Genomic DNA, 61,062 nt, shown 5'->3' with positions numbered 1-61,062 from the left:
GTGGATCAATGGAAACTTTGACAGACGTTTAAAACTTTCGCTTTTGTTGGATGTTACTAAAACCAGGAATGGGGAATGGAGAATAGAGAACGAGGACTGGGGAAGGGGAATGAGATTGAGGAACAAATAACGGAGAACGAGGAACGGGGAACGGGAAACGGAGAACGGGGTAAGGGGAACGGAGAACGAAGAAAGGAGAGTGGAGGAACAGGGAACGGGGAACGAGATATTTGGAACGGGGAACGAAGAACACAGAACGGATACAGAAGGAAGGGGAACGGGGAACATGGAACGGGCTACGAGAAACGGGAAATGAGGGATTATGGTGCTAAGACCCTTTTCCCTTTGTCGTCCGCCATTTTGAAGTGTTATACGGATTACGCTGATTAATGATTACGGTTCCTGATTCTTCATCATCATCATCATCATCATCATCTTTATTTAAACACGGTAAAATATATCAGGCATTAACTATTTAATATAAAAACTGCAACTAATTACGAAAAACTATGTATACTATGTATAAACTATGTATATTAGTCTAATTTAAAATATTATTGACTATTACAGAAGGTAAATTAAATTAAAACCTGTTTTACAGGAATGCCGTGTCGGAATTAATTAGCAATTGTCGAAAATTAGCCAGAGATGTTGCTTGCCTAGCAGCTGGGGGTAGGCTGTTCCAGACGACTGCGCCACTATAACCAAAGCTATTTTAATAATAATTAGTACGTCGCAAGGGAATAGCAAGCTTATTTTTAGAATCGCGCAAATTGTAAGAAGTAATCACATTACTCCTCTGAATGAATTTTGTGGACAAATAATTGGGTGTGAGGCCATTTAAGAACCTATAGATCATCTTAGTCTTAAGTTTTTGACGTCGAGTTTCTAAATTGTCCCAGCCTAATTCTGTAAGTAGTTGGTTGGCGTCAGCATCATAACTAGAATGAGTGAGGACGCGGATCGCCCGATTTTGCAGTTTCTGTAATTTGTCAGATAATGTTTTAGCACAGTTACCCCAAACAACACTACAATAGTCGAAGTGCGATTGGACTAACCCATGATAGATGTTTTGTAAATTTGCAGGAGGAACACAGTGACTTATTCCTTTCATAGATCCAATACCAGAAGAGATATTTTTAGATATGGCGTTGATATGATTACTCCAATCATACCGAAATTATGACTCATCTCATCATACGGATGATATCGAATCCAAAATCGTTTCCTCCAATCGTAAGAGTCAATTTAACATCCCTGGTGACGGGCTCTACCGAAACGACAGGAAGAAGGGAGGAGTAGGGATCTTAGCTTACGTATCTTCTGAGTCAATTTGTAAAAGAATCACGCTAGCAAAGAGCTACAAAACCATCGAGCCTATCGTATTAGACATCCAATTAAATAACAACAACAACAATTAATATTCCTTGATAAAAGTAATAAAAGTGGGATAATTGCCCCGCAAATAGCTAAAAAGCTAATCGTGGCGGGGCAAGACAAGTACCTGAATAACATAAATCGTCTACTATCTAAGGACAAGGAGTCGTTATTTACACAGTCACACAGTCACAGAGTCACACAGAAAAAGATAAGAAGACATTTAAACTTACAAGGTGTATCTATGCACCTTTTTTTTCAATGATCATGAAGATCTGAATATAGTTATCTTCTTTTTCTAACATATCAATTAGTAATTTGCGAAGGACTTTTTTTGAAAGCTTTTTTTTCTTCTTTCGTTATACAGCTTGCAATTAGTATCTTATTCCACAGCTTTACTCCTATCCGAGAGAAGGAATTGTTTTGAATTTCTAGTCTCCAACTTTTAACATAAAAACTTTCCAGACGTAAACGATCGTGTGTTGTATGCATGAATATTAGACGTTTTCTGAAATGTATATAGTATGTTGATATCGTGCATTAGGGTTGATACGGACTCGTAATAAAGAAAAGTTATCGGAAGCACGTTTGCTTTAAGAAATAAAGGAATTGCATGGTCATGCCAAACTGCGAAGTACAGCAGACGAAGGGCTCTTCTCTGAAGAATAAGAATTTTGTTAAGATAAGTCTTGCATTCCTGACCCCAGGCGGCAAGACCATAAGTTAAATAAGAGTGGATTAGTGACTTATACATATTCAGTAGTATTTGTCGAGGTACAGAGTGGCGTAGCTTTGCAAGTAGCCCAACAGTTTTACTCATTAATGTCCAATATTGCGTGTTGGGTTGAATGCCCCTTTCGAAAGTCGTATTGTAAGGTATACAAAAGTTCGTGTTTCTTTATGTAGCTTGTCAATCTATTAAAAGCGGAAAGAAATGATTGAGATTGGCCTTTATAGACCTCCAAAAATCTTTACATCATCGTATCGACAACAGCTCGAAGAAGAGCTAACCACATATGCAATTAGGCAAATCTACAAAGGCAACTATAATTGTATTGCTTGGTGACTTGAGTCTTGATCGTCTTGGACTAGCAAGAAATGAAGGAAAACTCTACTTTAAACCGACCAGAGTTCAGAAAATTGGAGAGCAAGTGGGTAAGACACTCATAGATGTTATTCTTACCAACCTGCCTGATAGTTTCACCAAAAGCAGCGTGTTTGATCCAGGGCTGAGTGACCATGCCCTTGTCTACGCTTTTATAAAAGGGTGGCCAGATCAAAAGCAGAAGTAGTGAATTTTCGGTCAAGTAAAAGCTTAGATGAACAGGAATTTAAGGAACCGGCTTAGCAGCCTCCCCATGGCATGTCGCTGAACTTTTAGATGATGTTGACGATTGGTCTGAATTTTTCAGCGTACAGTTACAGGACATTGTAGACGAACATATGCCATGCAAAAGAATGCGTGTTAGAGGCGAAGATGTGCCATATACAGGGGCGGATCCAGTAGCTTTTGATTGGGAGGGGGGGGGGATACAAACTTTGGTTCAGAAGGGATTGTTGGACTCTTGAGGCAAATTACTTCTCCCCACAGCCCCCACGCCCCCCTCCCACCAGTCGCGGTTGCACGTTATAATTCCTTGGCCGCTTACCGTTTACTTGGATTCATTAAAAAGGTCAGCCAGTTAAAAAATGATATACGATCCTGTCAATGTACGAATTTCAGTTTCAAAGTTGTAAGCGTCAGGCCTGTTCCCCTGGATCCGCCACTGCATATATATGTGAGAACTGAGTGGAAGGAGGCAATTAGACGAAGAAGACAAGCACTCAGAATATTTTATACACCTGTCAGACGTAAAGCCATTAAAGATTATTGGAAGACTAAGTCTGACGACCTCAGGAATAAGCCACACAAGTTCTATAAAACATTCATGCCTTTTCTTGGTCAAAAAAGTTAAAGAATCCTCAGAAATGAAATTGAAGATTAATGTTAATGACTCGATAATCACCATTCAGCTAGATATTACAGAGACTATGAGAGATTATTTCTCGACCATTGCAGACGACATCGGCCCTGCCAACGACGTGACGGATTCCACGCTGAAATTGATCCCAAGAAAGCGCCCGGGGTAAGAGACTATTCCACCTAAAGCTTTTAAAATAGGCTCGGCTGAGCTCGATGTGCCCTTATTTGATCTTTATAACCGTTGTATTGTGAGAATTGGAAGAGATGTGAGTGGGTGCCCGTTCATAAAAAGAACGACCGATTGAACATGGAAAATTATTGTCCAGTAAGTGTGCAGATCATGGTAAACAAAGTTTTCGAAAAGCTCCTTGCTAATCAAATCACAGCGGAATTTAATGAACGGCTCAGTGATTACCTTACAGGATACAGGAAAAGGCACAGTTGTGAAACAATCCTTCAAATGTTAAAAGGGAAATGGAAGAATGTACTTGATGATGGGGAAAGTGTCGGCAAAATAAGGGAACATAACTATAGATGGATTTGAAAGAACGATCAGGAAAATAGACCTTGCTAAACGAATTTCCTCAATAACTGCGGTAATTGCATACTTTGTAGTTCTTAATATAGTTATTGGTCACTTTATAGTTACTTTTATATAATACATTTAGTAGAGATATTTTATTGTAAACTTAAATTTGTATTGTTTTTGGCTTATACATAGGGTGGGATATGATATAGGGGAATTATATAGGGGAACATAGGGGGGTTATCTGTTTTTATTAACACTGTGGATAGGTGTCCTTATTTAGTGGGGAACTGCTTTTATCTTGACACGGTAATAGAGTTATTATTATCGGACTCGAACGCACAGGGCTCGTGATCTTCTCGCGAGTTCGCCCCGCGTTTAATTTTCTCACGCAGGAATAAAGCCGAGAACTGAGACCCTTTCCTTAATTATTCGTGGTATTTCATAAATTTTGCTGATTCTTAGACACCAAATAGGATTTGGGAAAATTTCTAGATAACCGCTGAAATATTTTCTTGTTTTTACTGCTGGCTTAAGACTTTCGTTTCACCACCTGAGTTCTGCAACATAACGTAACAGCTCTGTTCTCCAGGCTTCTTAGAGTTTTAGTCACTGCACTGAAAGAAAAGTGGTTCTTAAACTTTCGCTTTCTATTTTCATTTCCTCTTTTAACCCTTTAAATCGTAAGGTTGACAGGCTTCTAATTTCTCCTTACAGTATCACCCTTGAATCAAATGTAAAGGTTATGAGAATAATGGAAATGATCACCAAGTTACTGTAAGAAGCTCCTGATTATCAAACAAATTCTCCTTGTGGTTACCATAGGAAATGTACAGAGATTAGAGTGGAGAATATAGATATCAATGCAGAGGTGTAAAGGGTAAGAACGGAAGGGGGAGTGGGCTGAAGGTTCACTTTCAACAAACGGGCGAGAACAACGAAAATTCCTGAACAATCCCAGCATCTGTAGGCCGCATACGAATAACATAAATTTAAAGTAAGAGTTATTTTCCAGATCCAGAATCCAGAGACATTGAAAGAAACATAGTTTTAATTTACATTTAAGCTTTCTAAAATGTAGACGAAAGATCTGATCGCGGGAGCTCGTGCTGATTATGAAAATGCAACAACAACAAAAATAAATAAATAAAACTTGGGCAACCTGTATTTCTCAAATAGCAGATTATTAGCAGATCCTCCGTTTCAGTGAAGTCCGTCGCGCGAGCAAAAAAAACTTCTCAGTGAAAAAAACTTGATGTTAGCTCACTGCGGGTAGATGTGATTTTTTTTACTCGTGCAACAGACTTCGTGTAAAAGGGACGCTGCTCGTAGTCTAAAAGTAAGAAACCAATATCTTTATCTCTGATCAAAGATTTGTCTTTCTACAGTTCGCCTTTACGATACAAACACCGGGCAGTGTTTTGTAGCGGCAAACACTCGTGAATATCGCACAGGATCTATTAATATGGTTACCCATCAGACATTCTTAGCCCAGGGACTGATTCCCCCCTTTATTCCCCGTACAAACCATGGAACCATGGACCCCCCCCCCACAATTCCCCGTCCCCTTCCTGGGTGGTAAATAATGACTCATTTGTTACAGACAGAACACTGCCTCACTTACAGCACAATGATTGATACTGCTTCCAACTCGAGAGAAAAATAAATTTGTTTTATTCACAGTAAATTTTGATTTCTGGGGTCGCATGGGGTTGACAATGATCCTTATATTGTAGAATAGACATTATTAAAAACTGGATCATTGGATAATGCAATTCAGGACTCTTTATTGGCTTAGCCATTATGGTATGTGAGCCAATATACCATAATCTAATATCTGTACTCATGAATTGCTCCTTTGACGCGGAAATCAGTGAAATCGTATCGAGTATACAAAGTTAGAGCGAGTTCCTTTAGACCTCCCGAACTCGTATCGCGTTGGCATCAATTATAAGTACAGGAAGAAGTCTTAAAATCTGCTCGATAAATTTGTTTCATACTTTCTGAGAAGTTCAAGAAATTCGGGAGCTTTCCTACAAAGAAACTAAAATGGTAGGTTACCGACTTAGTTTTTCAGATAATTTGTAATAACTGATTATTTGAATGTCTGTTTGTGGACCTTACGTCTTTCCCAACAATATAGTTGCAAAGATGTTTATAGTTTGCCCACACGATTAAGCTCTTTTCTTGTAACCTGTCATCGTTTCAAAAACACCACGGCAACGGAAAACCTTTCCGAGCCTCCTTAAACACCTTTGTTGTCCAACCACACCTGTATTGTTTTTAACAGAGAACACTTGCGTCCCATGTATTTGCCTAGTGGTTGTTTTGATGACATTCAGGCCACACCTCATAAACTTCGTGATCCCTCGTGGACCCCAGGTCAGCCGGGTTAGCGGAGAAAGTTTGCTCCAAATCTCAACACGAAACATACTTATGAAGAATTGTAGAGGGTAACTGAAATGAAAAAGAAAAGGCATCCTGCATAGTAGTCTTTCAAATTTCTTTTTAGCCAACAGGGAGTCGTGCAGAGGCATGGGGCGAAAGCAACCAAAAATTAGGAGCAGGCCGAGGGGAGGAGCTTATTTACCCAGCCTTTACCATGTTTTTGTATATACAAGCGTGGTACATCGAGCATTCGGTTTACTTACAAAACACTTTGTCGTTGTCGTATGAAAAAAAATGGACAATAAATTTGAAAATGAAAACGGAATAGGAATATAGAGGCAAGACCGATACAACGTAGATAAGTTTTAAGACGGAGCACTATATTTCGGCTGGCCAAACCAGCCTTCTTCAGGTGCCTGAAGAAGGCTGAAGTTCTTCTGGTGCCTGAAGACGTTGTATCGGTCTTGCCTCTATATCTATATTCGTTACTTTGGGCCGATTAGATCATGGCTGATCCAACGTACAAGAGTAGGATTATCGCCCACGGTTGCTTGCTGAACATTTCAAAAAGAATAGGGCTTAGTGATAAAAGGTCAGATCGATTGAAGGTATGAGCTGAGACTAACATGATTCACTTAACAATTTTATGTCGAGCTTATAAGTGGAAAACACTAAAAATTGTACATTGCTAGTTTTATTAACACCATACGTAAATGACATTGGTTACTGTTGCGGAAAATCATATTTTAGAGTCAGCTTTGTATATAAAGCAATGATTTTGCATGCATTCTTGGGAACAGCAGAAATGACTTAGAAAAAACATTCAAAGTACAGTGTTCATTCCGTGTAATTGGGGCATAAATAAAAGGTTCTCGTAAAATAGACCCCTTATTTTATACTACAGAAGACAAGCAAAAAGTAATATGGGTACCCCGGTTAAAAATACATCGATAACTCTATTAATTAATACCAGTCCTGATTTAAAGGAAAAAGTTATGTGAACAAAATAAAAGTAGTCTGTACCACTAGGCATGCCTTCACGGTTTAGACTGGGAGTCCCGAAGTTTTTTAAACATGTATTCTAATATCTTATGACGATAAGCCCCCACCCACACCAACCCACACCGTTCTGTTTTCACTCAGCGGCTGACCAGCGGTCTGTGTATGAGGTAAACATGGCGATCCCTAACTGAACACCGTTCTTGTCGATCAGAAAATCAAAATACCAGCATGATATTGCCTCGAAGAAGCATTTGTGTTATTTGATTCGTACTTCACATTTGAGTCCAAGCTTGGGTGACACAGGTTATTTCTTATGGTGGACTGACGAGGGGAATTTGAACACTAGTTGTGTTTGAATTGTTGGAAGAAATGGTCGCATGGGAATGTAAGAATGGTAAGTATTACGAATAATTTCACATTTTGCTGCTTGAATAGAAAGTAAAGTTTATTCGAATTGCTTGCATGTATTTCTGACGGTTTTAGATCTACCTGCTCGATTTGTGTCTGCAACGCTTCATGTTGATAAGTCCCTCAAAATGGCGGCCAAACTTGGAGATTGCCAAAAATTAGGTAAGTTCGTGGAGTTATAAAGCTTTCGTAAAGGTCGGGCCGCAAAGTTTTTTTCTGTAGTTACCTTTTCTATGGCATCTACTTCCTAACTATGTTAGTTGGATCAGTTAAGAACGCCTCACTTTTTCAAAAATTTACCTTGAATTTGATCGGTTTTCGCGTGTGTGACTTAAGCAAATCGATAAGGTGTCATTCAAGTCTTCCTGTTTCCTTGATTGAAATGTGAGTCACGAAAGTCGCCTCGATGGATAAGATAGAATTAATATACATGGCTGTGGGATTTGGTTTTTGCTGAGTTCCGTAGTTTCTTTTAAATTGTCCTCCAAAGTTGTCTCAAATTAAAGTCTTGAAAAGTGTCACGACAGGCCTTCGCTCGAGTGAAATTTCATTTCCGTAAAACTTTGAAAAATAAAGAGACCCGATCAAATGGATTGTGGTTTTAGTATAGGCACATGAATGTCTTACAACACACAAGAAATGAGGGAAATCTGTGTCTCAAGCAAAATTGACCGGACCGCTTTTACAGAGACACACTCTTAATTTTGTAAAGGCACACCTCGGTGGAGAGGTTAGTTACATCGGGCACATTAGAGTAGTTATGTACAGGTACACCAGAGTGGAGTGGTAGTTATGTGCAGGTACACCAGGGTTGTGTTGATTCAGGGGTGATATTGTAAGAAGGACTTGGATGCCAGTTACTCCCTGTGGTCAGAGGGTCAAAACTTCTGAATTTTTGTTCATATTTTTGAAAATTTTTGCATTTTCTGCATTTGTAACATGTTTGTTTCCATACTTAAAAATTGTGAAATTTCTACAAAGCTTTGTGTATGTAGTCCTGATTCTCTTGTTCTCTGTGAAATAATGTGCTTGCACATGTGGGTGAGATGATTTTAAATAAAAATTTACACTAACTGGGAGTCAGAATGGTAATAAATGTAACTACATGTATGCCCATGTGGCAATGTTCTCCTTTTCAGGCAGTAGAAACTGGTAGAGTTTAATGCCTTTGCCTCTTATTAAGGCCTAAAATCACTTGGAATTATTGAAAATGTAACAGGCATATTTAAAACGATTGTTTTACTAGTTTGAAAATTTTTTTTGACTTAATTATCATACTTGAAATGAGGAGATCGACTGAGTCAGATTAAATATTAGTAACTCTGTGCAATTGGTGAATTTGAATTTGGGGAAACTACCCAGTTTCTATTCATCTGCGAAAAGAAGTTAATGAAATGGAATATCTAAGTTGCATTTTCTTCTGTATACTGAATCAGTGCTTGACTTTAAAAGTGCAATTATGGGCTATTTGTTCACTAACGGTGTTTTATTTCACTGCAAGAATTTTGAGTTATTCTATGTAAGGATAGCTCAGTGTTGGCAGCCTTTTAATTGTATTTGTTGAATGGAAAGAGCACATCATGTTTTTGTTTTAGAATTATATTAGTGTGGTAAACATTCTCTCTTATAGAGCACTGTCTTGCTTAGTTGGTATGATCCTTTTCTAAGCCCTTGCTCAAAATTAATGAATCTTCAAGTACACCTCAAATGGTTTAAATATCTGTTTTTGAGTAGTTCTTGGGAAAATACATATAATTAAATTTTTTGTGTTTTTACTAACAATAAAACTGAAAGGTGGTACACTTGTAGCTAGACTTAAAAAAATACTGCCAATTTCAAACAGTCCATGGCTCAGAAAGGAGGATAGCATTGTTACTCAATTAAATCATTATGTCGGTGTTGCTTTTAATAATTAATTTTTGAAACAGAAAAAGTCTCAATAATGTAAAAAGGCTAAATCATTTTCAAGATAATTTGGTTTTGTCAACTGAGTTCATAATGTAAATTGTCCACCATAAACGATTTTTTAAAGCTGAAGTTTTGACTGCAAGCTCGTCGTCACGCAGCAATACATTTTATTTAGGACTAACAGCCCATACCCCCTTTATTCAATCATAAAGTCTATTTCAAGGTGATCCTGTAAGACTCAAACTTATCTGGGTAATTCCACAGTATTTTGGACATAGAGCTTTAAGAAATAAAATTGACTAAAAGGACTATTAAGCTCTATTTCTGTACTGGTTAAATGCCTAATTTGTATAAAATGATACTTTTGAGATGTCAGCACTGTAATTCTGTGTCATAAATTATCATAAATTAACCTTGATACCAAAAAAGCTGTCACGGAGGGGACATACAATAAATAAATATTGTAGATCTGTCTTGAGAAGAAATCTAATAATAACTGTCAGGACATTAAGTTGTTTACCCAGACTTCCTATGTTATTAAATTTGTTTCTTGGCTTTGTGCAAAAGAGATGTAATGCTTTGTCCAACATTGAATTGTCCCCTCCGTGACAAAAATACCCACAAAAATTATGATCTTTCTAAAATAAATGGGGATAACTGTAGAAACTTCTGTTAATTATTGAAGTATGGGCTGACAAACTCAAAAGTGGTAAAGAGTTTCCTCCCCTTCCTTTTCCTTTGAATTACTTTAAAAAGATAAAAATGTCACGGAGGGGAACTTTTGTCACAGAGGGGACTTTTATGTCACAGAGGGGACATTACTGTCACAGAGGGGACATCACTGTAATGAAGAAAATTTAACTGTCATGGAAGGCAATGCAACAAACTATACTCTCCTCACTTAAAAGAGAAATTAATGTAACTATTGAGTTTAAAATTCAAGTTAATTTACGTCAAAAGTGGATGTGAGTAGAACATTTTTTTACTGTCAAAAAAAGAGTTGCACATTTCATGACTAATAGATGAACAAAAAGTAAAGGATTCTGGGATTGTAGGCTCTGAGCACGATCACCACAGCACTGGCAGTTGCTTTAGAGCTGAAATGAGTTCTAAAGAGAGGACAAAGAAATACAGAGAAAGATTGAAAGAAAATGATGAAAATTATGAGATGGTTAAAAAGAAAGATTGAGACCGAAGTTTCATGTTGATCATTCTTGTCTTTTTTCCCCTTCAATTCATCAAGAACAAAAAACACTTTTTCTATATGAGTGCAGCTGGCAGTTTTGTCAAGCCCACCCACCAAAGAGCTGTCTGTAAGATGTGGAGTGCATTGCTTGTGGCAGATAATCAGCCTAGTCCAGGGGACTGGTCCTTTCATGTAAACAGTTCTAATGATAGACAGCAACAAGAAACAGATTATGATTGTGGTGTGTTTGTTTGCATCATGTTTGCAAGAGCCCTTGCTCTTTCCTGTCCTCTTGTCCTTAACAAGGACAAGGTGGATGTAAGGGAATCCATTATTCCTGATCTCCATGTTCAACATCTCAGCCCAGTACCATTTAAGGGGGTTGAGGTGAGGATGTACTTTGCTGTAGACTATGTCACAACTTTTTACTTTGGCCGGGTGATTTCTGTGGAAGATGGCTTTGTAGAATTCAAGTTCTAACACAGCATAAGCTCTGCCACCTATGACTGGCCAAGATGAGATGACGTGGACAGGGTACATTGCAGTTGTATTTTTTATGGTCCTGTAATGCTGGAAGGCAATCACCCATTTACATTTTCAGTGCAAGGTGAATTTGAGAAAGTGCACCTGTTTTTCAAAAAGCAGGACTAATTCTGAGCTCAAGAAAGCCTATGATAACTGTCTGTCTTTTACAGCATTTATGAAAATGAGATTTGAGCTTTTTGGAGGTTTATTCACTTAGAGTGTACTGGATTTTACACTACTTTAGTATGAACTGGATATTGTTAACAGTTAGCTGTACAACTGTACATATACATATATTAAAACTTGTAAGTCGTTATCACCTCTGAATCTGTGGCACTTTTGTTCAATATTCAGCTTATATAATTATTATATTTACATCTTGCATATCATGCATGCATGCATGCATATTTACAGTCTACAATGCAGTTTTAAGCCTTTTTATTAAAAGAGAGAGACAGAGACACAAAACCTTGAAATATCTGAGTTGCTTACATTTTTAGTTAAACATGTAAGTTTTAAAAATGTTGTATATGTTTTTGTATGCACCAGGTCTTATGGAACCATTGGTGTTATCTTGAGTACTTTACATGAACCTAAAGTTTCCAAATAAAAACTAAAAAAACAAAACACATGAAGGTTTTTTTTTAAGAAATGTGTTGCATCATATGAACAAACAGCATGACACAACTTTCCAGAATACTTTCCAGCCATAAATTAAATGTCTTTAAAGGCTTGACGACACGTACGACAGCCAACCTTTTTCATGTGGTCAAGCTTTAAAGAATATCTTGAAAAGAATTGAATTAAACTGGGGCTGTAAACTCATATTAAGGCTGGAAAATTGGTTCAAACTGATCACTGCTGCCTATTGGACAAAAGGTCCCCTCCGTGACAGTCCCCTCCGTGACAATAACCACGAGCACTTACTGTTCCTGTACAATGTAAGAGAGGAGGAAGGCCTTTTCCATTTAAGGCAGTTTTATTGTTGATTAACATCTAAATAAACTATGTACTAAATTATTGTTGCTGCCGTTATACATTCTCAGAAATCTGAGATTAAATTTTAACTTTCAGTTTTCATAGTTTCTCTGGTCCCCTCCGTGACAATCTAAATAAATGACTAATTCCCCCCAAATGTGGAAGAAGTTGTTTGGAAATAGTTTGATTTAAAACAATCATTAGCTGTTCTGTCCATTTGAAGTCCTCAGTGAACTGAGTTATATTAAGCTGGGGAGCTATCCATGATATTCTCCTCTGAATTGTCCCCTCCGTGACATGCAAAATACTGTGGAATGACCCATCTCCATCAGATTTCAGATTAAATTAGCATTTGAGGGTTGTTCTTTTCTCAGTAACTGTAAGATAACTTTTTTGGTCCTAAGCCTTCTGTGGTTGTGGCAAACAGCAAAGTGAACCTTACATGTAGCTATAGATGACTCTTTCTATGTAATTTGAACAAGATCGAGCCTTGGTTAGACATGTCTCTGAAAATCTAGACTTTCAATTTTATTGTTCAAAGCTGTTCGTGTACAGTAAAAACCCACAAGGAAGAACCTACATTTTTAGGAGTTAGCTTAAACAGGTTCTTATATAAATGGTACTTAACAAAATTTTAGGCTATTTAGGTTCTTAAAACAGGTTCTTATTCTTGGAGAAAAACACACCTGCATAACAAGTTGGTAATTGTCCTATATTTTGTAACTACATATTTTGCACTAATTTTTCTTAAGAAAATCGTTTTTTACAGCAATGGCAATCTGGTTTTTCTTCGATTATGATTACAGAAATTATTTCAGTGTACCTGTAATGTACTATATGATTTTAGAAAATAAGAACCTATTTTAATTTTTTTAGGCTAAATAGGTTCTTGTTTATAGGGTGTATAAATGGCAGATTTTAGGCTAACAGGTTCTTAATTTTTAGGTTCTTATTTGCGGGTTTTTACTGTATATGCATGTAAAGGCCTGATTCAGTATACAACAATTTATTCCATTTCATTGCCTGCCTAGGGAAAGAAGTAAGTGGAGAATGGCAAAACTCCAGTACTGATGAGTTTTTCATGAGCAATCTTGAACTTCAAAAAGTAGACCAAGATTGTGAGAGTGAGCCAGAGGAAAAACCAGATGATTCCCCCTCGGCAAGCATGGTTCTCAATCACATTCTAAGAATAACTTCTGACAAGAAATTCGCAAAGCCTCCCCAAACCCTGAAGCACGCTGCAGCAGCAGAGTCCTCAACTGGAAATGGGCATGTGCTCGATACAGAGAGCATTTGTGAACAAGTTAAAATTGAACTCGTTAAGTACAATGTTTCCCAAGAGGTGTTTGCCAAAGCAGTCTTGGGCAAATCGCAAGGATATCTCTCTGAAATGCTCAAACATGGTGAGAACTTTTTAGGCCCCAAGACAATATGCACTAGAGAGGTTGGATGAATTTTGAGATCATGCGACAGTTCCTTGAGAGACCAGAGGCTCAATGGCTAAGGATTTATTACCAGAAGGGAGAATTGAGAAGAAGGGAGAGGATGAAATGTAGGCAGATTGAGATAATAAGTGCATTTTTTTCATCAGGCATTTGCAATTTTCTTTTTTTGTTTTCGATTTAATTTTTGTTAAGATTTTTGTTGTTGTGTAGCCTGCTGTGTAGGCATCACATTAAGGCGAGTTGAGGTTACAAGCTCACAATCATTCATCCAACTAGCCTTGTTCAATTTCAAGTTAGAGTGGATGGTGGGGAAGGGGTGGAGAAAGACAAATAGATTTCTATTCATCTCTGTTTCCTCACCCCTCCGCTCTCCTTCGTTCAGTCTGTTGCTTACTTGGTAGGGGCTATAAATTTGACCAAGAAACTAACGAAGGCTTGGTTGCCAAAGTCACATTTGCTCTGCAGACTAGTTTCTGTGCAATACATATTGATCTGGGAGAGGATGATTTCTGGTTTTTCTTTCTTCTTAATGAAAGGAGATGTATTATAATTCATTTACTCCAGGTTTATGTAAAAAAGAGAACCTGGCATAGTTCTACCAAAGCGAATTTAGTTTCTGTGATTGAAGACTGCATTTCTACATGCATTTCTACTGCATTTCTTGTCCCCGTTGCAAAAATGAAACAGAAGGTGGACGAACGTTTACTGCACGATCAATCAAAGAGTGGAATAGCCTAGATAAAGACCTTAAAGAACTAAAGAATGCCAAAGCCTTGAAAAAGAAAGTTATAAACAATTTACTTAGTAAACAAAATCGTGATATGAATTTTTTACAATATGGATTATGATATTAATATTTAGTATGTTTTTATTATTATGAATTTTTAGTATATATACATAATTATGTATTAATTTCTTTTTAATAGGTTTATAAATTGTATACATCAAATTATTATTACTTTCTTTTAAGTCAATTTTATTTATTGATTAGATTACTTTATAGAGGGCCACAGGGTTATCATTTGTACCTAAACTGTTACGTGCTACCCTCTTAAAATAAAGTCATTATCTTATCTTGTCTTTTCTTACCTTTGTGTCCCTGAGGTTTAAGTTAATTGGGTTTTAAATTATCATTAATTTGGTATTTTTAGAGTATGAGAAGCACCTTGAAGATTAATTGTAAATTTTGAGAGTTGACATAAATTTTGATGCTGTGTTTTTTTTTTCCCGGGTATTAGGGTCTGTCTGATGATGCACTCAGGAAAAGAAGACGCTACATACCCACAGAAGCCAAGGCTGTCATGGAGGATCATTATCACCGCAGCAAGTACCTTTCATTGGAGAAGTGCCAAACCTTAGCCAATCAGCTGGCCATACCTTAACAGTGTGTCAGTGATTACTTCAAGAATCTTCGATCCAAGAGGAAACATAAGGAACGAATGAGGTGTTTGCTGAAAGGGCTGGAACATGGTGAAAAACAACCTGACCAGGAGGATTCTGGATATGAAGATGAAGACAGTGTGGAAAATGGCTCCAGTGAAATTCCTGGATTGTGTTTGCCTGATAATTCAGCTGTGCCAACATCTAGTGCAGCAGGAGAAGCTTCCCCACAATCACATGGTCATGCGCAATCTCCAAGTTTAATACATTTATGTGGTAGAAGGTTTAATGTGTCTCCCCCAGTATCTGCTTCATCTCCAACTTTTCCAACATCCCCAGCAAGGAAAGTTTCTGAAACCGATTTAGTTGCATCAAAAATTGCTGCTCTGACGCAAAGTCAAAAGTCATTGAACAAACAGTCTGGTGTCCGAAATTGCCTGTCACCTGCTGTGAGAAGTAAAGACAGTGAACTGCAGGTTTCAAAGACATCCACCAGCAGTTCTGTTCATCGTGCAGTCAGGGAGAGTTCTGCACTCTCTTCCAGCGACCTGTCATCATCGCAGATACCTGTCTCCAGCTCTGAAGAAGTGGAGACCTTCTCACTTGAGAGCTTGATTGATGGTACCTGTAGTTCTGTCATGCTCCAGGGGGGGACACCTGAAACTGAAGGACTGGAGGTTGGGCAACAGATTTATGTTGTACATGTTAACAACCCTGTTGTGATAAGTGTTCAGAACTGAAGGCATCGGAGTTCAAGAAGCTGGCATCAAGAAATTTCAAGACAATTTTCTACAACTAGCAACTCCATGATATGTGAAGAAGACTATAATTAATCATTTATTAATTATTGATTATAACTATTAATAATAATTATAGTTACACAAAATTACAAAAGTGGCAATGATTAACCAGGAAAGAGAAAGGATAATTAAGAATGCAGAAGACACAAAAGACAGAATCAAGAAAACAAACTTGCAAAATGAAAGTCAACTTTTCACAATGTGGAAACTGTGACATACCTTGTTTTAGTTGTGCTATAGAAAAGGAAACATTAAACCTATAACTCCCAAAATCTGATTCTTAACTCCCCCCTCCCCTCCCCCATTCCTCCAGCTGCCACACATTTCCTTGCAAATTAATTACAAGAATTTGGTGCTAGATCAAGATAACAACTTCTACCTGATAAGTCTGAGTATTCTCATTCCTTTTTTGCTGGATAATGCATGGATACAATAGCGAGAAGTTATCAATGAATCACTTCAGGGAGTTAGGGTTAATTTTTTTTAACTGGCCGCAATATTTTTCAGTTATATTGAAGATTTTTTCCCCTTATTGAGTCAGTTTCCCTTCGCCCTCTGTTATATTCAAAATGGAGAAATCAACTGTAACATAAGTATTTGGCTTTACACTACCTGAATGCCAAGGTAATTTCTGTCAAGATTTGGATTTAACTTATCAAAAATTATCATTTGAAGTTAGAAACAGTGAGGATAATTTCTTTCTGTAAATATAACAGAAATAAAGAGATGAAAGCATCAAGGAACTTTCTAGAGATGATTTAAAACTAAATCATTTTTTAACGGTTAGTTTGTCACTTTCACTGTAACAGCTTTTGGAATGTGATCTGTAAAATATCTTAAATGAGGAATATAGCACATAGTCATGATTAGCAAGGTCATGTACAGTATTTATTAGGCTTTCATCCACCAAAATAGTTTATCAGATTTTGAGATTAATGTTACATGATTCATTGTTATCAGAAAATAAATCACACTAGTGTTATAATTGTCTCACATTAAGGGGTTAAGGTCACCAAACTAGCAGTTATCCTTTGTGGGAAGTTGCATAGCTGTATACCCTCGCATGTTGAAGGAGCTTGTTAGCGTGAGTTTTAAGACGGAAAGTAGAGCAGTCATCATTTGAGAACTAATGTAGAGGGGTGCCTGATCTCGTTCCCAGATCCTACCGTCCAAATGTAGCTTACAACTATGAAAGGTCTAGGTACGAGACAAGGAGGTGCCGTCATTGTAGGTCACGCATATAATGATTATACAATGGAACCTCCAATATGGGGAACTGATTGGACTGGAAAAAGCGCTCCTGAAGGTGTTCCAATGTTATGAAGAGGAACCTCCCATTCAATGAGAGAATTCTGGAAGACTTACCACATGACATTCTTCTCCAGATCATGGTACCAGTCGTCCAGCGGCCATGTACGAAACATATTACGTAACAGCACATAAGGCTCCCTGCCGAACAGCGAGTTTTAGTCAAAATGGTAAAATTCTGTTTATTTTTCGGTGCGTATGCTCGTTTTCGGTTTTTTTGTTTTATTTTACCGTTCGGAAGCCGGCTATCGAGAGTAGTTAGTACTTTGATTATTTCAAATAGATGTCGCCTGAGTTTAGTGTCGACCTAGATGGAAACTCCAATATCAGGTTTTCGAGAACGGACTGGAGCCTATTATTATTTTTCACTGACTTTACCGGAAAAATGATGATAGGTTCCAGTCCTTACTCGGAAACATGATTTTGAAGTATCCCTTTAAGTCAGGACGCTGAATTTAGGCCCCCTCCAGTGAAAAATGACCATGATTAAGTTACATGTTTCATTATTCTGTTTTAGGTCGATTGATAGCCACAGGCTCAGTGGATGCGTCCATCAAGGTATGTTGTTATAAAATTAACATGAAACACATCGGTCAAACATCTGGCGTGTGCAAGGTCGGAGATCAATTTTGGCCAACGGCGCCAATTTCAAACAATAACTGCTGTGACGTAAAATATGCGACCAAAATTGAAACGTTCTTAGAAATATAAACAAAAGGAAAGAAAAATTGGGAAAAGAAAAACTCAAGACTTTCCTACAAAGCTTATGTAAACACTGATATCCACAGTTGGTTTACCGTTTTGTTTTGAACTTCATCATCATGACAAAAAAAAAAACAGATTTTAGATAGGTTTGTTCTTGGCCCTCAGTAAATCGAGACTCGAGAAAGAGCCGAAAAACAACGGACAGCAGTTGCAGTTGTCACGGTGATGGCCTTTTTTGCTAGTCCCCCACGGCTTTTCGTGTGCCTGCGTTTTCACTCATTTCCTTTAAAGAGAGTGCCTAGAGTGCCTAGCACTGGGCTAGAACCAGGACCTCTCAACGCGGAGTTCAGCGCACCTAGCACCATTCGTCCTCAATTCCCACTTAAATGAATCTTAATTTGACAATCTTCTATAAAGACCTTAAGATAATTAATTTCTTCCAATGTGAAAATGTAAAGCAGCTATTGAAATGAATGACTGAAAAGTGTGCAAATACAGTGTAGCACAGTTTGAATGTTGGTCGCGTTTTATCTCTGTGCTTTCTCCGGGTTATTTCTTGCAGGTGTTAGATGTCGAGAGAATGGTTGCAAAAAACACGATGCCACAAACACAGGATCAAGGAGCTGGCACCAATTTAGAAAATCATCCAGTTATCAGGACTCTTTACGACCATATGGATGTACGTCACTAACGCGCTGAGAATAAGCTTATTATTTCTGCTCGTCAGCATATTTAGCTCCGCGTCTACGTGAAACGTGAATGGCAAGAGTGACCACGTGACCTTGTTTTTCCCGCCATTTTTTCACGTTCGCCGGTTGCGCTTTGTCGTTTCAACGGGAAAGTAACCTGTTTTGCGTTTGTCGTGTGCGGGAGATTTCCTTCACTTTTTCTCTCACCGAGTAGAAGTTAATTGGCGGAAAAAGGGAACGGGAATTGTCTCTTGTAAGTCATACAAGGGCGCCTTCAAATCTACTATAACGTGAGCTCACGCGAAGCTAAAGCCGCAAGGTTCACGCCATTTTACATGAAACGTGAAAGGGCAAGCTGACGTTTGCCGTTTCACATAAAGGAGTTGCTTAATCTCTCTTTTATCATTATCGTTAACGCGATCCTTATCTTGATTGTTATTGTTGTCATTAGAGTGCCGGATGTATTACACTACTGTTTTTATTTTGTTTCAGGAAGTTACAGCTGTTGAATTTCATCCCAGCGCATTGGTCTTGGCATCTGGCAGTAAAGACTGCACAGTTAAACTGTTCGATATCTCCAAACCCTCCGTGAAAAAGGCATATCGTTCCCTTCAGGTAAGCTACATTCTGAACATTTCATAAACTATTCAGTAACTGATATCTGAATTGGATCTAGGAGTTTTTCATGGAGGTGAAGGGAGGAGGTCGCAAAGTTTTATTGAACGAACACTATAAGTATAGGTCTCACGGGAAGGAAGGCATAGACTCACTCCCCTCCCCTCCCCCTTTCACTCCCCTCCCCTTGAGTCCCCCTCCGCTGAGTCTACTACTGAAGCAACCTATTAACTTATACGCATTGTGCAAAAGATAGTTTTAAATTATTTGAGGTTGCTAAAAACTGCAAGTTACGATCTGTTTTTCTTTCAGGAAGCCGAGGTTGTAACATCCATGTCGTTTCATCCCACAGGAGATTTCATTCTTGTTGGCACAGAGCACCCAACCAGTGAGTTCTTTTTTCCTATTTAATCCCAGACTACAAGCAGCCCGTCCTTTTCCGTCACACGAAATCACGGAGAAGAAAATTGCTGTAAATTAGTGTACTGAATTTTTGTTAATTGTGTTATGACCGATAAGCAGTAGTCGCGTAGTGTTTTCTCATACCCAGACCCTCTGCGTTTATTACATGGTAGGATCTGGGTACGAGATTACTCGTAGTCAAATTCAAAGAGCAGTGAAAGTCTTACTGAGTGCGATTTGACCATCAAGATTAAAAAAAAAAAATAAGTTCTTTGGCCTTCGTTTGTAGCATGTCTTGAAACATCTTATTCTGACTTAATGTAATCAAACTAATTTACAAGATGATCCTTTCCAAAAAAGAACTCTTTTCGGACACATTCGATGGCATTCTTCATAAGAATTTTTTTTTTTTCATATTAGAGCTGATAATGGATTCTTCTTATATCCTGTTCTTGCAGGAGTATGCTGTCATTCATCCACTCTAAACATATTAATCGTTTTGCATTTCGTTTTTTTTTTACAGTTCGTCTTTATGATACAAACACAGGGCAGTGTTTTGTACCGGCAAACCCTCGTGAATATCCCACAGGATCTATTAATATGGTATGATTAATTTTATTTTTTAAAAATTTTGATCACACGGGTGAGCTGTTAACAAGAACTCTTACTCTACATTTGTTACCCGTCAGACACTCTTAGCCCAGGGACTGGTCATTAGTTATCGCCCAGGGGGGACGGAGGGGGGAGTAGTTAGATTTTCGTTGTGTCACGATGTCTTACTCAATCACCCCGTAAGGTTATGTGACATTCCTATGATGCCCCCCCCCACCAAAGTCATACGCAGTGAATTGACTGTAAATTTTACATAGCCCCACCCGTTTATATTCTGTTGATGACGACTGATTCCCCCTCCGCTCCCCACCAAAACCAAGGACCACAAAATCCCCCCCCTTCCCAGGGTAGTAAAAACAACTGGTCCTGTGCATCCAATTTCTTACAGACAAAACATAGCCTGACTTGCAACACAATTCTTAATGCTGCTTCCAACTGGAGAGAAAAAGAAATTTATTCAATTTACAGTGAATTCTGATTTCTGGGGCAGCACGAGGTTGAGAATCATCTAAATACTAGTAAACTGTAAAACAAACGATATACGTGTAATTCTAGAGTGTCCATGCCCTTGTTATTCGGAATGTAAGATTGACCCTTGAACCCCTAGAGTGACTAGCATTTCATTTCTCCTCACAATTTCACAGCTGAATCACACATTAAGGTCACGAGAATAAAGGAAATGATCACCATCTAAAAAGCTCTTGATTGTTGACTAAATTGTCCTTGTCAGCTCGTTAGGAAATGTATGGAGAACAGTGTAGAGAATATGCGGACTGATCATGATGTGAGGGTGTAAAGGGTTAACAGGGCTTCGTTCATCAATTGTAGGTGCAATATTCCGCATCAGCTAATCTTTATGCATCTTGTAGCAAGGATGGATCAATAAAGGTAGGTGGTACCAACACAGTGGTGAAAGCTTTGCGCATGTGCAATTATTGAAAATGTTTAAGGTGTTTTATAGAGAACATGTCAGTCAAACACAGGGCATGCGCGAGGGGAGTAAGTTTGACGTCTGCGCGCCAATTTACCCGCGCGAAGGAAAACATAAGAAACTCCACAACCGTCCCGGGGAAAAAAAGAGAGAGGAAATTAAAACACTCATGGCAATTTGTAAAAGGAAATCTAAGTTAGGGAAAAGAAAACCTCGCGACTCTTCCAACACAAAGCTTATTAATTACGAGTATCCTGTTGAATTACTGTTCTGTTTTGAGTTTTACCAAAACAGTTCATGACTTTTAAGACGTAGTCACTTAATGGCTTGTGTGATTCTTTGTAACTCGGAAGATGCAAAAGAGCCACGCAAGTGTGGGGCCGGTCCACCTTTTCCGGACTGGCTCGCACCCTGTCGTACACACGTCAGCTTTCATTATGACTTTCTTTACGATTGTCTGCGGGAGGACCATGTGGGTCATATTATTATGAATATTACGTTGAAAATATTTCCTTATTTTTGTTGTCAATAACTTGACACACGATAACACATGTCTTCATTTGCTGTAGATCTGGGATGGAGTCAGCAATCGATGTACTGCAACATTTGAACAGGCACACCAGGGTGGAGAGGTTAGTTATGTACAGGCACACAAAAGTGGTGAGGTTAGTCATGTACAGGCACACCAAAGTGGAGATTTTAGTTTTGTAGAGGCACACCAGATTTGAGAGGTTAGTTATGTACAAACACACCAGGGTGGAGAGGTTAGTTTTGTCCAAACACATCGCGATGGAGAGGTTAGCTATATACAAACACACTAAGGTGGAGAGGTAAATTTTGTACAAACACACCAGGGTGGAGGGGTTGGTTTTGTACAAACACCAGGGTGGAGGGGTTAGTTTTAGACTGACACACAAGGGTGAAGAGGTTAGTTATGTCTGGCATACTAGGGTGGAGAGGGTAGTTATCTATAGGTACATCAAGGTGCACGGAGTAGTTATGTAGAGGTACACCAGGGTGGAGAGGGTAGTTATGTATAGGTACATCAAGGTGCATGGAGTAGTTATGTAGAGGTACACCAGGGTGGAGAGGGTAGTTATGTATAGGTAGGTCAAGGTGCAAGTGTAGTTATGTGCAGGTACACCAGGGTCGAGGGGGTAGTTATGTGCAGGTACAGAAGGATGGAGAGGGTAGTTATGTGCAGGCACACCAGAGTGAAGTTGTCAGTTACTTACAGGCAAACCAGGATGGAGACGTTAGTAGTGTAGAGGACTTTGTACGAATTACTAAGATGGTGTTTTCTGCTGCAGGTATATTCAGTTTGTTTTTCTCAAAACGGAAAGGTAAGAAGAAAAAAATTATGGTTTCTTACTTCGTTCAATTGCACTTAAGATATTTTTTCTAACAACAAATGCTTATACGATGAATATATGAAGTTCATATATTTTGAAGTTCATATATTTTTCATCACGGGTTTATTACGAATCAACTTAACGGCCTGCTCCCAGTTGGCTTGTTAGCTCAATTGGTAGAATGCTGCGCTAGTATCGCAGAGGTCAGTGGTTCGAATCCCGTACAGGCCTGATTTTTTCAGGTCTGATTTTTCGCTATTGCATAAAAGCCGCTCTCTACTACGAGGATCGTGCATCATACGTAACAAATGCTTACTTGAAAGCTAGTGGTATAATTTCAGCTCGTGTTTGTGTAGACTGCTCCAGGCATTCAGGAATTTAAACAAAGCGCAATAAAAAATGGCGCGTTGGTAGCAGAGGAGTGGAAAAACGATGGAGGCTTTGGTCTGGTCATGTAACGAATGACTTGATCCAAGCCTCTCTCGGTTTTCGCTCTGCTGCCTTTGTCACGCTGTTCACAACTTTGCATGGATTTCGTATCGTTCCACTTGCTGAAAGCCGTGAACAGGCTAATGTTGAAAATAACAAATATTTGACAAGTCAGTACTCTTTACTCTCTTGCAGTATATTGTTTCAAGTGGAAAAGATTCTCGTGTGTATCTATGGGAACTCTCTACTGGTAATAAACTCGAAACGATTAACTTTTACTTGTTTTTAGTTTGTTTTTTATTGTGATTCTACCTTAATAATCTTTCAACCCCTGAGAGGGACTGGCTTCTAATTTCTCCTTACAGTATCGTCCTTGAATCAAATGTAAAGATTGTGAGAATAATGGAAATGATCACCAATTTACTGTAAAAAGCTCCTGATTGTTAAACAAGTTCTCCTTGGCATTACCACAGGAAATATAGAGAAAATACTGTGGAGAATATAAATACTAGTGTTAGTGTGTCAATGGTGAACTTTTACAAGGAGTACAGAATGTGCCTTTACTTCAGCATCAACAGTCAGTTATACACCGACAAAGACTGTTTTAATTCGTTCAATTTTATTTTAGGAAAGGCTCTAAGCATGTACATGGGCGCCACAATGTCGAACTACAGGACACAGATTGTTTTCAACCACACCGAGGATTTTTGTGAGTCCAGTTTGATAATGTTTGTTGTTTTTTAGGATCTATATAATAAGTACTGGAAACATTCTGTAACTGACTCCAGGCGCGATAACCGCAAGTTCAGAATTAGAAATAAGGACCTCGAAGCACTGATTAAGAGCCTTGAACTTCGTGTTGATTTCCAATGAATTATCATTATTACAATGTACCAATGCTCAAAACCGTCAAACTAAAATACAAGCGAGAATATCTAGTCTAAGTGACATTAAAGGACAGAGCCGAACAATTATTGGATGTGATAAAAACACGAACGCAGGAAACGACAAAACAACTAGACTAGAAATAACCGACGAAATGAAGCTAAGAAAGGTAGAAACACGTTCTTACCGATTGTCCTCTCTGTACACCTGAGTAGTTATATACGCAAGATCCAAAGACTTTGCAACGAACGCAATAAACTTCAAGAACGCAAACTTAGACGGTACACACAGACTACTAGTAAAGACGCACGAGGTTCTGAAATACGATCTGACAGAAACGTCACTAATATCTAACCTAGACAGTTACACATTCAAACAAGACAAAGAGAGAGGAGCTTATTAGATAAGAGGGGATACGAGAGAAAAGGGCTTATTAGAGAGGGCACTTACTACAAAGGGGAGATAACTAGAGAGGGGGAGTCTATAGGAGAGAGGGGAGCTTGTAAGACAGAGGGTCTTATCGCCAGAGAGGGGTACCTACAAAAGAGGGGAGATAATTACAGAGGGGGAGCTTGTTAGAGAGAGAAAGCTTTTAAGAAAAGGGGAACTTATTATTAAGGGGGAGCTTCTTAGTGAGGGGATGCTTTTTGGGGGGGGGCAAGAGAGAGGACTTGTTGGAGTGGGGGGGGGGGGAATGATAGGAAGGTGAATATCAGAGTGTGGGCTCATTAGATAGGGGGCTTATCAGAAAGGGAACTTTATGAGAAAAGGGGCCATTAGGAGAGGAGTTCCCCAGACAGGAGGCTTTTAAGCGAGGGGGGCTCGAAGAGAGGGGGCTTATGAGAGGTGGGGACTATTTAGTGTGGCTGAGAGAGAGAGCTCATTTGAGAGGGGATTCACTCAAGAAGGGCTCCTTGGAGAGGAAGGTCTTGATAGAGCGTTGCGATTTTGTTTTGCTAAATTTTCAACCTACTTAATTTTAATAGTGATTGCAGCAGACGAATCGAATAACAGTATAGCATGCTGGGACACGAGGTCGACAGAGTTGCAGAAAACTCTCAGTTCAGGTACAAATAAAATGGTTTTTTTGTTCCTGTGAAAAGTATGGTAGTAGAGGCCTCGTTTTGCGTGTCTTTGTTCATGTGTCACACATTTAATGATAACCATCCGCAACATGGAAAACCATTTCGTTTTTTATTAAGACCACGTTATGAAACTAGTACACATAAAAAGCTCGCTCATTTCACGTGCGCCCCACATGACGTTGAAAAGACCAGCCAAGTGGAATCATCATTACGAGGGTGAAACTTAACTCTGGGACTGGGACTGAATGCGCTAATATTCCTGTGGTATACATGTCCTTTCTTTAGGTCACAACAACCATATTCGCTGCATCACCCACTCCCCCACAGGAGCAGCGTTTGTCTCGTGCAGCGATGACTTCAGAGCAAGGTTTTGGTTCTGTGAGGGAGTATAAGGATTTCCTCCACCGATCGCATTGAAAGAAATAGCTTAGAACTCGTGTTCCTTAAACCGATCTTCAATGCAAATGTAAATCTACTGTCAAGCTCAGTTTCTGCTTAAATCTTTCAGAGATTCACCCTTCTCGTTCGGCTCTATTTAATCTGTAAGACTTTGAAATAAAATCTAGCGCCATTTAACGTGTTTGTTTTATTTATGATTAATATCAGAGCAATTTTTAATAGAGTGTAGAAAGTGAATCCGCGATTGCTTTGTTGTTACCTTACTCTGCACTGTGATTGGCCCCGAAACTCTCGCAAATCTCTCAACCAATCAGATACAAAAGTAAAAATATCGTCGATTTGGTCGCCCGCGTTTTCCCGCGCTTTTAGCGGTTTGGTCGGTTTTGCTTTGAAGTTTCTTAAAGTTATTTTCTTGCGACTACTTTTGTTTTGGTTTTACGACTCTCTCAATTGCTTTTAACATTGTTCTCTTTATTGTTACTATTACTATTATTACAACTATTTAAGTTGCGGTTCAGTATATGAACTTATGTCTTCAAAGTGTAGGTAACGTTTTGGCAAAATTGAGAAAACTGATTCATAATTCAGGTGGCACAATTGAAAGCTAAAATAATCATCTTGACGAAGATATCAGCTTTCCATCACAGCTATTGTTTAGATATTATTAAAAACTTTAGTATAATGAATTCCAAGAACAAAAAATTTCAATAATATTTTGGTTGTAAGACCTTATATCAGAAGAAAAGACATAGACCACAACAACATCAACTTGGGACTCTTCGAGCCAATCACAGACCTGAGAATGAACTTGTAAGGAAAATGATAGTGTGCTAGAGCAAAGTTCAATTGAGTGCCGAAAGTAATCCTGGCTGACTCTGTTTTTGCCTTACCTCGCTTTGTGATTGGTCCAGAAAACACGCACCAATCTCTCAACCAATCAGACGCTAAACTGAAAACAATTACGACTTGGTCTCACGCGTCTTCCCGCACTTTTGGATAATTGGTTGGGTTTTGGCTTGAGTTCTCTCAAAGGTATTCTCCTTTCTTCTGATTGGCCGTTGGGATTCCTTTGTTTCGGTTTTACGACACTCAATCCAAAAGCACTCTCACCCATACCATTATTATTTTCTTACTATATTACATATTAGGTTCCAAATATGAACAGGGTCCAGTTGATCAAAGACCGATTACTACGAACCTAGGGTTCAATTTTAATCCATGTTTCCTTATTTCTCTTTGGGAACCTCTTTGGGATAATTTTCCCTGTTCTTTTAAGAGCTTCCGATGATCAAATTATAGACAAAAGTAGTTAAACTGAACTTTCTTTGAAAGGTTTCAGATCTGAAATCAAATTTCACGCTAACCCTGGGTTATTTTAACCCAGCTTTGGACAAACCGGCCAAGATGTCTTCGCTTCCGCCCTTTGCCCGCTAACTTCTTGAAGTGATTTACATGTGAATTCTTTCTACAAAACTATCAACACATTTAGCTAATGGCAATTCAGAATACACACCTATCAATCTTAAAGCGATTTGTTCTTCCATAGATCGAATTGAACGTGCAAAGCGATTCAACTCGCGCAAAAGTATCAGTATAATTAGCACCTAACATATTTATGCTAATTTAGTGTTACACCTTGCCGCAAACTTTGTAATTCTTCTCGTTGACAATGGCGTCATGATGACACCGAAACATCGGTTTTTATCGTTGGTTTTTGCTTGTCTTTGCATTTCCAAATCTTTCTTGATATAAATCGAACTGAATCACCTTATCAATTTAGAGAGAAAATTATGATAGCTGGTAAGTAGAAATGAGAATCATATCTCAGAAAAATAACAAAGTTAAAGATGTTTTGTAATCTCAAGTTTAAAGAAAACAGTGCCGTAATTTTCGCATCGTGAAAAATTCACCAAAGATTATCTGCTTTCAATTTTTCAATCGTCTGTTCGTATTTGTTCCTTCTTGGCAAACATGATACAACTTTTTTTTCACAAAGTTTCGATCCAAAATATTTCTATTTTCAGAAACGAGTGAAAAAAAATTCAATTAAAAAACTAATAAATTGTGTCTTATTCGGTGTTAATTCTGAATGTATGACACACGAAATTAGAATCAAGAAACTGAAAAAAAATTTCCTGGAAAACAGATTGCAGAAAAAATTACGACCCTGATCAATAAAATAATAACAACAGTAATAACAATAATCAAATCCCTAAAATATATTATAACATCTTCTGCGTTCTGTTTCCTCATTTCTGTTTCTTAAAGGAGAAACCTCCGACAGAAGAGAGAAGTTAATCACCAACGTTGAAACGCACGTAGTTCTTTTACAGGATATATTAATACAAAGCTACGCTATCTCCTTTATCATTCTTCCCTTGTTTCCCGAAACCATGGACCCCCCCCCCCCCCCACAATTTCCCGCCCCCTTCCCTGGATGGTAAATTATGCCTCATTTCTTACAAACAAACCACTACCTTACTCACAACAAAATGATTGATGCTGCTTCCAACTTCCAACTTAAGAAGAAAATAAATTTGTTTTATTTACAATAAATTTTGATTTCTGGGGTCGCGTGAGGTTGATAACGATCCTTATGTTGTAGAACTGACAATTTACATGTACTCCTATTGTCTCCTTGCTATTCGGAATTACAAAATTGACTCTTTAACCACTAAGAAGGACTAGCATTTAATTTCTCCTCACAATTTCACAGCTGAATCACACATTAAGGTCAGAGAATAAAGGAAATGATAGATAACAAAGCTCTTGATTCGTATATGTGCACGATCCTTCGCAGTAAAGCACTATTTGAGCAATAGTGAAAATCAGACCCGAAAAAAAATTTCAGGCCTGTACGGGATTCGAACCACTGACCTCTGCGATACTAGTGCAGCGCTCTACCAATTGAGCTCAATTTCAGGTCTGATTTTCACTATTGCTCAAATAGTGCTTTACTGCGAAGGATCGTGCACATATACGTTTCATAACCGCAGTTCATACATATGTTTCATATGTTTGTTGTTGTTTGAAAGCTCTTGATTGTTGACCAAATTCTCCTTGCCAGCTCGTTAGGAAATGTATGGAGAACAGTTTAGAGAATATGCATACTATCATGATGTGAGGGTGTAAAGGGTTAGCAGGGCTTCGTTCATCAGTTGTAGGTGCAATATTCCGTATCAGCAATTTTTATGCATTAATCATCTCGCGTGAAAGAAAATTTCAAAAAACACAGGTAGAAATCTATGAAAGGAAATTCATAGTAAGGAAAATGAAAACTCGAGACTGTTCGAACATAGAGGTAATGAATTACGAGTATCCTGTTGAATTTTTTTCTATTTGGAGTTTCACCAAAAAGGTTTTGACCTTTAAAACGCTTTCACTTTCTGGCTTGCGTTGTTCTCTGTAACTCGGAAGATGTAAACGAGCCGTGCGAGTTTGGAGTCGGACGATCTTTTTTCGGACGGGCTCACGACAGCTTTCGTTATGGTTTTCCTAAGGATTATCTGGGGAGGGGGGGCATATGGTTCATATAATTATGAATATTATGTCGGAAATTTGTCTTCTGTTTTGCTGTTACAACACATAATAACACGTGTCACGATTCGTTGTAACTTTGGTGGAGTCAATAACCCATGCGGTGCATCGCAAAATTTGAACAGGCACACCATAGTGGAGAGGTATTATTTCATGTTGTCTTAGTGTAGATTGCTCCAGGCATTCAGGAAGTTAAACAAAGCTCAATTAAAACGGCGGGTAAGTAGCAGAGGAGTGAAAAAACCTATTTTAACCCTTTAGATCGTAAAGTTGACAGGTTTCTTTCTCCTTACGATATCACCCTTTAAGGGCGTAGCCAGGGGAGGTCCTGGGGTGCCCGTGTGCCCCCCCCCCCCCTTGGTAGGCCTTCTTTTAAGCAAACAACCTACAACATTCAGGTGGTGAAAATGCCATGACAATATCTTGGCCTGCCCAGTATACTCTCACTGCTCATCCCAAAACTGTAACATTAAGTAAAACATGCACGGTGTGGAGGTTGACATGACAATCTGGTAAGTAGCCTCTGTGATCCCCCCCCCCTTTGAAAAATCCTGGCTACGCCCCTGCCCTTGAATCAAATGTAAAGGTTATGAGAATAATGGAAATGATCACCAATCTACTGTAAGAAACTCCTGATTGTCAAACAAATTCTCCTTGTGGTTACCATAGGAAATGTACTGAGATCAGTGTGGAGAATATAGATGTTAATACAGAGGTGTAAAGGGTAAGAACAGGAGGGAGAGCGGTTTGAAATTTATTTATTTATTTATTTAGAAGATTTTCCGACAGGTAGGGACACCGCAACAGCTTTCCGCCAATCACTGCGGGCTCAGTAACCCATCCAGCCCACCCCAGGGGAGGACAACCATCACACAGTAATCTCGTGCGTGGGAAATTAACGTCTCCTACCCCTAAGCCTGCAGGAGACGGGACCTCCATTTATTCTTCCCTATCCGAGAAGACTAGAATATCTAACCGTTTCTTGATATTATAGAAAGGCAGCATATTCTTCTCAATTATTTTAAGATATTGAGTGCTGGTCCGGCCGGGGCTCGAACTCTCGACCTCCCGCACAACAGTTCAGCGCTCTATCCATTGAGCTAACCGAGAGGCGGTTGAAATTTCACTTTCATAAGCCGAGGCAAAAACAATGGAAATTCCTGAACAATCCCAGTTTATGCAGGCCGCACACGAACAACAAAGTAGTTAGGGCAAAACATTTATTTCAAAGTTATTTTTCAGATCCAGAAACCGGAGACATTGAAAAAAATATACTTTAAACACGAAGGCGCGCTATATAAGGAAGTCTTCCCTGGGAAGACCTAGGCTCATTTGTCACTCACTGTTGACGTGTGCGGGTCAAATTTAAATGCTGGTAGACGAACAAAAGGAGCTAATGAGATATCTATTGTTTACTTCCACCAGCATGGTGGGGTTCTGTCCTGGTGTACCGGTTCACATGGGAATTACCATTGTTCTTTCTTTGTTTAGGAGTCGTTGGTTAGCTGTTGTGTATTGTTTGGTCTTTTGTATCGGCTCTTGTGAACCGGTACACGAGGACAGAACCGCATGGTGGCATGAGGTAACGTGCGAAACACCTAATTCGGTCTCAAATTTACCGCCACAAATAAAGACAGTTTCCATTGGAGAAAGGAAAGACAAATCTGAAGAATTCTTGTATTGTGATGAAGACATAAAACAATTTTGAGGAATGCGCCCGCTGTTCACTGGTTTGGAGTAGCTGTAGCTCAAGCTGACTTGACTCTAAGAGTTCTACATTACGACGGTTGATTGACAAATGGTCCAGTGTGCCCTAAGGCTCCTTTTATAGCGCGCCTTCGTGTTTAAGCTCATCTTTAAATTTTCTAAAAAACTTGACGAAATATCTGATCACAGGAGCTCCTACTGATTAGGAAAATGATATAAAAAAGGTTGGGAAACCTCTATTTCTCAAAGTGAGTAGACTACCAGTGGTCCCTCCTTTTCAGTAAAGTCCGTCGTGCGAGTAAAAAAAAACTCAGCGAAAAAAACTTAATGTTAGCACGCGGCGGGAGATCTAAAGCTTTTTTCACTCGCGCAACAGACTTCGCCTAAAGTGGAGGCTGCTCTTAGCCTAAACGTAAGAAACCAATATCTTTATCTGCGATCCGTGGCCAAGATTCGTCTCTTTACAGTTCGAACACTTCGGTTTTGGTTTTATGACACTCTTGACATTGCTTTTGCAATAATATTATTATTATTACTATTATCATTACTCATATTACAACTATCTAAGTAGAGGTTCAAGAAATAAACCTATGTTTTCAAAGTGTGGGTAACATTTTGACAAAATTGATAAAAACTGATTGATAGTTCAAGATTCATAGTAAAAGTCAAAATCATCTCTACGAAGTGTGTTTATAACTTAGAAATCCGGTTTCCATCACAGTATTGTTTAGACATCATTAATAATTGCCGTAAAATGAATTCCAAGAGACAAAAATACTACTAAATTTTTGGTTGTAAGACCTTATATCAGATGAAAAGACATAGGTCACAACAACCACATTCTCTGTAGCACCCACTCCCCAACAGGAGCAGCGTTTGTCTCGTGCAGTGATGACTTCAGAGCGAGGTTTTGGTACTGTGAGAGAGTTAAGAGAATTCCTCCACCGATTGCATTGAAAGAAATGGCTTAGAATTCGTGTCCCTTTCAACGATCTTGAATGGAAACGTCAAGCTACACTTGATACCTCAATTTCTCCTAAAATCTTCTAGAGATTCGCCCTTCTGGGTTCTTTACTTTTCATCATGATCATTAATTGGATAAACTATTTCGGCTCTGTTTAATCTGTGAGGCTTAAAATCAAATCTATTGCCTTTTTTCGTTTTTATTTGTTTCATTTATGATCACTATCGCAGCAATTTTCATTGGAGTATCGAAAGTAAATCCGGAATTGCTTTGTTTTGCTTTACTTCCGCTTTCTGATTGGCTCAGAAAACTCGCACCAATCTCTTAACCAATCCGATACAAAAGTAAAACACATTCATGATTTGGTCGCCCGCGTTTTCCAGCGGTTTAAGCAGTTTGGTTGGTTTTGCTTTGAAGTCTCTTAATGGTATTTTCTAGTGACTCCTTCGGTTTTGGATTTACGACACTCCATCGCTTTTAAGATTGTTATCATTATTATCATAACTATTATTACAACTTGTTAAGTTGAGGTTCAATATACGAACTTATGCCTTCAAAGTGTGGCTAACATTTTTGCAAGTTCGAGAAAATTGATTCCTACTTCAGGTCGCACGATTGGAAGCTAAAATAATCACCTCGACGGAGTGTTTTTAACCTAGAAATCCGGTTTCTATCACAGCCATCGTCTAGATATAATTACCAACTGTAGTAGAATAAACTCCAAGAACAAAAAAAAGTAATAACGTTTTGGTTGTAAGACCTTATGTCAGAAGAAAAGACATAGACAACAAGAACATCAGCTTGGGACTCTCTTCCAGCGAGTCTCAAAGCCGAGAAATAAATTTTAAGGATAATGATAATGTGATAGAGCAATGTTCAGTTGAGTGTCGAAAGTAATCCTAGCTGGCTCCAGATCTGCTTTTGCCTTAATTGGCTTTGTGATTGGTCGATAAAACTCTCGCCAATCTCTGAACCAATCAGGCGCTAAACTAAAAACAATTACGACTTGGTCGCCCGCTTTTTCCCGCATTTTGGGATGATTGGTCGGCTTTTAATTTGAGTTCTCTCAAAGGTATTTTCCTTTCTTCTGATTGGCCGTTGTGATTCCTTTCTTCCAGTTTTACAACACTCAATTCAAAAGCACTCTATCGCCAAAACCATTAGTATTGTTATTATTATATTACAGTTTAGGTTCCAGAAATTAACAGGGTCCAGTTGTTCGAAGGCCGATTAGCACTAACCCAGCGTTAAATTTTAATGCAGGTTTCCCTATTTCATCATTCAAGAACCTTTCGGTGATAATTTTCCCTATTCTTTTTACAGCATCCGATCATCAAATTGTAGACAAAAACAGTTAAACTGAACTTTCTTTTAAAGCTTTCAGATCTGAAATCAAATATCACGCTAACCCTGGGTTATCTTAAACCAGCTTTGAACATTCCGGCCTAGATATCTTCGCCTATGTCCTTCGCTCGTTCACTCCTTGAAGTGATTTACATATGAACTCTTCATAAAAAAGTATCAACACATTATGTATCTAATGGCAGTTCAGAATACACACCTATCAATCTAAGAGTGACTTCTTTTTTTTTTTTTCTTACGTACTACCGAGCTGGTTCTCCTTATCAATTTAAAGAGAAAATTATGGCAGCTAGAGGGTAAAATTTAGAATCATATCCTAAAAAAAGAAAAAGGCTAATGATTTTTTGTAATCTCAAATTTAAAGAACAGTGCCATAATTTTCGCATCGTGGAAAATTTACTCAACATTTTCTATTTTTTGATTTTTCAATTATCTGTTCATTTTTGTTCCTCCCCGGCAAACATAATACAACTTTTGGGCGAATGACATCGCGTGCTGGACAGCTGGGTCGTGTAAAAAAAAGCACCCACAAGAGCAGTGAAAAGTAAAAAGTTTTAGTGTAAAAAAATACCAGTTTTCCTTCCAGTAAACAGGAGGGGAGGGAGAGTCAAGGATCAGTCGCTACTCTGTTTCTTGTCCCCGTCACTTTCGTCCTTCGTCAGTTCTTTTTGCCTAAAACAAAACTTTTGAGTTAAGAATGATGTGTAATGCTTTTTTTTACGTTTACATAATCTCCCAGTCGTTGTCATTAGACTTGTTATAGACATAAAAGTTAGCTTCCTCACCGTATTCACTGATTTATCGATTAATTCATTCATTATTTATTTATTATATTTTCGCTCAGATTGTGGTCATTGTCCTGTCAATCTTTACACCAATGGCACAATTGTAAACATCTTGCACACTTAAGAAACTACACCGAATCTTAACCTGTTTTTGTCAACCATTTAACTCCCAAGATCTGATTTTTAATTCTCCCATCTAGTTGCTGCACCTTTTCTTGTAAATTTGTGATGACAATTTGGTGTTAGATCATGAACAACTTGTACCTGATAAGTAATTACTTGTTTGCTGGATAATGTAAGGATATTATAGGGAGAAGTTACATGTTCATCACTTCTAGGAGTTGAAGGTTTAAAAAAATCGTCAACATGTGCCTTCATAAAATAAAACCTCATAGTTGCAGACGTTTTTCTAATTAAAGAAAAAGGCAGGCTCCTGTTTATTTTCACAAGCTCAAATTGGTTATGTCGATTACACAAAATTACTCAAAAACAAGCTTACCTTATTTTTTTCAAGTCCAATGTCACGTTGTCTCCCATCAGCACAAACGGAGCCCATTGGGCAGGTTCGGTGAAGCCGTTGCCTCTCAACCATTTGATGGCCTGGTGAAGAGATTCACTGGCACTTTCTCCAGCAGCCAGGTGTTTGTAGAAAACTTTCATGAGTAGCTCTGTTGCTTTGTCTTCTATGGCCCACGATGCCACCAACACTGAACGCGCACCAGATCCTAGGAAAGCCCGAGCTATTCCAATGACTCCCTCTTGTTTAAACGTTCCACGCCCGCTGTGACAACAGCTAAGTACGACCAGTTTAGCTCGCAGCTTCACCTTTGAAATGTCGGACATTGTCAAAAGGTAGTCTTCTTCTTGTGGAATACTTTTAGTGGTGCAATTGGGGGACAGGGCAATCTCCCCTTTCTCTGCATTACCATGGGCGGCAAGATGTATCAGGCTCACTGAATGAAGTGCGTGAAGTACCGCCTGCTTTGTTGCGTGCTCTCCTAACAATGGCTGAACACCCAGGAGTCGACCAATCATTACAGCTTCCTTTCGTGCACACAACAATGGTATCAATTTCAGGGTACGTCCTTTGTAAAGCACTTCACCAGCCAAAGGATCACCCACTACCAGTGCACCGGACTGACTGTGATAGTCCCTCGGACATTCCTGAATGATCCCCAGAGTCGTCAGAGAAGGGACGATGCGGATTCTGTGGGTTTCTGAAAAATACCTTCCAACTGTCTCATCCCGCAAGGCAGCAAAAGGGACTCGGTATGAACACTTCTCAGGCACAATGATGACTTCAGGCTCTGTGAGTAAATCTCTGACATGAGCGATAAGCTGGTCATAACACAGTTGAAGAATCATTTCGTTGCGTTTGAGTTCGTCTCCTTGCGAGGTTGCTCGGCTCTCCTCTTGAGGAGATATGACGATATCGTCACCAAAAGATCGATCCTCGCAATTCTGGTTATGTAAAATGCCGAAACTGGAGGCACTGTTTTTAAACATTTCCTCCACATCACAAACGTCTGCAGCCATAAGTGTGCCGATTTTCATTTCGGGGCTCACTCGATAGTCAATGTCTCCATTTGCTTTTAAAACCCACAGACGAACATGCCGCTCCTGATATGAAATGTACAAAACAGCGCAATTGCTCTCTTTACTCACAATGCTTTCGATTCTTGCCCGAGATGTTGAATCAGCTGAGATGTGGCTTTCAATTGAGAGTTTATATGCCATTAATTCTGCGAGGCCTCTAGCGCGTCTTAGCTCCTCCACTTTAAGAGAGTCTCGCACACTTCCGGAGGCACACAGCATGAGACTGAGCAACTCGTAGGGGAAACTACCGTGCTCTTCTAAGAGACATGTTTTAAATTCATCGTTTTCTTTGAGAAAATTTCGCAACTTTTCATAAATTGCAATGCTTTGACGAAGATACACCATTGCCTCCTCAAGATTTGATTCCAATATCTTTAACAGAGCGATTCCGAGAAGGCTGTGAAAGTCAGTCATATTGTTTCCTATTTTGCTGCTCATCAAGTGCGCTTTCTCAAAGTATTTTTCCGATTCGTAGTAATTGCCAAGCGATAGGGACACCTGCCCAAGGTTTACATAGCTTATACTTTGTTCTTGTCTACCGCCAGTATTGATGGTGATAGCAAGCCCTTTCTCGAGTAACTCTCTAGCTTTCTGGTGGTCATGAAACGATTCTAACAGAACTGCCAGGTTGTTGTAGCACAACGCTTCCTTCGTTCTGTCGCCAATTTCTATACTGATGGCGAGTGCTTTGTCAAAATGTTTCTTAGCCTCCTTATGTTTACGAAGTGATTGAAACACACCTCCAAGATTCAAATAATTTGTCGCTTCTCCTTCCCTGCCGCCAATTTCTGTTGCGATAGCAAGAGCTTTCTTGTAATATTCTGTAGCCTTCTGATTTTCACCGAGTGATGCAAACACAGTTCCAAGGCTCCCATTTCTTGCCCCTTCTCCTTCCCTATCGCCAATTTCTGTTGCGATAGCAAGAGCTTTCTCGTGATATTCTTTAGCCTTCTGATATTCACCGAGTGATGCAAACACAGTTCCAAGGTTCCCATACCATGTCCCTTCTCCTTGCCTATCGCCAATTTCTGTTGCGATAGCAAGAGCTTTCTCGTGATATTCTTCAGCCGTCTGATATTCACCGAGTGATCGAAACACAGTTCCAAGGTTCCCATACAGTGTCCCTTCTACTTTCCTATCGCCAATTTCTGTTGCGATAGCAAGAGCTTTCTCGTGATATTCTTTAGCCTTCTGATATTCACCGAGTGATTGAAACACAGTTCCAAGGTTCCCATACCATGTCCCTTCTCCTTCCCTATCGCCAATTTCAGTTGCGATAGCAAGAGCTTTCTCGTGATATTCTTTAGCCTTCTGATATTCACCGAGTGATTGAAACACAGTTCCAAGGTTCCCATACCGTGTCCCTTCTCCTTTCCTGTCGCCAATTTCTGTTTCGATAGCAAGAGCTTTCTCGTGATATTCTTTAGCCTTCTGATATTCACCGAGTGATTGAAACACAGTTCCAAGGTTCCCATACCATGTCCCTTCTCCTTTCCTGTCGCCAATTTCTGTTGCGATAGCAAGAGCTTTCTCGTGATATTCTTTAGCCGTCTGATATTCACCGAGGGATTGAAACACATTTCCAAGGTTCCCATACCGTGTCCCTTCTCTTTCCCTATCGCCAATTTCTGTTGCGATAGCAAGAGCTTTCTCGTGATATTCTTTAGCCTTCTGATATTCACCGAGTGATTCAAACACAATTCCAAGGTTCCCATACCGTCTCCCTTCTCCTTCCCTATCGCCAATTTCTGTTGCGATAGCAAGAGCTTTCTCGTGATATTCTTTAGCCTTCTGATATTCACCGAGTGAATGAAACACAGTTCCAAGGTTCCCATACCATATCCCTTCTCCTTCCCTATCGCCAATTTCTGTTGCGATAGCAAGAGCTTTCTCGTGATATTCTTTAGCCGTCTGATATTCACCGAGTGAATGAAACACAGTTCCAAGGTTCCCATACCATGTCCCTTCTCCTTTCCTGTCGCCAATTTCTGTTGCGATAGCAAGAGCTTTCTCGTGATATTCTTTAGCCTTCTGATATTCACCGAGGGATTGAAACACAGTTCCAAGGTTCCCATAGCGTGTCCCTTCTCTTTCCCTATCGCCAATTTCTGTTGCGATAGCAAGAGCTTTCTCGTGATATTCTTTAGCCTTCTGATATTCACCGAGTGATTCAAACACAGTTCCAAGGTTCCCATACCATATCCCTTCTCCTTCCCTATCGCCAATTTCTGTTGCGATAGCAAGAGCTTTCTCGTGATATTCTTTAGCCTTCTGATATTCACCGAGGGATTGAAACACAGTTCCAAGGTTCCCATAGCGTGTCCCTTCTCTTTCCCTATCGCCAATTTCTGTTGCGATAGCAAGAGCTTTCTCGTGATATTCTTTAGCCTTCTGATATTCACCGAGTGATTCAAACACAGTTCCAAGGTTCCCATACCATATCCCTTCTCCTTCCCTATCGCCAATTTCTGTTGCGATAGCAAGAGCTTTCTCGTGATATTCTTTAGCCTTCTGATATTCACCGAGTGATCGAAACACAGTTCCAAGGTTCCCATACAGTGTCCCTTCTCCTTCCCTATCGCCAATTTCTGTTGCGATAGCAAGAGCTTTCTCGTGATATTCTTTAGCCTTCTGATATTCACCGAGGGATTGAAACACAGTTCCAAGGTTCCCATACCGTGTCCCTTCTCTTTCCCTATCGCCAATTTCTGTTGCGATAGCAAGAGCTTTCTCGTGATATTCTTTAGCCTTCTGATATTCACCGAGTGATCGAAACACAGTTCCAAGGTTCCCATACAGTGTCCCTTCTCCTTCCCTATCGCCAATTTCTGTTGCGATAGCAAGAGCTTTCTCGTGATATTCTTTAGCCTTCTGATACTCACCGAGTGATCGAAACACAGTTCCAAGGTTCCCATTACATGCCCCTTCTCCTTCCCTATCGCCAATTTCTGTTGCGATAGCAAGAGCTTTCTCGTGATATTCTTTAGCCTTCTGATATTCACCGAGTGATTCAAACACAGTTCCAAGGTTCCCATACCGTTTCCCTTCTCCTTCCCTATCGCCAATTTCTGTTGCGATAGCAAGAGCGTTCTCGTAATATTCTTTAGCCTTCTGATATTCACCGAGTGATTGAAACACAGTTCCAAGGTTCCCATTACATGCCCCTTCCCCTTCCCTATCGCCAATTTCTGTTACGATAGCAAGAGCTTTCTCGTGATATTCTTTAGCCTTCTGATATTCACCGAGTGATCGAAACACAGTTCCAAGGTTCCCATTACATGCCCCTTCTCCTTTCCTATCGCCAATTTCTGTTGCGATAGCAAGAGCTTTCTCGTAATATTCTTTAGCCTTCTGATATTCACCGAGTGATTGAAACACAGTTCCAAGGTTCCCATTACATGCCCCTTCCCCTTCCCTATCGCCAATTTCTGTTACGATAGCAAGAGCTTTCTCGTGATATTCTTTAGCCTTCTGATATTCACCGAGTGATCGAAACACAGTTCCAAGGTTCCCATTACATGCCCCTTCTCCTTTCCTATCGCCAATTTCTGTTGCGATAGCAAGAGCTTTCTCGTGATATTCTTTAGCCTTCTGATATTCACCGAGTGATTGAAACACAGTTCCAAGGTTCCCATACCATGTCCCTTCTCCTTCCCTATGGCCAATTTCTGTTGCGATAGCAAGAGCTTTCTCGTAATATTCTTTAGCCTTCTGATATTCACCGAGTGATTGAAACACAGTTCCAAGGTTCCCATTACATGCCCCTTCCCCTTCCCTATGGCCAATTTCTGTTGCGATAGCAAGAGCTTTCTCGTGATATTCTTTAGCCTTCTGATATTTACCGAGTGATTGAAACAGGACTCCTAGCCTTCCATAAGTCACTGATTCTCCAATTCCGTCGCCAATTGATTTTGCGATGGCAAGTGCGCCTTGAAAAAGTTCCTTGGCTTCTGCAAGCCTACTTTGTCTTTTGTATTTGTCTCCCAGTTCAAAGATTGATTTTCCGGTATTGTGGAACATGGCGATAAGTTTGTTGGTGTATCGTACTGCGTTTGTGTAACCGGAGATTGCGTAGTACGCATTGAATATTACCTCAGAGACATCCAGTCCGTTCATATCAAAGCCTAGATTGTTGAGTAAGACTAAACATTCATAACACAAATGAGCGGCTTGTATACCACGATCAGTGTTTAGAAGATATGTGGCAACATCTAATCCTATCCTGATCTTCTGTAGGATTTCACTCGTGTTAGTCATCACGTACTCCTTTTTGTTTGACCAGATACCTTCCTGAAATGGAAAAAAAATCAACAGGTTTAAATACAGAAAACTTAAATAACTAAATTATATGATGACTCTTGGTAGCTATCTCTCTGCGAAAGTTTAGACAGTGCTCACTTTCCACGAATGCTTGTTAGTGCGAGTGCAACATTACTTTTCTCTCTTCGTTTTTCCATAGCTAGTAAATTGTGCATAAACAACACTGATTCTTGACAAATCGCGATGCAAAGTTTACGAAAACATGTAACTTTTAGACCCAACCTATGGGGGGAGGGGTGCTTAGATCAATTTTTTCCGGTACGTGCTGTTCTTCCTCAGAACCGTTCTTAATCCCCCCTCTCATAGACAATTAATTTTCTGATCATCCACCGTCCCCCCCCCCCGAAAAATGATATGATCTCCAAAATCCTCCATCTTCCTTTTGATGGCAAAACGATAAACAAACAATTTCAAATTGGTTCATATTAACACTGATTGCCTCCCCCCCCCAGCTCCCCCCCATGCCTTTTGCTCATGTTTCATTTGCGCGCAATTCAGATAAACTGTGTCAAATGCATCTCGGATTTAAAACTTCGCTTTTGGATTCATTGAGTTGAGTATTTGATATACGTCACTGAAAATTTTTGTATTATTTTTCGATCACGACATGCGCTTATTTTGGGCAGACAGCGAAACCTGTTAAATTTTTCTTTTATTTTCTGACAGAATAAAAACGTGAATTCTTTCAAGAAAAGTGAAAGTAATGGGCGGAAGCCATAGAACTATAAAGGTCGGCACACACGAGGGGACTAGTCCGTGCGACTAGTCCGTGCGACTAGTCCGTGCGACTAGTCCGTGCGACTAGTCCGTGCGACTAGTCCGTGCGACTAGTCCGTGCGACTAGTCCGTGCGACTAGTCCGTGCGACTAGTCCCTGCGACTAGTCCGTGCGACTAGTCCGTGCGACTAGTCCGTGCGACTAGTCCGTGCGACTAGTCCGTGCGACTAGTCCCGGAAACAAGTCTTTGAAGGGTTTACACGAGGGGACCGGTAGCAGGGACTAGTCCCTTAAGGCGTCCACACGAGGGCACTCAATTGCACAAGAACATAGGAAAATTAAGAGGCAAAAGATGTTTCTTAGTCTGGAGCGTTACGCGAAAACAATTAAAATTTGGTAACTTTTCATTGTAGCACTATTAAACAGCAACACAAACGAACTACACTTATTCAGTCGGATTATTCATGCTTTTACGTGTTCCGTTTTTTTGTTATTATTATTATTTTTAACAGACACAGAGTCAAATAGGGTAAAAATTCCATCAAAACGGCTCCGACATCTGTATATGTTTACAAAAGTAGAAATAGTTTTTTATTCTTCAGTTGTAGAAATCTAGAAGTCAGGGAAAATTCATAGAAACTGCAATGTTTACAAATACCGGAAGTCACGCATCCTACTGACCCGTGATTGGCTTATTTACCGTTTAGTCGCAGGGACTGGTCGCACAAACAGTTCACACGAAGGGAAAAACATTTCTTTCATGCGACAAGTCCCTGCGACTGGTCGCACGAATTCAAACCAGGGACCAAATTTTGGTCCCTGCGACCACAGAAATGTGTAGTTCACACGAAGGGACTAGTCGCATGAAACTGGTCGCTGGGACTAGTCGCAGGGACTAGTCCCCTCGTATGTGCCGACCTTAAGAGAAAGACGGCTCACCTTTATAAACAAACTCGTGTCTCGTTCAGTTTCCTGATCGTTTAATTAGTGAAACCAGAAGTTGGAAACTGAAAGAAAAACGTATCCTGTCAATACTGAATGCAAATAAATATGTGTTCTTGTCCAAGGGTGAGGGGAAGAAGGCTAGATATTCGCCGAGTTCTTTTTCCCCTATGGTTGGTCATCGGTTCATTTTCCTGGTCGTTTAATTAGTGAAACCAGAAGTTGGAAACTGAAAGTTGGTCATCGGTTCAGTTTCCTGGTCAGTTGGTCATCGGTTCAGTTTCCTGGTCGTTTAATTAGTGAAACCAGAAGTTGGAAACTGAAAGAAAAACGTATCCTGTCAATACTGAATGCAAATAAATATGTGTTCTTGTCCAAGGGTGAGGGGAAGAAGGCTAGATATTCGCCGAGTTCTTTTTCCCCTATGGTTGGTCATCGGTTCATTAAGAACGCCAAAGAAGCTATTATCCAGCGGCTTCTTGACCCAACAGGCTTGGCTGATAAAGATTCGTTGCATAACCAAAACATTTCACTTTAATAAGATCTAGGAATGATTTGTTTATTTCAAGAACTGGGAAAGAAAGCCAACTGTGTTTGTAGCACATGATAAACCTACGAGGGCCGTTTATTTATTTCTCTTTTTACTATGACTGTCTTCTACCGCTTTTGCGATTCCTTTGCCGATAAAGATTATGGACTTAGTAAGGCTGCTCAATGCAAATTATACTTGCTCAAGAACAAGCAAGTTAATTGCGAGCGGGAAAAATGGTTCCATCTCGCCCGTTCAGTCAGCCATCAGAGCTAACATTTCGCTTCATATTACCCACGTGTTAGCTATATATCAACTAGTGTTATCACAAAATAAGGATATGATTGATCGGTAAATAAAGAATTGTTTAGATATCACTGCTTCACTCTATTCTTGTAAAATCCCAAAAAAATATTGGAACACGTGCTGGATACATAATAACATTGTACTCTTAAAATTTGATTTACCTTGTGTCTCATTCGACCCTCCAACTGTTTGAGTTGATTTACAAATAGCTTATCCTTTTCAATATCAAAACATTATCATGCCAACAAAATACGCAACCGATCAGCGGTAAGAATGCCATCTTGATCCGACATCAAATTCTCTACACTTTTTTAAAGGAAATGTATATGATCGAGAAGAGAGGATTGCTAGTCAGATTTTGGAAGTGAAGGTTTAAGGGCTGCAAAAACTATTTTATTTTGCCTACAACTCTATGTTCGCGTCAGGCTTTACAACCGAAAATCTTCCTCAATTTCTGGGTTGTTTAGATATCTTGCATTCCTATCGAACTTTCACTCATTTTAAAAAAGTTTCCATACACATTATTTTTGATTGTATAGAAAAAGAAAATAGTTTTTTGTTTTATACAGTTTAGTTATTGGTCTGTTTGTTTTTTTTATATATATATAAATTTAGCTATTTTAAATCTTAAAAACACACACCGTTGAACTCAGCACGTGGCACGTGCTGAGTTTGATGCGTTGTTCGTGTGACTTCAGAAATCAAAAGCAAGAAATTGAAATCAAAGCCTGTAAAAAAACGATGACGGCAAATAGCAAGAGTCACAAGGGTGAAGAACAAAATGTTAAGGTGGCTGAACACAGTTTTCGCGCGCGCTTTTGCTGATGCAATTCAGCGCGCGCGCAAGGATTGCAAAAAACTAACATGCCGTCAATAGAGCGGTCGTCTTATTTACTCAACACGTATCCGCACTATCTGTGCTATTTTTCTCTATAGTTGGCGCAGTGTATTGAGAGCTTTAATCTTTTATTACAAAGACATGTTAGAAAAGTTAACAGTGCAAAGAACCCAGCAATTCTCAGCTTTTTCGTCGTTACCGAGAGAACCCGGTTAAATGCAGCGCATGCGTGGTAAGTCAAAAAATTGCGATTGAATGAACAACTGCTTTCTCGGAAATATGCCTATTTCTTGAGAACCACTCATTAGAATTTCACGAAATTTGGTACGAAAATACTTTAGGAAATAAGAAACTGGAGTATTGAAAAAATTGATTTTTAACAAAGGAAATTCCAGATAATCGAGTAAACCTTCAACAAGGGATAACTAAAGATCTCTATTAAATTGTTAGCAAAATGGTGTTAACTTGTGAGTATCGTTACAAGCTCGTTGCATGCAAATTATAAAGAAAAGCTAATGACTAGATTTTCTACAAATGAACATGGCCGATTTTAAAAGCTTGTTTATATTTATTCATGTTGCCATGACAATGGTGTCGCGAAAAGTTTGCACGTGCTCATGATAAATTTTTCCTGTTTCAGTATATTTAGTAGTTGATTAAGTAAGTTATTATTTCTTGTCGCCAACATTGATTTGTGGAATGTCAAAGGAAGTATTGACCGGCGTCGTGTAATCGAGCCTTCAAAAACAAAGATGTATTCAATCAAATAGTTGCTAGTAAAACCGCATGCATAGATTAACATTATGATTGTCAAGCAAGCCGATGTAACAGGAAATTAGTGGCCACGAATCATTGAAGAATGTGTAAAACAAAACTGGAGCTTTGTCAAGTTAGCTTAAATTATCATACCACTCCGCACTTAGCGTATCTGGGTGTGTATATCAGTAGCTTATAAAACATAGCATTTTTCTAACTCAAAAAAGATGGGATTGAGATAGGTCGTAGAACAGAACGTGTAATGTTGGATTGTGAAGAATAAAGTCAAGTTAACCGAAAGTATACAGTACAAGTCTGCAGAACCAGCGTGTGTAGAGTTTCCTTCTAAAGTAAGTAAGAAATTCTGCTAAAAATGGCACATACGGCAGCGTAACTATCAAAAAAACAAAGTTTGGCATAAACTAATTTATGCACCCTGCGCCGCGTTTAACATTATCCCGGATGACTTATAATGGTAGATGCTTAAACATTCGAACATGTGATGTCGGGCCTCTTTTAGTTAAGCTTCGGTGCAAGCAAACATTTTCCCACCCTATTAACCCGCCCATTGTTTTTGAACATTCCCTTAGGTACGTCGAGTTCTCATTCGATGGGTGTTTGCCCTCACCTTTTCTGGGATCAGGCTTCTATTTCCGGTTTTACTGTAACTTGATTTGATGTTAAAAATAAACGGCCACTCAACTGAGTGGCCAAATTACGGCAAAGTAAAGGTTGTCCGTTTAATTCTCCCAGCAAACCGAGCTCACCCCTAGATATGCACAGTGTAAAAACACTTGGTTATAGGCAAGCAAGCAAGAGGCATAAAAACAAAGTTTGTGTTGTTAACTTGCTTGCTGCCAGTTTTGGTGACCGAGAGATCAAGGGTTTTAGAGAAAATGGTGAAAGAAACACAGGTATCAAAAACTGTGTTCAGCCACCTTAACTTGATCCGTCGATAGAAAAAAAATGACAGACAATCTCATTTTAATTATTTAGACCACTGAAAGAACAACTCGTCAGCAGATTTAAGAGAGTCTCAGTGGGATGATGGTTTTTATGGCCAGCGGTTAGAAATTCGGGCATATTACGGCTAAAGGATAATAATTTTCAGTTGCGATAAACAAACACATGTTTATGGCTAATTTTCTCTATGCTTAGCGGCTAATGCAAAAGTTTCCAAGTTTAGTATCCTGATCGTTTATTGAATGAAACCAAAATCAAGAAATCGTGTCTGCAAAACAAAGATTTATGAAAATAGCCCGTGTCATAACAATGTTTGAACCTGATCTTAAAACTACGGTGGCCCATAGAGGACATACCACAATTTTTTTGTCGTGCGATAAAATTAAAATATCGCGCGATATTTCACACTCAGCGTGTGCGTGATATCAGTCACGCAGTCGGCACAGTAAGATGGCGTTGTTAAAGTACTCTTTAAAAGGATTTTTACTTTTTGGAATAATACATTTATCCAGCGCTGTATTACCGCCTTACGTTGGCAATGGCTTGCCTAATACTCTCTAGAGGATCGATATCGTTCATCACTACTTTTCTCTTGATCTGGGTTACTCAGAGATCCACGTTTTTCTTCTGTTTTCATGGAATTGAAATAGGCTTGCGCCAGCTGTAACGAGTGCTTATGCGTCAGGGTCTATTTTTTTTTAATATAGATTAGTGAGTAGCCTTTCTGCAAATATTAGTTTGAGCTAAAACCGTTTACCCAAAATTATTTTCTCACCTTGCCTTACACGTTTCAAATTTTTTACAACTTCACGAAACGCGTCGGAGAATAAAGAAGTTTTACAAGTAATATAAAGTACTGCGATAATTTCCATTTATCGCGCGACAAGAAAAGATGTGGCATGTCCTCTATAGGCCACCGTAGAAAACGCGTATTAATAATGAACAATTATTCCACGAGCGCGCGTTGGATATGAGATGATAGATAGCCAACTCGGCGCTACGCGCCTCGTTGGCTGTAATCATCTCATATCCAACGCGCGCTCGTGGAATAATTGTTAATTATTATATGGCTGTGTCTCACAAGGACTGGGAATTACTGAATTCACCAATTTGATTGGCTGAAATCAATGTTGAAAGCGGTCTAGATTTTCCCATCTAGACTGGCATCTAGACCGGTCTAGAAAAAAAAGATACAAAGAATATAAAACCTTGGCATATAAGACAGCTATATAATAACTATCTTATTAACCGAGGTAGGTCGGTCTGTATGGGAGAATCTTGACCTCGGTCGTTGGTACAGACCTTACTGCGTTCGGTCTGTACTGGCGACCTCAGTCAAGATTCTCCTATACAGAACTCCCGCTCGGTTAATAAGAACTAAATATACTAGGATGAAAATATCGAATCTTTCTCGACTTATGAGACTGTTTCAAATTCGGAATCCTGCCATGATGTTTTTCATGGAGTTTCGATCTGAAATATTTCAGTTTTCAGAGACGAGAGAAAAACATTGCTCAGTTTATTTATCCTCTTACCTTGCAAAGATATATAAATAGTGTCTTTCTCGGTGTTGTTTGACAAAGGAAACTAAGAAACTTGGTCTTAAATGACAGGATAATAGTTAAAAATTATTCCACGAGTGTGCGTTGGATATGAGATGATGGATAGCCAACGAGGCGCGTAGCGCCGAGCTGGCTATAATCATCTCATATCCAACAAGCGCGGGTGGAATAGTTGTTTTATTAAAAAAAAAACGCCCCCAGGATATTAGACAAATCTTCTCGACATTATTTTGTAAGAAGAAGCCGGATGTTACAATGAACAGATATTACATTTTGGTATATTGGCTCATATACCATAATGGCTAAGCCAGTAAAAAGTCTTGAATTGTATTAGTCAATGATCCAGGTTTTGATAATTATCAGTATACTAGGATGAAAAAAATCGAATCTTTCTCGACTATGAGATTTTTTGAAATTCGGAATACTCTGTCATAATTTTTTTTCCACAAAGCGGTTTCGATCGAAATAAAAATAAAAAAAATTATAAATCGTGATATTTCTGTTGTTTATTCTTATGACCGTGTTCGAAACTAAAATCAAGAAACCGAAAAAAATTCCTGCAAAACAAAGACAGGAGAAAAATAACCCGAGTGAAGACAAATAATGACCCTGATCAGTAAAATAATAATAATGGTACTAACAATAATAACAATAATCAAATCTCTAAAATATATCATAACATCTTCTCCGTTCTATTTCCTCATTTCTGTTTCTTAAAAGAGAAACCTCCGACAGAAGAGAGAAGTCATATCACCAACGATGAAACGCGCGTAGTTTTTTTTTTTTACAAGATATCATATTTGTACAAGGCTTTGCTCTCTCCTGTGTTTAACCCGGTGAAAAAACTGTGAGATGACTGTAAACTAAAATAATCTTCACCCCTAACACCAATTTCAAAGATTCACTAGAGTACTAGCAACTAAGAAAGTTATTTAGGGAGAAACTGGCAGAGGAAACGTACACATTTTGTAATAATGATTTCGGCATATTGTAATAATTTACTCATTTTGGAATACGCACTGCAATATCATATTGTATTTGAGGCGAGTAACGCATTTTGTAATGATGGCTGTAGCATTTTGTAATAATCTTCAGTTTACGCAATTTGTAACAACATCCTATAGCAAATTGTAATATGTTGCTATTGCAAAAAAAAATATTATTACACAGACTGGGTATTTTCGGTTTCCCTCCTCTGAATAGTGACTTGTCAAGCATAAAGCATTGAAGGAATAAGGCAAAACACGTTTGCAATAATGGTAACAAAAATGTATACAGCAGTAAATGGCACTTAGAAAAGCGTACTGGCTGTGTACGCATTTTAAATAATCACATTTTTGCGCGCCGTATCTTCCACAAAACATAAATGTAAATGAACTTCCATGAAAATGCTTGTTTTCCATTGGAATCTAATGGAGTCAATGTCATTAAGAATATAACACTGCCGCGAGTTTTTCGCAAACAATCGTAATGAAGAATATTAGATCTCTTCTCAAAAAAGGCTCAGAATCTGATTTCTTGCATTGGTGAAGGGTGATTCTCGCTGAATTCACTTGAAGGGTCAATGGCAGCTTTGACAAACGTTTAAAAGTCTCGCTTTTGTTGGATGTTACAAAAACCAGGAACGGGGAATGGAGAATGAAGAACGAGGAATGGGGAGCGGGAATGAGGATCAAAGAACGGGGAACGAGGAACAAGGAACGAGGAACGATGAACGAAAAACGACGAACGGGTAACGACAAATGGGGAACAAGAAACGAGGAACAAGGATCGAGGAACAAGCAACGAGGAACGGGGAAAGACAAACGAAGAACAAAAAAAGAGGAACGAGGAACGAGGAACGGGTAGCGAGAGACAGGGAATCGGGGAGTCTGGTGCTCACACACTTTTTCTTGTCATTTGCAATTTTGAAGTGTTATACGGATTACCGCTATACTTTCCAACCTCAGATTCTCGTTGCAGATTTCCTTTTCCCCATTCCTGATTTTCATAAAATGTACGAATGTAAAATCTCTTTCATAACGGTTGGGTTATCAACGCATCTTTGGTCTGCACAGTCAGCTACTGCTGTTGTTCGGGATGAGTAAACTTGATCTGCTCTAGCCAGTGAATGGACCGATCAGTTCGAAACCTCAACAACCATCATCGGCTCCCTCGAGCAACCCATGGGCATTTAACTGTCGTCTGCATCTAGAAAGAAGGGAATTTGAACCTCGCTTGGGTAGGATGGGGAATTTGAACCGATGTGTCGAGCGGAATCCGTGTTTTCAAAATTTTTGAAGTGGAAGTTTCGAGTTAAAAAGACTGCTTTCGTGAGCGAATGGCTAGGAAGAAACTTTTCACATCTTAGGATGATGCCTTTAAGCGAAAAAACGCAACAGTAGCACCAAAAACTAATTCCTGACTTTGTTAATTCTATAACATACGTTGATCACTCAAAGAATCCTTGAACAGAAAGTTATGCTTAAGTGGGGCATTTGAACACAATTTTGGCCCGTGGGGAGGGGGGGGAACGAGAATTTGAACGAATCAATCTTTAAAAGCTCCAATATCGGGGGGTTTACCCCAGGGTGGATGCGGAAGTTTCAAATTGATCGACGCCAAATGAGTTCTTTTATTACTGCGTTAAGCGTACATAAAAGAAACACTTACGCTAAAACCAGCTAATGAAAAGTTGCACATCCACACTTATAAGGGGTTGTAGTTCGAAAATTGCATAGTTTTTTGTTACCCATAACCTACAGTAGGACGCCTGAGAATGGCCGATGAACACAAAGACTTTCCAAACCAGTTTTCAAAGAGTATCACTTTGAAAAAGCACCGACTTTTAGACGCTCCGTTTTCTGCAAGGACAAGTGAAAAAGGAGGCTCTTAAAAACGTCTACGGAAAAATGCGTCCCATTTACTGTCGCTCCTCTCTGTGTTTTCTGGTGTTTTATTGCTGAGGATAATCACAAATGCATCGCTGTGGATAATCGACAGCAAGACGAAAACACTGAGTTTGGATGAAAATATCAACCTTCCTTCACTGGCATTTTTGAAAACGCCCTATTGTGAAACGCCCTTAGTGAAATCTAATACATCGTCAGTGCATGCAAAAGAAGTGAAAATTCAGAACAAATATGGTGGCGCAAATCTTTTTTCGGTCTAGGCTACTTTTGTCTTATTTTGTTAGAAGTTTGCCTGCCAGCGTGTATTTGATGTATTCAACGGCCACTGCGTATGCAGGAGACAGAAACGAAGATAAAGAAGACTATTCTCGGCAACACAAAGGCTGCTACGCATCTAAACGAAAAATCCAATTTGAACAAATCTCACGATATCGAAAAAAGTGAGAACCCAAGTGAAAGAATATCTGCCTGAAGAAAGGAAAGACTATAAACCTCCTAGGAAAATGATATAATTTTGCCAGAAGTTATGAGTAAGTACTTCAAGGTGAGCTCAAGAGGCTGTCTTGACGCACATTAAATGATTTTCTGACCAGTAAACGTCTATAAACATCAGATGCTAGGTGCTCGCGCGAGCACACTCAATATTGCGCGGTAGCCCTAACAAATCTTGAGCAACTGTCGATGTTATAGAATCCGGATTTTTAAATGCACAAGAACTCGCGTGTGAACTGCTAAATTTACGAGGGCAATTACATGAAACTTAAGTCCGGTGAGCCCTTCCTTTTATTGTTCCAATATAACATTATCAATGAATAGAATCATCAGAAAAAATCCTGGTAAATTCTACGGAAGGAAAGTTTGCACCGTGAGAAAATTGGCTTTTTCTACATTTTATGAAACTCCGCCCCGTAGAATCTTTCTTAAATCTTTGTGCATTATCACGATTATTTGAGCAACAAGCTAAAAAATGAGTCTGAATACTCCTTTGGAATTGTTGCCATGGAAACCAATGGTGACGAAATGACATTTTGGAAAATCAGTGATTGTATAATTCAACCTCGTAAAAGTGTTCAGTCTTTTTGTTGTATTCTTTTATATTTACAAACCACCAAAAAGATGGAACTGGTACTAGCCACCTTAGTTATAAGCATCTGATTGGTTGAGAGATTGGCGTGTGTTTTCATGACCAATCACAAAGCGAGGTAAGGAAGAAACAGAGCCAGCTAGAATTACATTCGACACTCAATTGAACATTACTCTATCCGTAACACTAGGAAAACAAAGTAATGAGCTTCAAGATAGATTCGGATAGCAAATTTCATGAGTTATAGTCGTTATTTTTCGCCAGGGGGGGAGAGGGGGTTTGGAGGATTTTCATGGTTTTTCCATAAACTTCAGTTGATTCTCCACTAATGCGTTGAATAATTTTTATGACTCTTCTCTCATAGGCAGTTAATTTTCAGTCAATTTTCTATAGTCGCCCCCCCCCCCCCCAGACAATGATTTTTAACGCAGACAAAATTACCCACACTCTTAAATGTCTTCGAGACTGACTACGAACTTCAATACAGTGAATGCTGCACTGGTACTATTCGTCAATAAGTTACAATAGAAGGATATCAGTACTGTATCTCCTTAGATAGAGCCTTTCAATCACTTATATCCGAAAATTTCAACAATTTTGTCATGACAATAGGATGTACTGCAGGTGCTCTCTATTGTAAAAATAATGTGGGCTTGAAAATATTCGATTCTCATGCAAGGGATATTTAAGGTAGAGGTCCTCCTCAAGGTACATGTGTGCTGCTTGAAGTATCATCACAGAAGAGCTTAGTACAATATTTTCAGAGTATACATAACAATGATATATTTGAGTTGAAAGGAGTTAAAATTAATCAAGTTCAAAATAGCACCCTTTTTTCAGTGTCATGGCTGTGAAATAGACTTATTCAAGACCGGAAATGACGAAATTACGTGATGACAGTAACAATGGGAATATGGCAGTCCCCTAAAGATAACTCCAGATGTGCGATGTTGAAAGCCCGAGTTCACGCAACTATACGTCTAGTTCTATATGCGACGTAGCGGAGCAATTTATTTTTCCAAATTATTTTAGTTGCGCCAAGAGCTTTTGAATTCTTCTAATATTTGTCCGACAGAATAAATATGTAAATTCGTTCAGGAAAAGTGAAAATAACGGGCGAAAGCCCCAGATCCGTAAGAGAACGACATCTCACCTTTTAAAACAAAAACGTGCCGCGTTCAGTTTCCTGGTCGTTTGATTAGTGAAACCAGAAGTTGGAAACTGAAAGAAAAACTTATCCTGTCAATCTTAAATACAAATAAAGAAGCATTCTCGTCTAAGCGTGAGGTGAAGAAGGCTGGATATTCGCCGAGTTCCTTTTCTTAGCGTTTGTAACGATTATAATCGATATTGTGCTCTTCAAATTTGACTTGCCTTGTCTTTTATTTAACCCTCCACCTGACAGAGTTGATTCACAAATGGCTTCCCGTTTTCAGCATCAAAACATTATTATGCGAACAGGTACTGAGAATACACAAACTGATCAGGTTAAGGATGCCATCTTGACCCAACATCAAATTCTCTACGCTGAAGAAATTTTTTGGTACCAAGGTGGAAAAATTGCAAGTCAGATCTTGGAGATGAAGGTTTAAGGGTTCAAGAGTTTAAAGTTTAACATCTATGTCAAACTTTGCAACAGAAAGTCTTCCTCAATATCTGAGATTGTTTGGATCTCTTGTATTCCTAGTCTATCACTGATTAAAACAAGTTTCCGTAGAAATTATTTTTGATTGTTTAAAAATAGAAAATAATCTTTTTTGAATTTTATTATTTTTTTTTTTTTCAGCTGCTTTCCATATAAACGAACCGTTCAAGTTTGACGCGTTCAGTTCGCGTGACTTCAGAAATCAAAAGCAAGAAATTGAAATAAAAATCTGTAAAGAAAAGATGAAGGCAAATAACAAGAGTCACGCGGGTGAAGAACAAAATTTTAACTTCATCGACTAAAAAAAAATTACAGAGAATCTCAGTTTGATTATTTAGACAACTGAAGCAACAAATCGTCAGCAGGTTTAAGAGGGTCTCAGTGGGGTGATGGTGTTTATGGCCAGCGGTTGGATTTCTGGCATATTACGGCTGACGGTTAATTACTTTCGGTTGCGATGAACAAAATAATTTTTATGGCTAGTTTTTTTTAAGCTCAACGGTTAATCTTTTTTGTCGTTTTACGGCTAACGGTTAAACCCATCGTAAACCTCGTTTCAAAGATTGCTTTCACGTTTAAATCCTCTACCACCGAATATAACCAAGTTTTTGTCACAATCAAAAAAAAGAAATTATATATTAACACAAAATCAAGCACACAGATTACGAGAATAACGAAAATTATTACACGACTAGGGCAGTCAGAGGGCCAATAACTAAAATCAACCAATCAAAATGCTCTATTGCCGGTCACTGCTCTTTCAATATACTAGGATGAAAAAATCAAATCTTTCTTGACTTATGAGATTGTTTGAAATTCGGAATCTTCCGTCATAAATTTTTCATGGAGTATCGATCCGAAATATTTCAGTTTTCAGAAACGAGAGAAGAACATTACTCCAGTTTATTTATCCTCTTACCTAACAAACACATATAAATCGTGTCTTTTCGGTGTTAACTCTGAACTTATGACAAATGAAATTAAAATAATGAAACCTGATCATAAAACAGAAATTAATAATTACCAATATGCTAGGATGAAAAACTCGAATCTTTCTCGACTACGAGATTGTTTGAAATTTGGAATATTCTGTCATAAATTTTTCATTTCTCGATCCGGAATATTTCAGTTTTCAGAGACGAGAGAAGAAAAATATAAAAACAAAAATATATAAATCGCGACTTTTTCGGTGTTTATTTTGAACTTATGACAAACGAAACTAAAATCAAGAAACTGAAAAAAAAAAAAAAAACATTTCCTGCGAAACAAAGCCGGATTTTTCGGATTTTCCGGATTTTTTATAGTCCCCCCCCCCTTTGTACTCAGTTGGCGATGGCTGATTCCCCACCGTTTCCCCCCCTAAAGATCATGTGACCATCCAAAATCCTCCACCCCCCATGTCCCCCCTCCCCCTTGCGAAAAATAATGACAGGTCGTTTAGATGGCAAAACGATAAATAAACAATTTCAAATTGGTTCATATTGGTTAGAAAGACAACACAACCTCCCCTGATTCCTTTTACTGATGTTTCATCTGCACGCAAATCCGTTAAAATGTATCAAAAGTATCTCGGATCTAGAACTTTGCTTTTCGATTCATTGAGTTGACCGTTAGATTTCTTTCACACGATTTTTTCAACCACCACATGGGCTTATTTTGGGCAGACAGTGAAACCTACGCAACAGAGTCATCATTTTTCCGTATTACTTTAGTTACGTCGAGAGCTGTCATTTCCTCCATACATTTTCTGAGACAACGAGAAGGTTAATTCATTCGGGAAAAGTGAAAATAATGAGCGGAAGCCATAGAACTATAAAAGAAAGACAGCTCACCTTTTAAAACAAACACGTGCGCGTTTTGTATCCTGGTCGTTTGATTAGTGAAATCAGAAGTTGAAAACTGAAAGAAAAACTTATCCCGTCAGTCTCGAATGTAAACATGCGTTCTTGTCCAAGTGGGAGGTGAAGAACGGAAGGTTGGATATTCCATCGGCGAGTTCTTTTTCTAAGCGTTTGTAATCATCGAGACTAAGAGGTGGTCTATAAAGAGCGCCAAAGAGGTTAACATCCAGCCCTTCTTGGCCCAATAAATAATTTGTTATACAACAAAAATGTTTCACTTTCAAATAAAGAATGATTTGTTTATTATAGAAAGCCAACCGTGCACTAGCACATTAAACCTACGAGTGTCGTTTTTTTTTTCTTTGTTCTAATTGTCTTCTACCGCTTTTGCGACTCCATCGCCGACATTGTCAAAAAATGATAAACTCTGTAAGGTTCCTCCTCACAAGTTTTTTCTTGCTCACTCAGGAACAAAGAGGGTGACCCGAGCGGGAAAAATGGTTCCATCTTGCCCGTTCAGCTAACCCATCAGAACTAACATTTCGCTTCATATTGCCTACGTGTTAGCTATATATCAAATAGTTTTAATACAAAGTAAGGATTTGATTGATCGATAAATAAAGAATTGTTTAAATATCACTGCTTCACTCTTCATAAAAAAAAATGCACAGAAAAGTATTGGAACGTATGTTGTTTACATCATGATATTTTGCTCTTAAAAATTTGATTTGCCTTGTGTCATGTTTAACCCCCAAATGTCAGAGTTGATTTACAAATAGCTTCTCCTTTTCAATGTTTCAAAACATTATCATGCAAACAGGCGATGAGAATACACAAACTGATCAATGGTAAAGATGCCATCTTGAACCAACATCAAATTCTCTTCACTTTTTTTTAAAGAAAATGTAGACGATCAAGAAAGGAGAATTACTAATCCGATCTTGGAGGTGAAGGTTTAAGGGTGGCAAAAACCAGTTTATTTTGTTTACAAATCTATGTTCGCGTCAAACTTTAGAAAGGAAAATTTTCCTCAATTTCTGAGATTGTTTGGATCTCTTGTATTCCTATCACTGATTAAATCAAGTTTCCATATAATTTATTTCAGATTGTTTAGAAAAGGTAAATAATTTTTTTTCCATTTCAGTGTTTATTAGCTGCTTACCTTACAAACGAACCGTTGAACTCGGCACGTGACACGTGCCGAGTTTGATGCGTTATTCGTGTGACTCCAGAAACCAAAAGCAAGAAACTGAAATAAAACGTTAACCTGTAAAAGAAAGATGAATGCAAATAGCAAGAGTCACGCGGATATAGAGCAAAATGATAACTTGATCGATAAAAAAATTACAGAGAATCTCAGTTTAATTATTTAGACCACTGAAACAACAAATCGTCAGCAGGTTTAAGAGGGTCTCAGTGAGGTGATGGTTTTTATGGCCAGCGGTTGGAATTTCGGGCATATTGCGGCTAACGGTTAATTTCTTTCTGTTGTGATAAACGAAACATTTTTATGGCTAATTAACGGCTAATTCTTTAGTCGTTTTACCGGTAACGGTTAAACCCACTGAGAACTTCGTTTCAAAGATTGCTTTCATGTTTGAATCTTTATCACCAAATATAAGCAAGTTTCTGTGAGAATTCAGAAAAAAAAAAGACCGCCATTGAATTATTTTTTTAAGCTGCTTACCAAATGAAAACGTAGAAGTTTCCGAGTTTAGTAACCTGACCGTTTGATGACTGAAATCAAATTCAAGAAACCGTGCCTGCAAAACAAAGATTTATGAAAATAACCAGTGTCATAACAATGTTTGAACTTGATCTTAAAACACATATTAACCATTAAACTCCCAAGAGTGATCAGGACAGAATTTCTCCCAACAATATCAACACAAAATCAAGCAGATAAGTTAGGCGAATAAAGAAAAGTATCAAATAGGGGAGTATCAGTTGACCTAGTACCAAATTCTCCTAACTGACTTCATAACAATTATATGGCAGACAGTAAGGAGAATTAATTATGACTGAAATATTGGGACTGAAAGGGTTAATAATTACCAATGTACTAGGATGACTTCAAATCTTTGTCGACTTTTGAGATTGTTTGAAATTTGTAATCCTCTGTCATAATTTTTTTCACGGAGTTTTGTTTTGAAATATTTGATTTTCAGTTTTCAGAGACGAAAGAAGAACATTACTCAAGTTTATTTATCTTCTTACCTTACAAAAACATGTAAAGCGTGTCCTTTTGGTGTTGGTTCTGAACTTACGACAAACGAAACTTACATAAAGAACTTGATCTGGAAAGACAGATTAATAGTTATCAATATACTAGGATGAAAAAATCGAACCCTTCTCGACTATGAGATTGTTTGAAATTCGGAATCCTGTCATAATTTTTTTTCACAAAGTTTCGATCTGAAATATTTCATATTTCAGAGACGAGAGGAAAAATATAAAAATAAAATTATGTAAATCGTGACATTTCCGGTGGTTATTCTGAACTTATGACAAACGAAACTTAAATCAGGAAACTGAAAAAAACTCTTGAAAAACAAAGACTGAAGAAAAATAACCCTAGTAAAGACAAATAACGACCCCGATCAGTAAAATAATAACAATAGTAATAACAAAAATCAAATCCCTAAAATATATCATAACATCTTCCGCGTTCTGTTTCCTCATTTCTGTTTCATAGAGGAGAAACCTTTCCGACAGAAGAGAGAAGTTATATCACCAACGATGAAACGCGTGTAGTTTCTTTAACAAGATATCGTATTAGTACAAGGCTATGCTATCTCCTTTGTTTAACCCAGTGAAAAAACTTTGAGAGGACTATATAAATAATCTTCATCCCATACACCAATTTCGAGGATTCAGTAGCAACTAAGAAAGAAACTAGCAGACGAAACGTGCGCATTTTCTACTAACGACTTCGGCATTTTGTAATAACTTACGCAATTTGTATAATACACATTGCAGCATCATATTGTAGTAAAGGCGAGTAACGCATTTTGTAATAACGGCTGTAGCATTTTGTAAGAATCGTCGGTCTACGCATTTTGTAACAACATCCTATAGCAAATTGTAAGACTTTGCTCCTGCGAAAAAATTACTATTACACAGATTGGGTATTTTCGGTTTCCTTCATCTGAACAATGACTTGTAAAGCATAAGACTTTGAAAGAATAACGCAAAATTCGTTTGCAATGGTAACAAAAATGTATACAGCCATAAATGGCACCCAGAAAAGCGCATTGACTGTGTGTACACATTTGGCGAGATGGCATTTTGCGCACCGTATCTTCTTTAATTAAAACAACAATGTAAATGAACTTCCGTGCAAATATTTGTTTTCCTTTGGAATCTGATGGAGACAATATCATTAAGAATATACCCCTTCCGTGTGTTCTTCGCAAACAGTTGTAATTAAGAATATTAGATCTCACCTCAAACAGGCTCAGAATCAGATCTGCTTCATTAGTGAAGGATGATTCTCGCTGAGTTTTACTCGAATGCGCGCTGCAGATCAATAATATTAGCCAACGCACTCGACCATATCATATAGGCTGTCTGTCATGCTTTTGTTTTTCGCGATCTCTGATTGGTTTAGCCCATGAATCAACATCGTTCCCACGGTCTCCCATCTTCCCGCCCCCCGGAGCGAGCGAGTGCAGGCGCAGGAAGATGAGAGACCCTGGGAACGAGGTTGCCCATGAATCAGCTTGCGCAGAGAAACGCCCGAGGAGCACTAGTGACGAGTTTCCGAGTCGGGTGATTATCGGAAATTGTCGCTTATTGAGTTATTTTTTTAAAAAAAATAACTATATGTTAGCGTATAGATTAGTGTATTGTGGTGTAGTGTAACCTGATCAGCGCAATTTGGTGTATCTCTAAGCAATCTGATTGGCGCATCTTTTTTTTGGTGTATCTCCACGCAATGTGATTGGCCCAGTTTTTTGGTGTATCACAAACCAATCAGATTGTAGTATTTATCGATGTCGCACCAATCAGAGCGTTCTTTCTAATTTGTGGTTTGACAGGTCTTCAAATTTCAGCGAATCAACGCTTGAGTCGGAGAGAGCGGTTCGCGAATTAAGGAAATGTATCAGTCGTGTTGGAAAGTGGTGGAGTTGTGATCGTTGTACGACTATGCTTATTCTTCCTTCTGAAGGAGACTGAGTGGAACATGAGAAAAATTTGAATCAAATATTACTTCAGATGTTGATAAGAGCAACTTCAGGATATTTCATTGCTATATATGAGTTAATCAGCGATTCCAATTTTGAATTTCGCACAAGGAACGAGGTAAGATGACATCTACAAGAGTTGTAAGATCATCTATTCAGTGTAATGGCTCATGTCCTTCGTGAGGATTTTATCGCTATGATCTGTCTGGATTTAAAAGGTCGTCAGGGAACTTTTTCTACCGATTAGCCAGTTAAAACGTGCATGTTTTGTGTACCGCTCCTACACTTACGACGCATACACCGTCAGCTGAAGGCCTAACACGAATTTAGCGCTATAGCGTGCTGTTTCGGAAAGGCTAGTTTTACTGACTCTGGTAAATCTTGCGCAAGATATTTACGTAAATCATATTTGATTGATAATTTTTTTTTTTGCCATATGGTTGTTCTTTTAGCAGCAGTTGAAACGACCACCAAGTTACATTTACTTTCTGCGTCGACTGCCATGTTACATATCCGTTTCTTTGCTTCTAAAAGTTCTCCATGAATTAAATATTGTTTAAACAATACTTTCCCGTTACAATTGCGCGTTACTTTTTACTCGCCAGTATGGATTAGATTTTTTTAGATGAAAAACCATTTTCCAGTAAACGACGCAAATTTTATGACATAAATCTACCTCAATGAAAAATATTTCACAAGGGACAGAATGGTACGGTCGGTTAATTTTCCACGCAACTCTCACGTGCTTAGACGTTTTCTACCAATAAAATTCGCTTATAGCTAACCTGGACTTTACCCCATTGCGTGTCAATTTCCTGTAAACAACCTGCATTTTATCACGTATTTTGCACGCAAAGGGCAAAGTCCAGATAGGCAACAACCAATTAAGTAACCCACCTTATTATCCTTTGAAGAATGATACTTTCTCTTGGTTCAATCTACTTTCACTTGTTCGAAGAACGGAGACCGGAAAATACCTTTGTCCAGAGGCTGTAAGAGATAAAATAGAGCTTTCCACTGCAAAATTATATGGAAGAGTATTTTGAGGCAACCATCTATTACTGAACAAGAAGCTACACGGAGCCTATTTTTGGGCCGGATTTGTGGATCAGCGGATTGAATTGAATTGGTTCGAATTGAAGGCTTTGCTGTTTTAGCAAAATCGCTGTCGAGTGCTTTTCATGGTTTGTTAACATGGTGAGTTATGGAGGCTAAGACTTCGGAACAAGTTGATGCCATCCATGAAAATTTGGAATTACTAAAATCGCCGGAGGAAAGGCGGGATCACTCAATAAAAAGTTGTATTTCAACGCGATGACTTTATTTACAAGGATTTCTCTTGCTTACATCTAATAACAAATCTTTGAAGTTTTTTTTGTCTCGGAACGATATATCACAGAAGGCATTTTATAGACCTCAAGATTTTTGACTGATTGAAATTAAAGGTATGTGGCAGTGACTTCCACAAGTTTTTTTTTTTTTGGTGAGAAAAGTACAATTATTTTTTTCGCAATATTTATTTACGGATGGTTTCAATCGCCAACGTTTACATAAGTTGGTTGTATTACTGTTCCCAAGGGTTGTTGTTTTCATCAGTACGTTAACAATAGTAGTGATTCACAGTATTAGGCTTGTACTTTAAATAAATATAGTTAAGTTCACTCGAAAGATGAGTATAAACTGTAACAAGCTTATCGTTGATGCGTGGCCAGTACTTCAAATCTGACTGACACTCGATGTCAAAACTCAACCTCGTTCCCTGGATATGCCACCACATTACTTTACGCCAATTAAAAACTGCACGCTACTGTGCATTTTCTTGCACAGGAAAAACCAAACATAATTTCTGATTCTGGCCCTTAATGGTCAGAATAATAACTAGGACTTTGTCTCTGACGAAGGAACGGCAATAAGCACAATTTGAACCTACGAGCAGGTTGTTGTTTAGTCTCGTCATGCAATGTTGGAGAGAGAGATAGCGTTGCGTGATAAGTTCAAATTAGGGCTGTGGAGGGGACTGCAGGAAGCGTTGTACCAATGCAGTCTATTTTTGCCAACAATTCAGACACCAGCATCACTTATATAGTGTCCCATTTCAACCTACGTATCCAAAAAAATAACTCCTGCATGCGTAGCATGCCTATGTTTCCAATATGGTGGAGTATTCCAGTAACAACTTTTGCTATTTAACAACAGTCAAGCGACGTGATTGAACCGGATTTGAACATTATTACATACTTTACATGTGAATGATACATTGTAGAGGTTAAATCAAGGAAATTTTGCAAAAAATTTGTATAGCTGATCCCCTCATCCTAGTCGATCTCAAGTTTCTTGTTCGATTCAGAGAGTTTTAGCTCAACAGACTTAACACCGTGGCCGCAAGGACTTACGCTTGCAACGGTAAGCAAAACTCATGAATAGTATCGCCACTATAAAGCTGTTTTCACCATGCTACTGGTTAGAAAGATCCCCAAGACAAAATTTCTATTGTCTTGTACCTCTCGCCAGTAGGATTTCGGGAGGCTTAGAAGGTACTACCGGCCAGAGGTACAGCTTGCATATTTAGTCAACTTTGCCTAATTTTTATTACAGTTTGCTTCACATTTAACTTTTCTGCACTCCAAATCAGTCTTACAGTATTACACTCCTTGGAATCACTTTCTTCATAAATAAATTTGCATCTAGTTTTTGTTTTTTAGTCTTGTACCTCTCGCTGGTTGGATCTCAGGGGACTTCCAAAAGACTACCGGCTAGAGGTACAGGTTACATATTTAGTCGACTTTGCCCAATTTTTATTACAGTTTGCTTTAAATTTTACTTTTTGCCATACCTTGTTAGTCCTGCACTACACTGGAATCACTGTTTTTAAGAATACATTTACATTTAGTTCTTTTTTTTTGTCTTGTACTCATAGCTGGTAGGATCTAAGGGGAATTAGAAAATACCTCTAGTTAGAGGTACAGGTTGCATATTTAGTCGACTTTGCTCAATTTTTCAGTATGGTTTGCTTCACATTTCACTTTTTTGCACTCTTACGAGCATGCTCGTAAGTTCTTCCATGCAAGAATGCAGAGTTCTTCCATGCAAGAATAAAAAAAAATCGCTAATCTTCGGTAAAGCTGAGAAAAATAATATTGACTCTTCTTCTGCATATAGATAGCCTTATGAAAGTATATGAATGCCATGAAATTTTTTCCTTAAAATATCTGTTAATACCTGAGAAAAACGT

The 61,062-nt window shown here is 38.7% G+C and overlaps 4 protein-coding genes and 1 long non-coding RNA gene across 5 annotated transcripts; 3 read left to right on the top strand and 2 right to left on the bottom strand.

Moving 5' to 3' along the window:
• Positions 1-7,411: 7,411 nt before the first annotated feature.
• Positions 7,412-20,214, top strand: LOC148724738 (cleavage stimulation factor subunit 1-like). The gene is made up of 8 exons (XM_088731366.1): positions 7,412-7,650; positions 7,740-7,826; positions 17,272-17,364; positions 17,712-17,752; positions 18,462-18,578; positions 19,081-19,203; positions 19,516-19,591; positions 20,129-20,214. The coding sequence occupies exons 1-8, from the start codon at positions 7,626-7,628 to the stop codon at positions 20,212-20,214; spliced, it is 648 nt and encodes a 215-aa protein (XP_088587492.1). The 5' UTR covers positions 7,412-7,625.
• LOC148724739 (uncharacterized) lies at positions 13,677-16,871 on the top strand. The gene is made up of 2 exons (XM_088729644.1): positions 13,677-13,813; positions 14,945-16,871. Exon 2 carries the CDS (start codon positions 15,146-15,148, stop codon positions 15,824-15,826), a length of 681 nt encoding a protein of 226 aa, XP_088585770.1. The 5' UTR covers positions 13,677-13,813; positions 14,945-15,145; the 3' UTR covers positions 15,827-16,871.
• Positions 20,215-23,028: 2,814 nt separating the features above from the next.
• On the top strand, positions 23,029-25,475 carry LOC148724737 (cleavage stimulation factor subunit 1-like). The gene is made up of 4 exons (XM_088729655.1): positions 23,029-23,179; positions 23,558-23,638; positions 24,801-24,881; positions 25,185-25,475. Exons 2-4 carry the CDS (start codon positions 23,572-23,574, stop codon positions 25,289-25,291), a joined length of 255 nt encoding a protein of 84 aa, XP_088585781.1. The 5' UTR covers positions 23,029-23,179; positions 23,558-23,571; the 3' UTR covers positions 25,292-25,475.
• A 4,563-nt stretch (positions 25,476-30,038) lies between these two features.
• On the bottom strand, positions 30,039-39,522 carry LOC148724736 (uncharacterized). Its single transcript, XM_088729659.1, has 3 exons — positions 36,487-39,522; positions 34,153-35,646; positions 30,039-33,540 (listed from the first exon to the last, which is right to left on the bottom strand). The coding sequence occupies exons 1-3, from the start codon at positions 39,504-39,506 to the stop codon at positions 33,483-33,485; spliced, it is 4,572 nt and encodes a 1,523-aa protein (XP_088585785.1). The 5' UTR covers positions 39,507-39,522; the 3' UTR covers positions 30,039-33,482.
• Positions 39,523-52,767: 13,245 nt separating this feature from the next.
• Positions 52,768-55,686, bottom strand: LOC148724735 (uncharacterized). Its single transcript, XR_015990408.1, has 3 exons — positions 55,331-55,686; positions 54,806-54,910; positions 52,768-53,701 (listed from the first exon to the last, which is right to left on the bottom strand). It is a non-coding gene; the product is annotated as an uncharacterized LOC148724735 (long non-coding RNA).
• Between the last annotated feature and the right edge of the window lie 5,376 nt (positions 55,687-61,062).

Source organism: Stylophora pistillata, chromosome 8 (assembly GCF_964205215.1).
Source record: "Stylophora pistillata chromosome 8, jaStyPist1.2, whole genome shotgun sequence".
NCBI lineage: Eukaryota > Metazoa > Cnidaria > Anthozoa > Scleractinia > Pocilloporidae > Stylophora > Stylophora pistillata.
This window is presented reverse-complemented; position numbering and strand designations above follow the sequence as displayed.

Excerpts from the sequence above, each read along its gene's own strand:
- LOC148724738 (XM_088731366.1), top strand. The coding sequence starts at position 7,626 with ATGGTCGCATGGGAATGTAAGAATG. Across the intron at positions 7,827-17,271 it reads TGGAGATTGCCAAAAATTAG|ATCATGGTACCAGTCGTCCA; the intron begins GTAAGTTCGTGG and ends ATTCTTCTCCAG. Across the intron at positions 17,365-17,711 it reads AGCGAGTTTTAGTCAAAATG|GTCGATTGATAGCCACAGGC; the intron begins GTAAAATTCTGT and ends ATTCTGTTTTAG.
- LOC148724739 (XM_088729644.1), top strand. The coding sequence starts at position 15,146 with ATGAGGTGTTTGCTGAAAGGGCTGGAACATGGTGAAAAACAACCTGAC.
- LOC148724737 (XM_088729655.1), top strand. The coding sequence starts at position 23,572 with ATGTACATGGGCGCCACAATGTCGAACTACAGGACACAGATTGTTTTC. Across the intron at positions 23,639-24,800 it reads CAACCACACCGAGGATTTTT|TGATTGCAGCAGACGAATCG; the intron begins GTGAGTCCAGTT and ends TAATTTTAATAG. Across the intron at positions 24,882-25,184 it reads GCAGAAAACTCTCAGTTCAG|GTCACAACAACCATATTCGC; the intron begins GTACAAATAAAA and ends TCCTTTCTTTAG.
- LOC148724736 (XM_088729659.1), bottom strand. The coding sequence starts at position 39,506 with ATGACTAACACGAGTGAAATCCTACAGAAGATCAGGATAGGATTAGAT. Across the intron at positions 35,647-36,486 it reads AGGGAAGGAGAAGGGACATG|CCTTCTCGGAATCGCTCTGT; the intron begins GTATGGGAACCT and ends TGACTTTCACAG. Across the intron at positions 33,541-34,152 it reads TTGGACTTGAAAAAAATAAG|GCAAAAAGAACTGACGAAGG; the intron begins GTAAGCTTGTTT and ends GTTTTGTTTTAG.